At 48.2% G+C, this 72,089-nt stretch overlaps 2 protein-coding genes across 2 annotated transcripts in view; one reads left to right on the forward strand and one right to left on the reverse strand.

Moving 5' to 3' along the window:
- Positions 1-7,715, reverse strand: part of EREG (epiregulin) — a 67,967-nt gene extending 60,252 nt beyond the window's left edge. The window contains exon 1 of the mRNA XM_076052689.1: positions 7,385-7,715. The gene's annotated coding sequence lies outside the window, so the exon portion shown is untranslated. The remainder of the gene's footprint in view (positions 1-7,384) is intronic.
- A 9,143-nt stretch (positions 7,716-16,858) lies between these two features.
- On the forward strand, positions 16,859-27,626 carry LOC142905698 (ribosome biogenesis protein NSA2 homolog). Its single transcript, XM_076052693.1, has 7 exons — positions 16,859-17,052; positions 18,876-19,063; positions 20,147-20,297; positions 21,735-21,914; positions 22,968-23,079; positions 25,070-25,150; positions 26,314-27,626. Exons 1-7 carry the CDS (start codon positions 17,050-17,052, stop codon positions 26,379-26,381), a joined length of 783 nt encoding a protein of 260 aa, XP_075908808.1. The 5' UTR covers positions 16,859-17,049; the 3' UTR covers positions 26,382-27,626.
- The last annotated feature ends 44,463 nt before the right edge of the window (positions 27,627-72,089 follow it).

The following is a 72,089-nucleotide window of genomic DNA, read 5'->3' on the forward strand; positions in this document are numbered from 1 at the left end:
CACACATCATACACTGACTCACTCACACATCATACACTGACTCACTCACACATCATACACTGACTCACTCACACATCATACACTGACTCACTCACACATCATGTACTGACTCACTCACACATCATACACTGACTCACTCACACATCATACACTGATTCACTCACACATCATACCCTGACTCACTCACACATCATACACTGACTCACTCACACATCATACACTGACTCACACATCATACACTGACTCACTCACACATCATACACTGACTCACTCACACATCATACACTGACTCACTCACACATCATGTACTGACTCACTCACACATCATACACTGACTCACTCACACATCATACACTGATTCACTCACACATCATACCCTGACTCACTCACACATCATACACTGACTCACTCACACATCATACACTGACTCACTTACACATCATGCACTGACTCACTCACACCATGCACTGACTCACTCACACATCATACACTGACTCACTCACACATCATACACTGACTCACTCACACATCATACACTGACTCACTTACACATCATACACTGACTCACTCACACATCATACACTGACTCACTCACACATCATGCACTGACTCACTCACACATCATACACTGACTCACTCACACCATGCACTGATTCACTCACACATCATGCACTGACTCACTCACACATCATGTACTGACTCACTCACACCATGCACTGACTCACTCACACCATGCACTGACTCACTCACACATCATACACTGACTCACTCACACATCATACACTGACTCACTCACACATCATACACTGACTCACTCACACATCATACACTGACTCACTCACACATCATGCACTGACTCACTCACACATCATACACTGACTCACTCACACCATGCACTGACTCACTCACACATCATTCACTGACTAACTCACACATCATGCACTGACTCGCTCATCATGCACTGACTCACTCACACATCATGCACTGACTCGCTCATCATGCACTGACTCACTCACACATCATGCACTGACTCGCTCATCATGCGCTTACTCACTCACACATCATGCGCTCGCACAACCACTGACCCATTCACACATAAAACACTGACTCACTCATCGTGTGCTGGCTCACTCGCACATCATACTCTCACTCGCACAACCACTGACCCATTCACTCATCATACACAGGTTCACTCAGCGTGTGCTGGCTCACTCACACATCATACACTGACTCACTCACACATCATACACTGACTCACTCACACATCATACACTGACTCACTCACACATCATACACTGACTCACTCACACCATGCACTGACTCACTCACACATCATACACTGACTCACTTACACATCATGCACTGACTCACTCACACATCATACACTGACTCACTCACACATCATACACTGACTCACTCACACATCATACACTGACTCACTCACACATCATACACTGACTCACTCACACATCATACACTGACTCACTCACACATCATACACTGACTCACTCACACATCATACACTGACTCACTCACACATCATGTACTGACTCACTCACACATCATACACTGACTCACTCACACATCATACACTGATTCACTCACACATCATACCCTGACTCACTCACACATCATACACTGACTCACTCACACATCATACACTGACTCACTCACACATCATACACTGACTCACTCACACATCATACACTGACTCACTCACACATCATACACTGACTCACTCACACATCATGTACTGACTCACTCACACATCATACACTGACTCACTCACACATCATACACTGATTCACTCACACATCATACCCTGACTCACTCACACATCATACACTGACTCACTCACACATCATACACTGACTCACTTACACATCATGCACTGACTCACTCACACCATGCACTGACTCACTCACACATCATACACTGACTCACTCACACATCATACACTGACTCACTCACACATCATACACTGACTCACTTACACATCATACACTGACTCACTCACACATCATACACTGACTCACTCACACATCATGCACTGACTCACTCACACATCATACACTGACTCACTCACACATCATACACTGACTCACTCACACCATGCACTGATTCACTCACACATCATGCACTGACTCACTCACACATCATGTACTGACTCACTCACACCATGCACTGACTCACTCACACCATGCACTGACTCACTCACACATCATACACTGACTCACTCACACATCATACACTGACTCACTCACACATCATACACTGACTCACTCACACATCATACACTGACTCACTCACACATCATGCACTGACTCACTCACACATCATACACTGACTCACTCACACCATGCACTGACTCACTCACACATCATTCACTGACTCACTCACACATCATGCACTGACTCGCTCATCATGCACTGACTCACTCACACATCATGCACTGACTCGCTCATCATGCACTGACTCACTCACACATCATGCACTGACTCGCTCATCATGCGCTTACTCACTCACACATCATGCGCTCGCACAACCACTGACCCATTCACACATCAAACACTGACTCACTCATCGTGTGCTGGCTCACTCGCACATCATACTCTCACTCGCACAACCACTGACCCATTCACTCATCATACACAGGTTCACTCAGCGTGTGCTGGCTCACTCACACATCATACACTGACTCACTCACACATCATACACTGACTCACTTACACATCATACACTGACTCACTCACACATCATACACTGACTCACTCACACATCATGCACTGACTCACTCACACATCATACACTGACTCACTCACACATCATATACTGACTCACTCACACCATGCACTGATTCACTCACACATCATGCACTGACTCACTCACACATCATGTACTGACTCACTCACACCATGCACTGACTCACTCACACCATGCACTGACTCACTCACACATCATACACTGACTCACTCACACATCATACACTGACTCACTCACACATCATACACTGACTCACTCACACATCATACACTGACTCACTCACACATCATGCACTGACTCACTCACACATCATACACTGACTCACTCACACCATGCACTGACTCACTCACACATCATTCACTGACTCACTCACACATCATGCACTGACTCGCTCATCATGCACTGACTCACTCACACATCATGCACTGACTCGCTCATCATGCACTGACTCACTCACACATCATGCACTGACTCGCTCATCATGCGCTTACTCACTCACACATCATGCGCTCGCACAACCACTGACCCATTCACACATCAAACACTGACTCACTCATCGTGTGCTGGCTCACTCGCACATCATACTCGCACAACCACTGACCCATTCACTCATCATACACAGGTTCACTCAGCGTGTGCTGGCTCACTCACACATCATACACTGACTCACTCACACATCATACACTGACTCACTCACACATCATACACTGACTCACACATCATACACTGACTCACTCACACATCATGTACTGACTCACTCACACATCATGCACTGACTCACTCACACATCATGTACTGACTCACTCACACATCATGTACTGACTCACTCACACATCATGTACTGACTCACTCACACATCATACACTGACTCACTCACACATCATGTACTGACTCACTCACACATCATGCACTGACTCACTCACACATCATACACTGACTCACTTACACATCATACACTGACTCACTCACACATCATACACTGACTCACTCACACATCATGCACTGACTCACTCACACATCATACACTGACTCACTCACACATCATGCACTGACTCACTCACACATTATGCACTGACTCACTCACACATCATGTACTGACTCACTCACACATCATACACTGACTCACTTACACATCATGCACTGACTCACTCACACATTATGCACTGACTCACTCACACATCATGTACTGACTCACTCACACATCATACACTGACTCACTTACACATCATGCACTGACTCACTCACACATCATACACTGACTCACTCACACATCATGTACTGACTCACTCACACATCATGTACTGACTCACTCACACATCATGTACTGACTCACTCACACATCATACACTGACTCACTCACACATCATGTACTGACTCACTCACACATCATACACTGACTCACTCACACATCATACACTGACTCACTCACACATCATACACTGACTCACTTACACATCATGCACTGACTCACTCACACCATGCACTGACTCACTCACACATCATACACTGACTCACTCACACATCATACACTGACTCACTCACACATCATACACTGACTCACTTACACATCATACACTGACTCACTCACACATCATACACTGACTCACTCACACATCATGCACTGACTCACTCACACATCATACACTGACTCACTCACACATCATACACTGACTCACTCACACCATGCACTGATTCACTCACACATCATGCACTGACTCACTCACACATCATGTACTGACTCACTCACACCATGCACTGACTCACTCACACCATGCACTGACTCACTCACACATCATACACTGACTCACTCACACATCATACACTGACTCACTCACACATCATACACTGACTCACTCACACATCATACACTGACTCACTCACACATCATGCACTGACTCACTCACACATCATACACTGACTCACTCACACCATGCACTGACTCACTCACACATCATTCACTGACTCACTCACACATCATGCACTGACTCGCTCATCATGCACTGACTCACTCACACATCATGCACTGACTCGCTCATCATGCACTGATTCACTCACACATCATGCACTGACTCGCTCACCTTGCACTGACTCACTCACACATCATGCACTGACTCGCTCATCATGCGCTTACTCACTCACACATCATGCGCTCGCACAACCACTGACCCATTCACACATCAAACACTGACTCACTCATCGTGTGCTGGCTCACTCGCACATCATACTCTCACTCGCACAACCACTGACCCACTCACACATCATGCACTGACTCGCTCATCATGCGCTTACTCACTCACACATCATACACTCGCACAACCACTGACCCATTCACTCATCATACACAGGTTTACTCAGCGTGTGCTGGCTCACTCGCACATCATACACTCACTCACACTGCCGCTGACTCACTCACACATCATACACTGACTCACTCATCATGCACTGACTAACACATCCTACACTCACTCACACTGCCGCTGACTCGCTCACACATACACTGACTCACTCATCATGCGCTGACTCACACATCGTGCGCTGACTAACACATCGTGCGCTGACTCGCACATCATACACTCACTCATGCTGACGCTGACTCACTCACACATCATACGCTGACTCGCACATCATACACTCACTCACGCTGCTGCTGACTCACTCACACATCATACACTGGGAGTGCCGTGCTGCCAGCTATGGCTGCAGGTTTTGTCGTACGTGTTATGTATATCGTTTATTGTTAAATTTAAAATCGCAGTTACTATGATTACTGTTCTTACATTGCTTTTTGTTGCTTTATTTTGGTAATTCGAAAACATGTGGTTAATCTAAATTGTCTTATGGTTGTTGTTGTTGGCTTGCAACACATTGTGATTTTTGCACACAGCGTTTGAATACGTTTTGTGTGTGGAATATTTTGCTGGTTGAATTCCAGGATGTTTCTGTTACGCGTTGTCGCTTTAAGATGTTCTGTGTTCAAATTTTGTTGGTTGCGGTTGCACCCGACTTAAGAGCCGCATGGCTCACAGGGAATAACCTAATAAATGAAACTTGAAACTTGAAACTACTCCCCCTCCTCCCCCTCCTCCCCCTCCTCCCCCTCCTCCCTCTACTCCCCCTCCTCCCCCTCCTCCTCCTCCTCCTCCCCCTCCTCCCCCTCCTCCCCTTCCTCCTTCCCTACTCCCCCTCCAACTCCGCCTACTACTCCCCCTACTCCCCCTCCTACTCCCCCTACTCCCCCTCCTCATCCTCCTACTCCTACTCCCCGTCCTCCTCCCTCTCTCCCCCTCCTCATCCTCCCCCTACTCCCCCTCCTACTCCCCCTCCTCCCCCTCCTACTCCTCCTCCTACTCCTCCTACTCCCCCTACTCCCGCTACTCCTACCCCTACTCCTCCCCCTACTCCCCCTCCTCCTCCTCCCCCTACTCCCCCTACTCCCCCTCTACTCCCCCTCCCCCTACTCCCCCCCTACTCCCCCTACTCCCCCTCTACTCCCCCCCCTACTCCCCCTACTCCCCCTACTCCCCCCCCTACTCCCCCTCCTCCTCGCTCCCTCATTGTTGCCGATGTTCTCCTCTTGTCTGACGGCCGTGTGCCTCTCTTTGATCCGCAGGCATCCCCCCCCCACCTTCCCCCCCACCTCCCCCCCGCCACCTCCCCCCACCTCCCACCTCCCCCCTCCCCTTCACCGACCTCCCCAACTCAAAACCCGCGCCTGTGCCTGGAGCCAATATTTGGCTAAATTCGTGTACACTGTTGGCGTCTGTGCGCGCGTGTTTTATAGTTTAGAAAATTACCCAAGAGATGTTTTACGGATTTTTTTTGTTCTATTCGCAGCCCGCAGGTCCATTTGCCACGTGAACGGCCAGCCAGTGGGCCCAGCGAGCTTTGGGAGACAAAGGCGGCCGGGAGTTGTGTGGAACACACCACCAACTTTAGGCGGACTCGCCTCCCACGTGATGGGGAGGGGGTGAATCTTTGTCCTTTGCTCTTATTCGCACTTGAAATATTCAGGGGGTTGAAACCACTTTGCCTGTGCCGAGGTAAGGGATGCGCACGCTGAAGTGTGTGTGTACGGTGCGAAAGAAGTTCAACACACTGGACTTTACGTCTACACGCACAAGCAAAGATCACGATCCCACCACCCCCGTATTGCCTGAACTAGACTGCTGGGGCAAGTGCTGTTCGCAAGCGCTCAGTAAGACCGGCGCGGCACACGAGTGGATGGGGTGGTCAGCACCACACCCGGCCGCCTTTGTATCCCCAGCGGCGATGTTTTGCACACAGCAACAGGCGCTCATTTGCGGCTGAGTCGACCTAGGCGAGACCCAGTACCGCTTCGGCGGGGAATCGAACTCGGTTCGCCGGGTTCGCAGCACGCTAACCGCTACACTACCGCTCCCCACATACACACAAAGACAAAGCTCCCCCAGATAGCCTGCGCATTCTGTTGGTGCGGGGTGGGGGCAAGTGCTGTAAGCAAGTAGCAGCACCCCTGTGAAGGCCGTCAGTGTGACGAGTGGGATTGGGGGGGGTGTGTGGGGTGTGTGGTGTCTGTGGGGTGTGTGGTGTCTGTGGGGTGTGTGGGGTGTGTGGTGTCTGTGGGGTGGGCATCACAACTCACGCGGGCCGCCTTTGTCTCCCGAGTGGCGGTTGTTTACTTCGCGTGGGACAGGTAACACACGCACGCGCACACATACACACGCACACACACACGCACACACACACGCGCGCACGCACGCACGCACGCGCACGCACGCACGCGCGCACGCACGCGCCCTGTCGCATAGTTGCGACGAAGCGTCTGGGTCAAATATCGCCAATATCCAGGGTTCTGTTCAACGCGTGATTTACTCGTCGGTGCGTTCCGCGAGGTTTGCCGCGGGGATTCTGTGATCTTCAAACCCAGAGCCATCGTCGGGGTGGAGAGAGAGATGGGGGGGTGAGGTGAGGGAGGGTGCTATTAGAAGCCACTGAACCCAAGCCACCCAGCCACACTCTCTCTCTCTCCTGCTGGAACTGGTGGGATTAATACCAATTGCCACCCACCCACCCCTGATCCCCCTTGTTCCAGTCCCGTGACCCTCACTCGCCTGCAACACCTGCGGTTCTGAGACACACACACACACACGTACACACACACACGTACACACACACACACGTACACACACACACGTACACACACACACACGTACACACACACACACGTACACACACACACACGTACACACACACACACGTACACACACACACACGTACACGTACACACACACACGTACACACACACACACGTACACACACACACGTACACACACACACGTACACACACACACGTACACACACACACGTACACACAAAAAGACAAAGACAAAGATCCCCCGTATAGCCTTAACAGACTGTAGGGGCAAGTGCTGTTAGCGAGCACCTATGAAGGCCGGAACGGTACACGAGGGGGTGGGTGGCCAGCACCACGCCCGACCGCCTTTGTCTCCCTAGTGACGATGTTTACACACCGCACCAGGTACTCATTTGAGGCTAAGTCGACCTAGGGGAGGCCCGGGACCGGTTCAGATAATCGTCACTGGTGTTGGCCGTGAGCGGGAATCGAACCCGGGTCGCCAGGTTCATAGCGCAGCGCGCTAACCGCTACACTATCGCTCCCCACACACACATACGTACACACACACACGTACACACACACACGTACACACACACACGTACACACACACACACGTACACACACGTACACACACACACGTACACACACACACGTACACACACACGTACATACACACACACACGTACACACACACATGTACACACACACACGTACATACACACACACACACGTGCACACACATATACACACATACACACAACAACCGCCATTCGCCACTAAGTGGCGGTGACGTCACCACGACGCTTGTGCCAGGCCATGTGCACCTTGAGGCCACGTGAAGTGTCGAACGCCCGCTGACAGGAGGTCACGGGGCAGACCCAGGTGCCACGGGTCGACTGACTGAGATGACTGGCTGATGCACCACCTGTGCCCCCTACTGTGCCAACCTGCTGTGCTTTAGCCACCCGGCGCTCCGCTCGTTGTTGAGCGTCGCTCCTCCGCCCTCCGTTGTTGTTGGAGGGCGACTACCTCCAACTCCCCAGTAGCGTCCTTCACGAGCCTCCTCCAAAGAGGCCGATCGTGACACCGCTGGTACCAGTCATCGGCAAGTCCACTCAGCTCCACGTCCTCCTGTACCACATCACTCCATCTCTTCTCTAGCCAGTGCCGCGCCCGTTTAGCCCCCTCGATCCGGCCAAAGAGAAGCGGCTTGGGCGTGCGGTGGCTGGGCATGCGGGCCACATCTCACTGATGGGGCTCTGTCCAGTTCTTTCAAGGATCTGTGAACTCACTCGCACAATCCAACTTGGTAAAATCCAGGATGGATCGTTTTGGCAGGCCAGCCTGAATGTTTCACACCGGCGCAAATGTTCCTTTAGCATCGGTGAAGGGAGGGCATGACCCGTGGCCGAGCAGACCCGGGAGCTTAGTGTGGAGCGACAGGCCTCGTGTCTTCCACACAGCAGCGTTACGCAGCTGATGCAAAGACGCCACTCGACGTCGGCTGCCAAACCGGCTGTCACACACACCCACACACACACCCACACACTCACACACCCACACACTCACTCACACACCCACACGCTCACACACCCACACGCTCACACACCCACACACACACTCACACACCCACACGCTCACACACTCACACGCCCACACACCCACACGCTCACACCCCCACACGCTCACACATCCACACGCTCACACACCCACACACCCACACGCCCACACACCCACACGCTCACACACCCACACACCCACACACCCACACGCTCACACACCCACACACACACTCACACACCCACACACCCACACGCTCACACACCCACACACCCACACACTCACACACTCACTCACACACCCACACGCTCACACACCCACACACACACTCACACGCCCACACACCCACACGCTCACACACCCACACGCTCACACACACACACACTCACTCGCTCACACACCCACACGCTCACACACCCACACGCTCACACACCCACACGCTCACACACCCACACGCTCACACACCCACTCGCTCACACACCCACTCGCTCACACACCCACACGCCCACACACCCACACGCCCACACACCCACACGCTCACACATCCACACACCCACTCACTCACTCACACACTCACACACCCACACGCTCACACACCCTCACGCTCACATATCCACTCACACACCCACACGCTCACCCACACACTCACACACTCACATATCCACTCACTCACACACCCTCACACACCCATACACTCACTCACACACCCACTCACACACCCACAATCACACTCACACACACACAGTCACTCACACACCCACTCACTCACACACTCACTCACACACACCCACTCACTCACCCACCCACTCACACACACTCACACACACCCACGCTCTGAAACAAACGCATGCGCCGCTCTGTAATTTGACGGCCGCGCTGCTGATGAGACGGCTGCGCTGCTCACGAGCAGGTTCGCGTGAGTTAGGGCCCCGTCCTCCACCACGCCCAGGAATGTCATCCGAGATCACCGCCTTGCACCCTGCTGAGAGTGCAGCAGCATCAGCAGCAGCCGCCGTACACTCGCAGCGGGAATCACCTGGGTTCGACTCCCGACTGGGGGAGCCTTTCTCTGTGGTATTTCTGTGTTCTCTCTCTCCCTCCCTCCCCCCCGCCCCCCTGTTCTGCAGACGACGAGAGCACGTGTGTGTGTGTGTGTGTTGCGAGGGAGCTGTGGTGCAGCGGTTAGCGCACTGCGCTACAGAAATCGATCAGAATATGTATGCATACTGCAGGAATCCGATGAGCGACGAACCCGGCGGCCCATGTTCAATTCCGGCTCACGGCCACCACCATTGGCTATCACCAGTGATAGACAATGTTTTCATGGAGAAATTTGAATCAGACTCCCGTCCAGACATCCACCCTTCGTCCTTCCCTGTGGAAGAGATTTGTGGATGACACTTTCGTCATTTGGCCACATGGCCTCCCGGCTTTGAACCGTTTCCTAGACCACATAAATTCCAGACACCCATCCATCAAATTCGCCATGGAAGTGGAGAAAGACGGCAAGCTGCCATTCTTGGATGTTCTGTTTGAGAGGAGGACGGATGGCTCTTTGGGTCATTCTGTTTACAGAAAGTCTACCCACACGGATTCATACTTGAAGCCTGATTCCCACCACCACCCGGCTCAAAATAATTATCTGATCAAAACATTATACCATAGGGCTCATTGCATTTCTGACCAATACCACCTGACCAGTGAATTCAAACATGTACATCTGGCCCTCAAGAAGAACGGATACTCTGACCGTACCATCCGCCAAGCTGTCTCTCCCTCCATACAGAAACAACCACCTGATACTCCGATCAAAACCATCACACTACCATATATAGCAGGCGTTACTAAAAAGATTTCCAAAATTCTAAACAAACACAAGATCCAGGTCCGGTTCAATACAGTACACAAAATCCGTGATCTGATCCCATCCGTAAAGGATGTCATTCCTGACTTACAGTACCCCGGTGTTTACAAATTGAGTTGTACCTGCGGTGACTGCTATATCGGGGAGACGAAACGACATATTTCTGGCCGAATTCGCGAGCACAAATCAGATTTGAAACACGGCAGAACGAATTCTTCGGCCGTGGCTGATCATTGTTTCAACACAGCAGGTTATCACGACATTATTTTCTCTTTGGTAATAACCTCCCGGTTATAACCTCCCGGTTATTAACCTCCCGGTTATTACCAAAGATTTGTCCATGAAGCCATCCAAATATACAAACATAGACACAACTTCAACCGAGAGGATGGTTTCAAATTTGAGCAACTTTTGTAAAGATGTCATCAACCGAGTCAAACTTTAGCTGGCTGATAATTGTACAGCCGTTTCCGTTTCTACGAGGATGGTGCTCGTTCTCGTGCAGCACGCCATCGCCCTCCTCCCGAACCCCCTGCATCATAACAAAAGGTGGGTTTTACCCGTTATCTTACAGTGCACCACCACTCCCCCCTTAACCCCCTGCATCATAACAAAAGGTGGGTTTTACCCGCTATCTTGCAGTGCACCACCGCTCCACCCCTTAACCCCCTGCATCATAACAAAAGGTGGTTTTACCCGCTATCTTACAGTGCACCACCACTCCCACCTTAACCCCCTGCAGCATAACAAAAGGTGGGTTTTACCCGCTATCTTGCAGTGCACCACCACTCCCCCCTTAACCCCCTGCATCATAACAAAAGGTGGGTTTTACCCGCTATCTTGCAGTGCACCACCGCTCCACCCCTTAACCCCCTGCATCATAACAAAAGGTGGTTTTACCCGCTATCTTACAGTGCACCACCACTCCCACCTTAACCCCCTGCAGCATAACAAAAGGTGGGTTTTACCCGCTATCTTGCAGTGCACCACCACTCATCCCGAACCCCCTGCATCATAACAAAAGGTGGTTTTACCCGCTATCTTACAGTGCACCACCACTCCCACCTTAACCCCCTGCAGCATAACAAAAGGTGGGTTTTACCCGCTTCCTTGCAGTGCACCACCGCTCCTCCCGAACCCCCTGCATCATAACAAAAGGTGGGTTTTACCCGCTATCTTGCAGTGCACCACCACTCCCCCCTTAACCCCCTGCATCATAACAAAAGGTGGGTTTTACCCGCTTCCTTGCAGTGCACCACCGCTCCTCCCGAACCCCCTGCATCATAACAAAAGGTGGGTTTTACCCGCTATCTTGCAGTGCACCACCGCTCCCCCCCTTAACCCCCTGCATCATAACAAAAGGTGGGTTTTACCCGCTATCTTGCAGTGCACCACTGCAGCATAACAAAAGGTGGGTTTTACCCGCTATCTTGCAGTGCACCACCGCTCCTCCCGAACCCCCTGCATCATAACAAAAGGTGGGTTTTACCCGCTATCTTGCAGTGCACCACCACTCCCCCCTTAACCCCCTGCAGCATAACAAAAGGTGGGTTTTACCCGCTATCTTGCAGTGCACCACCACTCCTCCCGAACCCCCTGCATCATAACAAAAGGTGGGTTTTACCCGCTATCTTGCAGTGCACCACCGCTCCTCCCGAACCCCCTGCATCATAACAAAAGGTGGTTTTACCCGCTATCTTGCAGTGCACCACCGATCCTCCCGAACCCCCTGCAGTATAACAAAAGGGGGTTTTACCCGCTATCTTGCAGTGCACCACCACTCCTCCCGAACCCCCTGCATCATAACAAAAGGTGGGTTTTACCCGCTATCTTGCAGTGCACCACCGCTCCTCCCGAACCCCCTGCATCATAACAAAAGGTGGTTTTACCCGCTAACTTGCAGTGCACCACCACTCCCCCCTTAACCCCCTGCAGCATAACAAAAGGTGGGTTTTACCCGCTATCTTGCAGTGCACCACCACTCCTCCCGAACCCCCTGCATCATAACAAAAGGTGGGTTTTACCCGCTATCTTGCAGTGCACCACCGCTCCTCCCGAACCCCCTGCAGTATAACAAAAGGTGGGTTTTACCCGCTATCTTGCAGTGCACCACCGCTCCCCCCTTAACCCCCTGCAGCATAACAAAAGGTGGGTTTTACCCGCAATCTTGCAGTGCACCACCGCTCCTCCCGAACCCCCTGCAGCATAACAAAAGGTGGTTTTACCCGCTATCTTGCAGGGCACCACCGCTCCCCCCTTAACCCCCTGCAGCATAACAAAAGGTGGGTTTTACCCGCTATCTTGCAGTGCACCACCGCTCCTCCCGAACCCCCTGCAGTATAACAAAAGGTGGGTTTTACCCGCTATCTTTTGCAGTGCACCACCGCTCCACCCCTTAACCCCCTGCAGCATAACAAAAAGTGGGTTTTACCCGCTATCTTGCAGTGCACCACCGCTCCCCCCCTTAACCCCCTGCAGCATAACAAAAGGCGTCTTAACTTATCCCTCCCCTCCCACATCCCTTCCTGGCTCCTCCCCCCCCTCCCCCCTAACCTGTATATATAATCTCGGGTGTCTCTGAGCTGTTCATTTGTGGATACAGCGAATTTTGCTGTGACTGTTCCACCTGAAGACGGAAGCTTGTGTTGCCTCCGAAACGTCGTGATTTAATTTAGTTGCTTTATTTTCTTTCATTTTACTTATTTGAAATGTATGACTTTTATTAATTTGAACCTATATTCTTGGTTCTTTCGGTAAAGTCACCACGTAGAAGGGAAACAATAAAATTATAATTTTATTTTCTTTGGTTCTTTCGGTAAAGTCACGTAGAATGAGAATAAAATAATAATAAAATAAAACAATAAAATTCTCACGACGTTTCGGCCACAACACAAATGTAGCTCTGTCGTCCCACCAGGTTTGTTCCTTTCACCTGAAGAAGGCCACTTGTGTTGTGGCCGAAACGTCGTGAGAATTTTATTGTGTTATTTTATTATTTTATTCTCATTCTACGTGGTGACTTTACCGAAAGAACCAAAGAAGACGAATCCTTGCGGTCACAAAAGCTTTAAATCTAGAAATAATTGTATTGTTTTATATTTTTCTTATTTTATTGTTTCCCTTCTACGTGGCGGTGACTTTACCGAAAGACGCAAAGAATATGAATCCCTGCAGTCACGAAAGCTTTAAATCACAATTTAATTTGAACCTATCTACGTGGTGACTTTACCGAAAGAAGCAAACAATATGAATCCCTGCAGTCACGAAAGCTTTAAATCACAATTTAATTTGAACATATCTACGTGGTGACTTTACCGAAAGAAGCAAACAATATGAATCCCTGCAGTCACGAAAGCTTTAAGTCAAGAGATATGAAAAAACAACTCCAATATGTCGAGAGTCGTAGGTACGTAGGTACCTACGTGACTTTACCGAATAGAACCAAAGAGTATGGATCCATGCAGTCACGAAAGCTTCAAATCTAGAATTGAAAATCGTCGTAGTCGTTGGGGGGGGGGGTTGTTTTTAAAAAAAAAATGTTGTAATCAATCTTTTAAGGACGGTACACCCACAACGATTTGTAATGCCGCGTTAAAATTAAAAAAATATATATATATTGTTGAGCCTTTAGACTGTTGTGGGGGGGGGGGGGTGGTGGGAGGAACGTTCTGGAACCGAGCGCCAATTTCACATAGTCCCACTGCTTAGCATCCCCAGTGCTGATGTTAAGGCTAAGCACCGCCAGAGCCTCAACCATGGCTCAGCAGACCCCCGGGGGAGGCCCAGCAGAGCCGCACGTGTACACACAAAAAAGGACAAAGATCCCCCGTATAGCCTTAAGGGGCCGTCCATAAATGACGTCACCAGATTTTGAAAGATTTTTGACCCCCCCCCCTCCTCCACGTCATCACACTGCGTCACAAAAAGTCAGACCCCCCCCCACCCCTCAAATATGACGTCACAATGCTTTGCCCTCCACCCCCCCAAAAATATATATAAAAATAAAACATGCTTCAAATCGCTTTAAACTATTGTCATTGTAGTGCGTATTTAATGTGGCGCTGCACTCTGATGTTGTAGGAGAAAACATTTATATAAAAAAAGTACTTTTAATTAAGTAGATCGTTTTGTCTATATCTTCTTTGGTTCTTTCGGTAAAGCCACCACCGCGTAGAATGAGAATAAAATAATAAATTAATAAAATAACACAATAATATTCTCACGACGTTTCGGACCACAACACAAGCGGCCTTCATCAGGTGAAGGGGACGAGACTGTCTGGAGGACATTCTACGTGGTGACTTTACCGAAAGAACCAAAGAAGATGAATCATTGCAGTCACGAAAGCTTTAAATCGAAGTGTTGTCTATATTTATTTAAAGTTGCGCATTTTTACGTGACGTCACATTTCTCAAACCTCTCCCCCAGTCCATCGTCACACATCGTCACAAATGTCTGACCCCGCCCCCCCCCCTCTCTAGGTGCGTGACGTCATTTATGGACGGCCCCTAACAGACCGCCACTTTTTTTCAAATTTTCTTGCTGTGGTTTTTCACACCTGATGATGATTGCTCGTGTCGCGGTCGAAACGTCGTGAGAATTTTATTGTTTTATATATATTTTTTATTTTGATTTAAAGCTTTCGTGACTGCAGTGATTCATATTCTTAGTTCTTTCGATAAAGTCACGTTGAAGGGAAACAATAAAATAATAAAATATATATAAAACAATAAAAATTCTCACGACGTTTCGACCATAACACAAACGGTTGTCTTGCAAACCGACACACCTGATGACGACTGTTTGTGTTATGGTCGAAACGTCGTGAGAATTTTTATTGTTTTATATATATTTTATTATTTTATTGTTTCCCTTCAACGTGACTTTACCGAAAGAACTAAGATTATATATTTTATTATTTTATTGTTTCCCTTCTACGTGGTGACTTTACCGAAAGAACCAAGAATATGAATCCCTGCAGTCACGAAAGCTTGAAATCAAAACCCTAACAGACTGTTGGGGCAAGTGCTGTTGGCTAGCACCAGGTACTCATTTGAGGCTGAGTCGACCTAGGGGAGGGCCCAGGTCCGGCTTCAGAAATTTTCCGGTCATTTGGTCACGTGCAGGGTTCGTATAGCACGGCGCGCTAACCGCTGCACCACCGCTCCACGCACGTGCACACAAAGGCAAAGGTCCCCCGTAAAGCCTGCGACAGACTTTTGGGGCAAAGTTGCTGTTGGCAAGAAGCGTCGCAGCACACAACGGAATGGATGGTTACCACCACGCCTCCCGGCCGCCTTTGTCTCCCCAGTGGCGATATTTATTTTAGACTGAGGAGGCCCAGGATGGGTCCAAATACTGTGGGCCCTACCCGGTAAAAGAACACAGAGAGAGAGAGACACGCAAACTCCAAATAATAATACAAAAGTTGAATAATAATACAGCGCGGGTCACCGTGAGCGGGAATCGAACTCGCCTCGCCAGCGGTGTTCGTGATCGCCCCGCCCCCTCGTGCGCGCCACGTGACCCCACCCACCCCGCTCCCACCTCCCCCCGGGTCTACCCACAATCCCTCTCTTCAGCCGAGGCCTCACCCACACCACGAGGCCTGCCCCCATGCTCCCCAACATCCCCTCGATTTGACCCCCTCGATTTGACCCCCTCGAGTCCCCCGACCCTAAACAGCCCCCACACCCCCAAGTCCGGACACACCGCCGCGCGAGCGTTCGCGTGGAGGAGCGAAGCCATGGTGAGTGGCGCTGGGAGGGCCCTAGCGTCGTGGGCCTAGCGTGGTGGGCCTAGCGTGGTGGGCCTAGCGCGGGGCCCTAGCGCGGGGCCCTAGCGCCCTAGCGTGGTGGGCCTAGCGCGGGGCCCTAGCGTCCTAGCGCGGGGCCCTAGCGCGGGGCCCTAGCGCCCTAGCGCGGGGCCCTAGCGCCCTAGCGCGGGGTCCTAGCGTGGTGGGCCTAGCGTCCTCGTGCACGCTGGGGCCTCGCGCCCTTTGGCAGTCTCCGCCGCCGCCGCTTCGCGTTTCGTCGGCACGGGGCGAATTGGGCCTCGGCTCCAGTGAATGTTGTTGGGGTTCTCGCCTCTCAAGGGTTAGCGGCGGCCGGGCGGGCGGTCCTCCTCCTCTGTAAGTGGGGACGGAGCGAAGGCGAGCGTCGCCTCGTGGTGCCTGGCGCAGGGGGGAAAGATCAGTGGCTGCTTCAGAATGTCTAAATGCTGAAGGAATCCGATGAGCTATAAAACTCTTCCTCTCTCTCTCTTAACGAGGGTTATTTAGGCCTACTCTTCCACGCTGTATCGGACTGCTCGGGAGAGATTGGGGGGGGTGTTGATGCGACCATGTGGGATGGATTTTAGTGCAGTTGTGGCCATTCAGATGTGGGTGGGGGGGGGAGCTGTCCGTGTCATTTCGTTTCTCTATCCATCGCGTATGGCATAGATAGACGAAGGATCCCTCGTGCGTGTGTGGCAAACGTGTCCCCCAGGAGCCCAGAGTGTTCGTGCCGAGGATTTCCAGGCCACGACGAGAGGTGGCTTCTGGCCAGGAGTATGTTGTTTTGCTCTTTGAAGGAGCGCGCAGACTTACGGTGATTTAAAAACGTGGCCCGTAGTTTGGGTGGCGTGGCCACGGTCGCACCGAGGCCTGCCATTTAATGCATCTCTCTTGATGGTGTGTGCCGAACTTCTTTCGCACCGTACGTAGCCAGCCGTGCTACAGTTCTCGGTCTCTCTCTCGTGTACAGTATAACATGGAGGTTTCCATAATAAGTCTCGGTATCCTTGCATCCTCTGTGGGTTTACCAGGTCTGTGTCGCACAGAAGCACAAACGTCTCTCGCTGTTGTGTGTCAGTGTGTGTGTGCTGTTGTGTGTGTGTGTGCGTGCTGTTGTGTGTGTGCGTGCTGTTGTGTGTCAGTGTGTGTGTGTGCTCTTGTGTGTGTGTGCTGTTGTGTGTGTGCGTGCTGTTGTGTGTGTGCGTGCTGTTGTGTGTGTGCGTGCTGTTGTGTGTGTGTGCGTGCTGTTGTGTGTGCGTGCGTGCTGTTGTGTGTGCGTGCTGTTGTGTGTGCGTGCGTGCTGTTGTGTGTGTGTGCTGTTGTGTGTGTGTGCGTGCTGTTGTGTGTGTGTGCGTGCTGTTGTGTGTGTGCGTGCTGGTGTGTGTGCGTGCTGTTGTGTGTGTGTGCGTGCTGTTGTGTGTGCTGTTGTGTGTGTGCGCGCGCGCGGGGAACGGTAGTGTAGCGGTCAGCGCGCTGCGCTACGAACCTGGTGACCCGAGTTCTATTCCCGCTCACGGACAACATCAGCGACGATTATCTGACCCGTTCCTGGACCTTCCCTAGGTCGACTCGGCCTCAAATGAGTACCTGGTGCGGTGTGTAGTAAACATCACCGCTGGGGAGACAAAGGCGGCCGGGCGTGGCGATGGCCACCCACCGCCTCGTGTGCCGTTCCGGCCTTCGTAGGTGCTCGCTAACGGCACTTGCGCCAACAGTCCGTTACAGGCTACACGGGGGATCTTTGCCTTTGTGTGTGCGTAATGCCCCGGTGTCTTCCTGTCGCGTGCGCTCAACAGCCGCAGAACGACTACATAGACCTCCACCGCAAGCGCTATGGCTACCGGCTGGACTACCACGAGAAGAAGCGCAAGAAGGAGGGGCGTGAGGCGCACGAGCGTGCTCGCAAGGCCAAGAAGCTCATCGGCCTCAAGGCGAAACTCTACAACAAGGAGCGGCACAAGGAGAAGATCCAGATAAAGAAAACGTAATCCCCTCGCGATCCTCTCGCCCTTGCGTGTCCGCTCCATCCCGTTAAGCGTTTGCGTCCAGCAGCCCCCGGGGGCCCATTCGGATGGCAGGTGCCACGCTGAAGGCCACCAGGGGACCGGCCGCCAGTAGCCCACGGTAGGCCTTGGCACGCAAGGCCTGCCGCTTGGAATTGGCCCGCTCGCAAAAAATGCATCTCTCACCGCGATTATTTTAGCCGCACGAATCGGGTACCGTGCACCTACGTACGTACGTATGAACTGCGGGAGAGGGACGGCAAACTAAACGCTCGGCTGGAGGTGGCCAGAATATCTTTTAAGGTCGTGGCAACACTGTGGTCTCGTTTTAACGCGCTTCTTGCAATTGTAGATTTGAAGCTTTCGTGACTGCAAGGATCCATACTCTTTGGTTCTATTCGGTAAAGTCACCACGTAGGTAAAAAAAATAAAATAACAAAAAAATCACGACGTTTTCGGTCACAACACAAGTGGCCTTCATCAGGTGAAGGGACCGGGCTGTCTCGAGGGCAGCGCTGGGGTGAAGACAGCCAAGCCCAGGTCGCGTCCTTTAAGCTGATTGGGCAGTCACTTTCTGTGACTGCGGTGCGCGTGAATGTCTGGGTGCCTGCCCAAAGGCTTGCCACAGTTCGATTTGGCTTTGGGAAGGAGAAGGTTGATCACACGTGTACACGTTATCAAGTGCGTGCAGACTAACCGTTCTCACTGTGGTGGCGAAATGTTAACTGCCTCGCCTGATTTTTCTCGCGGTCCGCCGGGTTTTTCCCCTCCGCGTGTAGAATCGACGTCGCGCGTTCAGAGTGTTGGGCTGCCGTAAATTTCCACACGGCGACGAGCCACTCGGCTGCGCTATCGTTTGTGATAGCCAGGTCGCTTCGGAGGAGAGAGCTGTACGGCTCAGCGGGGGGGGGCCCTTACCTCCCAAAATAAAACGTTGCTTAGTTCATAGTTTTGTAACTGTACGCAAATGAACGCACGCCTCCTCTTGGCCAGTAACAATTTTTAGTTTTAACGAGCGCCGTTTTTTTTTCCCACCCGTTCCCCACGTCGTCGACGCCGGGCAGCATCAAGATGCACGAGCAGAGGATGGCGAAACAGAAGGACGAGGACAAGACGCCCAAGGGCGCGGTGCCCGCCTACCTCCTGGACCGCGAGGGCCAGTCCAGGGCCAAAGTTCTGTCCAACATGATCAAGCAGAAGCGCAAGGAGAAGGCGGTGAGCTACACGGCGCACGCCGCGTCACACCGCGTGACGTCACATCGCGTGACGTCACGCCACATTGCGTGACGTCACATCACATGGCGTGACGTCAAGCCACATGGTGTGACGTCACGCCACATCGCGTGACGCCACGTCACACCGCGTTACGTCACGCCACATTACATCACGTGACGTCATGCCACACCACCTTTTGAACCACGTGACGTCACGCGAGGTGGCATGACGTCACGCCATCTCGTGTGACGTCACAACATGTGACGTCACGCCACCTCGCGTAACGTCACGCGGTTCAAAAGGTGGTGACGCGGCCCGGCTTTGTCGCGGCGTTTTCGCGGTGCTAAACTAAAAACTATTTTATTTCGCCAGGTGTGAGGCCAACTTGGCTGCTATAAATTTCCACGTGGTAATGAGCCACTTGGTTGAGCTATCATTTGTGGTAGCCTGGTCGCTTCTGAAGAAGAGCCACACGGCTCAGTGGGGCCTTACCTGGTGAGATATTAATTGTTAAGTACAAAGTAAAACCTTGGGTTGTGAGTAACTTGCTCTGCGAGTGTCTTGCAAGACGAGCAAATATTTTTTAATAAATAATAATTTGATGAACGGGCGAGGGTCTTGCAATACGAGTAGGACGTATACACTTTGTCTTCCTATGTTGTGCTTTGATGTACGAGTGCCTTGGATTACAAACACGTTTCCGGAACTAATTATGCTCGCAGTCCAAGGTTTTACTTTACGGTTGTGTTTTGCCGTTGCACCGTGTCGCTGATGGTTCCCTGTGCACATTAAAACATTTCTCCTGCACGGTAACCATGACGCAGCCTGTGACCCCTCCTCCCCCTCCGAATGACCTTGGGGGACGTGACCCCAGGGATGAGAACCGCTGCCATGCTGCTGCATCGCACTGCACAAGTGCCACGCAGGGAGGGTTTATCTCCCCAAACTCGTGACGCAAATCAAGTGGATAGATCGTGGCTGATGGCGACGATTTATCGCGCTCTCCTCCCCTCTCATCTCACTCCACTCCCCTCCACTCACTCTCACACCTCTCCCCTCTCATCTCACTCCACTCCCCTCCACTCACTCTCCTGCCTCTCCCCTCTCATCCCGCTCCACTCCCCTCCACTCACTCTCCTACCTCTCCCCTCTCATCTCACTCCACTCCCCTCCTGCCTCTCCCCTCTCATCTCACTCCACTCCCCTCCTACCTCTCCCCTCTCATCTAACTCCCCTCCACTCACTCTCCTCCCTCTCTCATCTCACTCCACTCCCCTCCACTCACTCTCCTGCCCCTCCCCTCCACGCCCTCTCCTGCCCCTCGTTATTTCACGAGCGGCGCTATTGCCACGGCGCGCCCAGCCCGCCCCTCTCTTGCGCTGACGACAACCCCCCCCCCCGAACTGTATTGCTCACCCTCCCCTCCCCTCCCCACAGGGCAAGTGGGACGTGCCGCTGCCCAAGGTGCGTGCCCAGGGGGAGGCGGAGGTGTTCCGCGTGGTCCGGACCGGCAAGACGCGACGGAAGTCGTGGAAGCGTCTCGTGACGAAGGTTTGCTTCGTGGGCGATGGCTTCACTCGCAAGCCGCCCAAGTACGAGCGATTCATCCGCCCCATGGTGAGAGGGACCCCCCCCCCTCCCCCTCCCTCCCTACCCCTGCTTCCCATCCCCCTCCCTCACCTCCCTCCCTCCCTCTCTCTCCCCTCCCTCCCCCTCCGCTACATCCCTCCCCTCCATTCCCAGCTCCATCCACCCTTCCTCCCCCACCCCTCCCCAGCACTCATTGCCACGCCGGCGGTCAACGTTTGCTCTCCCTCCCTCCCTCCCTCCCTCCCTCATGTAGGTCGTTAAAACTTATTTTGCCGCGGTGAAATTTCCGCGAGACGCGATAAGCCACTTTGTTTGTGCCGAGCTGTCCTTCGTGGCCGTGCCGCTTTCCGCGAGCGAAGCGTATTGTTAGCTCAGTGTGGGCCCTTAGCTGCTGAGACGCAAACAGCTGTTGAGTCTAGTATGGTAATAGGTTTTACCCTTTTAACTGGCACAAAAACTGACACCTGTATTCGAGGCATCATGTTTGCAATAACCACAACACAAGCAGTCAAAATGCAAACAAAAGAGACGACTCTGATAATAATATTGGCACTGTCCTTGAATTTGATTGGTCCACACGCCAAAAGGCGTCATCTGGTCCAACACCAGTGGGGACTGGGCTCTAAGAAAAGCCGTCTCGGGTGTGGACCAATCAAATTCAAGGACAGTGCATAATATTATTATCAGAGTTGTCTCTTTTGTTTGCATTTTGACTGCTTGTGTTGTGGTTATTGCAAACATGATGCCTCGAATAAAGGTGTCAGTTTTTGTGCCAGTTAAAAGGGTAAAAACCTATTACTATATCCTGTTACTGGCAAAGGAAGTCTCATAAAGTAAAAGTTGTTGAGTCATTTGTTTACCTCTCGTAGAACTTTGCGCTCCCATTGTGCCGTGTTTTCGTACCGTCTGTTTGTTGTTGTTGGTGTTGTTGTTGTTGTTGTGACGTTCTGACCCCGTTGCCCCGCCCCTGGCTGGACGCCCGCGGGGAAAAATAAAATCTCCGTAGCTCGCCGTGTTCCTCCGCTGGCTGCTGACGACCGTTGCCAACCCCGCACTTCCCTCTCGGTTTCGCCCGCGCAGGGATTGCGCTTCAAGAAGGCCCACGTGACTCACCCCGAGTTGAAGGCCACCTTCTGCCTGCCCATCCTGGGCGTGAAGAAGAACCCGTCCTCACCCATGTACACCTCGCTCGGTACGCCGCGTGATGCGGGCATCGTGGTGGCTGGGGAGATGTTCACGACCTCGCCTGGTGCGCAGGAGGTCGCGTGGAGGTCGATCCCGACCCTCATGATGCCCGCTGCTGCTGTACAGTTTGCAGTCTGCGTGTCTCTCTCCCTCATCATCATCACGGTGGCTAGGGAGATGTTAACTACCTCGCCTGGTACACAGGAGGTCGTGGGTTCGATCCCAACCCTGACGCCTGCTGCTGCTGTAGATTTAGAGTCTGCGTGTCTCTCTCATCATCATCGCGGTGGCTAGGAGATGTTAACTACCTCGCCTGGTACACAGGAGGTCGTGGGTTCGATCCTGACCCTGACGCCTGCTGCTGCTGTAGATTTAGAGTCTGCGTGTCTCTCTCTCTCATCATCATCACGGTGCCTAGGGAGATGTTAACTACCTAGCTAAAGTCAACACAACTGCTTGTTGTGTTAAGTTTTGCCCTTCCCCCAGCACCTCCGATTAGCGCGGGCGGCTACGTACGGTGCGAAAGAAGTTCGACGCACTCGCTGCCGCTGTCGCCACTGTTGTGGAATCTCGGCAGCCGGATCCGAGGGAGCCGCTGCTGCCGATGTACGAACAGAACACCTCGTTCGAGACCCCCCCCCCCAAACGTTCGAGAATAGAACTCGGCGGCACGGATCCGGTTCGGGGGGGGGGGGGGGGGGCGCCCCCCGCGGAGGCCGCTGTGACCCCCTACCCCATCCCGAGCCAGCGACAGCTGATTGGTGTGGACCAATCATCTTCTTTGGTTCTTTCGGTAAAGTCACGTAGAATGAAAATAAAATAATAAATTGATAAAATAAAATAACACAATAATATTCTCACGACGTTTCGGCCACAACACAAGCGGCCTTCATCAGGTGAAGGGACGAGACTGTCTGGTAGGACAGCGCACTCCAGCGCTGTCCTACCAGACAGTGAGGGGAAAAAAGTATTTGACCCCCTGCTGATTGTGTACGCTTACCCACTGACAAGGAAATGATCATTCTATAATTCCAGCGCTGTCCTACCAGACAGTCTCGTCCCTTCACCTGATGAAGGCCGCTTGTGTTGTGGCCGAAACGTCGTGAGAATATTATTGTGTTATTTTATTTTATCAATTTATTATTTTATTCTCATTCTACGTGACTTTACCGAAAGAACCAAAGAAGATGAATCATTGCAGTCACGAAAGCTTTAAATCGAAAGTGGACCAATCAGTTTCAAGGACAATGCGTCATATATTATCATAGTATGTTTTTTTTGTTAGCATTTTGACTGCAGGTATTGCGGTTAATGCAGTAACATAAATCCTTGTTAAAAAGGTTTCAGTTTTGTTGGCAGAAAAAAGGTGAAAAACCCTGTTATTACATTTTGGTACTGGCAAAGGAGGTCTAATGATGTAGATGCTCACCCCGAGCCCTCATTACTTTGATAGCGGCATTGTCTTTGAACTGTGTGACGCCTTTTGGCGTCGTCTGGTCGAGCACCAATTGGGTCGAGGCTCAAAAGAAAGCCGTCCCTTGGCGTGGACCAAATCAGTTTCAAGGACAATGCATATTATTATCAGAGTTGTCTTTTTGTTTGCGTTTTGACTGCTTGTGTTGTGGTTATTGCAGACATGATGCCTTGAATAAAGGTGTCAGTTTTTTGTGCCAGTTAAAAGGGTAAAACCTATTACTGTAGTGTGTTTTATTTGTTTGCATTTTGACTGCGGGTATTGCGGTTAATGCAGTAAACATGAATCCTCGTTAAAAAACAAAAAGGTTTCGGTTTTGTTGCCGTGAAAAAAAAGGGGGGGGGGAAAACACCCCCCCCCCCTCCCCCCCCCCCGTTATTATTACGTCCCACCGGACGTCGTCCGCCGTGGTTCTTCCGGCGTCTTCCCGGCAACGGTTTCGTTCCGCCCCGTGACTTTCCCCCCGGCCTTTCCCTCCCTTCCCCCCCCCGGGGCCCGGCTCTTCCTCTCGCCGTGCGTGCAGGAGTGATCACCAAGGGCACCGTCATGGAGGTGAACGTCAGCGAGCTGGGCCTGGTGACGCAGGGCGGCAAGGTGGTGTGGGGTGAGTGCCGGTGCCACCGGGAACGCTCCTCCACGCGTTGGGTTCGGGGATGTTGACTCCCGTCGCCCGGTACGCGGGAGGTCGTGGGTTGGATCCCAACTGGTGACTGCTGCTGCTGCTGTATATTTGGAGTTTGCGGTGTCTCACCATCATCATCGTCGTCGTCACGGGTGGCTAGGGAGATGTTCACTACCTCACCTGGTACGCGGGAGGTCGTGGGTTAGATCCCGACCCTGACGTCTGCTGCTGCTGCTGTATATTTGGAGTTTGCGGTGTCTCTCTCATCATCATCATCGTCACGGATGGCTAGGGAGATGTTAACTACCTCGCCTGGTACGCAGGAGGTCGTGGGTTCTATCCCTCTCTCATCATCATCACGGATGGCTAGGAGATGTTAACTACCTCGCCTGGTACGCGGGAGGTCGTGGGTTGGATCCCGACTGTGACGTCTACTGCTGCTGCTGTATATTTGGAGTTTGTGTGTCTCTCTCTCTCTCTGTGCCCTTAAGTCGCGTAGATTTTTTCTGCGGCCCTTCCGGGTATTCCCTCCATTTAGAATCAACGTGCACTCAGGGTATTTGGTTGCTGTGAATGTCCACGTGACGACGATGATAATGATGATGAGCCACCTTGTCGAGCGATCGTTTAGTGGTGTCCCCACGTCGCTTCCGGATCAGCCGGGGGGGGGGGTGGGGTGGGCCTTGCGGCGGGTACAATAGAAATAGTTTGATGGTCTCGCTCCCGAGTAGACCCGCTGAGACGCGGGAGAGCGGCACGGTTGGCCCTGTGGCAGGCTCCGCCGTGCGGTCTCCCCACAAGGAGTCGCTCGCTCGGCCGCCACCGCCGGCCGGCCGGCCTCTCACCGCTGCCGCCGCCGCCGCCGCCGGCGGTGAAAAGGCGCCGCGGGCGGAGCGGCCGCGGCGCTCCGCGGCTGAGCACGGCCGCAATGCCTCCGCTGAACGGCGGCGCTTTGCCTCCTCGAAGTAAAACGGTCGCGAGATTCGGCGGTGAACGTGACACGCCGCCCCCCACCCCCCCGCCCCCTCCCTGCTCCCAAGGGGCAATTGGTGAGCTGATTTGAGGCGCGGTGAGAACCGTGGGCAGGCACCGCCTCTCCCCGTGACGCCCGTTCGCGTGGTTTCTCTCTGTTTCTCTCTCTGCAGGGAAGTACGCGCAGGTGACCAACAACCCGGAGAACGACGGCTGCATCAACGCTGTCCTGCTCGTGTGACTCCTCATCCTCCTGCCGCTCCTCACACCACCAGCACCAACACCACCAGCACCAACACCACCAACACCACCAACACCACCAGCACCAACACCAACACCACCAACACCACCACCAACACCACCAACACCACCAACACCACCAGCACCACCAGCAACACCACCACCACCAGCAACACCAACACCAACACCACCAACACCACCACCAACACCACCAACACCACCAGCACCAGCACCAACACCACCACCACCAGTAACACCACCACCAACACCACCACCACCAACACCACCAGCACCACCAACACCACCACCACCACCCCCACCACCACCACCAGCGCCGTCTCTCACTCCTCCCCACGCCGCCTGCCCCCTCGTCGGAGGAAAACCACGAGAGCCGGCAGCAGCAGCACCGGTGGGCAGCGGGTGGACCGTGTCCGTGTGGTGTCCGCGTGTCCGTGTGTCCGTGTGTGTCCGTGTGTGTCCGTGTGTCCGTGTGGTGTCCGTGTGGTGTCCGTGTGTCCGTGTGGTGTCCGTGTGGTGTCCGTGTGGTGTCCGTGTGGTGTCCGTGTGGTGTCCGTGTGGTGTCCGCGTGTCCGTGTGGTGTCCGTGTGTCCGCGTGGTGTCCGTGTGGTGTCCGTGTGGTGTCCGCGTGGTGTCCGCGTGGTGTCCGTGTGGTGTCCGTGTGTCCGTGTGGTGTCCGTGTGGTGTCCGCGTGTCCATGTGTCCGCGTGTCTGTGTGGTGTCCGTGTGGTGTCCGCGTGGTGTCCGTGTGGTGTCCGTGTGTCCGTGTGGTGTCCGTGTGGTGTCCGCGTGTCCGTGTGGTGTCCGTGTGTCCGTGTGGTGTCCGTGGTGTCCGTGTGGTGTCCGCGTGGTGTCCGCGTGGTGTCTGCGGTGTCCGTGTCGAACTTCCGTCGCACCGTACGTCGCCTCCCCGCGCTGCTCGGAGGTGCGGGGGCGGGGGGTGGTGGTGGGAACGACGACGCCGACGACGCCGACAATCCGAACGCGTCAGCACGGGCGAGCAAGGATCGGTGACGAGGGTCCGGGCGTGGCACTGCGCGTGCCGCCGGTACACCGCTCAACGTCTTCCCAATGCCGCCTGCAAGGGAGCGCTCCGATAGGCTTAGCCGGCGGCACGTAGCGTCTGCGCGTGCGTGCGTCTGCGCGTGCGTGCACGCCAAACTGGGCCCCACCCCACCCGCCCCCCAGCACATCTCGCCCAGTGAATAAAGTTTCATCTTTCGCGGTGCTCCTCGGTGTGCGCGTGCCTGTGCGTCTGCGCGCTTTGCCCGTGGCTGTGGAATGATAACGGAGCGCGGAGCGGCAGCCAAGGGGGGGGGGGGGGGGGGAAAAAGGAAAAACGCGGAACGCGTCCGAGGGGAGCCGCCTGCCGTTGCGGACGGAGCGATGGGAACCAGGCCCCTCGGGATCGGGATCGGTTTGCCGCGTGGATCGCAAAGATCGGGGGGGAGGAGGCTTTGATCCGGCGGTGGATTGAGCGTGGCTGTGGCGTTGGGAGTGGTGGTGCAGCGGTTAGCGCACCGCTGCGCGTCTGGTTTGCGAGGGGGCTGTCATGTTTTGTTGTGTGGTACAGTAGCAGCCTTGCGGAGTGCGAGTTGACTTGGCCTGCGAGCGTTTTGCAAGACGAGCAAAAACATTTTAACTGAATATTAACTTGGAAAACGAGCGAGGGTCTTAGCAATTCGAGCAGCAGCACCTAAGTGTACACGCTTTGTACTGGCGAGCGTCACGTGATCACAGCTGGTCACGTGATCGCAGCCGACATAACGTTGTGCTCTGACGTACGAGCGCTTTGGATGACAAGCACGTTTTGCCTAAACGAATTGTGCTCGCGATCCCGAGGCGTTTTACTGTACTTGCATTTTTACGTGACGTCGATGCCAAGAGCGGTGTGGGATTCAGTCTTGCTGAATGAAATCTCCCTGGGTCGAGCGACTCAAGGAGAAATCAGATCGCGACGTTTCCATCGCACCACAAGCGACCGTCTTCAGGCGAGAGATGCGAACGAAAGGAGAGCTCTCTCTCTCTCTCGCCTGAAGACGCTCGCTTGCGTTGCGATCTGTTATTTACGTTACTTGACCCAGAGAGTGTGAATTCCTGCAGCCACGAACGCTTTAAATCAAGATTCAACTTGTCGTACGTTTGCGGCGGGGGAGGCCAGGCTGGCTGGGAATTGGCTCTGCACGACGGACTCCGTCGGCCGCGATCAGTCAGCAGCTGCTGGGTGTGAAGGCCCCGTGCACTGCCGCCGATCAATGGCCGTGTAGACCCCCAAGAAAAGCACCGCGCGCCGTCCGCTTTTCCCCGGAATCCCCGTCGGCCGCCGTTCCCGCGGTCACGGGAAAAATGCGTCCACGGCAGGGACCCTCGGCTCGCGGCGGCGGTGGCCATCGCCCCCACCGACAGCGGCGGCGATGGGGCCCCCCGCTGGACAAAATAAAGAGTCTCGAGATACCTCGGCAGGGGCCGGGGGAGCGGCGGCGGCGGCGACAGGAGCAACGCGCCCGGCGTCCTCCCGGCAGCGGCGGCGGTCGTCGCCACGAAAACGACTTGCGAGGGACTCCCACGGCGGGGACCGTGGGGCCACGAACGCTGCAGAAGAAGTTCGCCGACTACAAACTATAAACTAAACGACTATAAACTATAAACTAAACGACTACAAACTAAACGACTACAAACTATAAACTAAACGACTATAAACTATAAACTAAACGACTATAAACTATAAACTAAACGACTACAAACTATAAACTAAACGACTATAAACTATAAACTAAACGACTATAAACTATAAACTAAACGACTATAAACTATAAACTAAACGACTACAAACTATAAACTAAACGACTAAACTATAAACTAAACGACTATAAACTATAAACTAAACGACTACAAACTATAAACTAAACGACTATAAACTATAAACTAAACGACTACAAACTAAACTAAACGACTACAAACTATAAACTAAACGACTATAAACTATAAACTAAACGACTATAAACTATAAACTAAACGACTACAAACTATAAACTAAACGACTATAAACTATAAACTAAACGACTATAAACTAAACGACTATAAACTATAAACTAAACGACTACAAACTATAAACTAAACGACTATAAACTATAAACTAAACGACTATAAACTATAAACTAAACGACTACAAACTATAAACTAAACGACTATAAACTATAAACTAAACGACTACAAACTAAACTAAACGACTACAAACTATAAACTAAACGACTATAAACTATAAACTAAACGACTATAAACTATAAACTAAACGACTACAAACTATAAACTAAACGACTATAAACTATAAACTAAACGACTATAAACTATAAACTAAACGACTACAAACTATAAACTAAACGACTATAAACTATAAACTAAACGACTACAAACTATAAACTAAACGACTATAAACTATAAACTAAACGACTATAAACTAAACGACTACAAACTATAAACTAAACGACTATAAACTAAACGACTTTCGATTTAAAGCGTTCGTGACTGCAAGGATTCATCTTCTTTGGTTCTTTCGGTAAAGTCACCACCGCGTAGAATGAGAATAAAATAATAAATTGATAAAGTAAAATAACAATATTCTCACGACGTTTCGGCCACAACACAGCCTGATGAAGGCCGCTTGTGCTGTGGCCGAAACGTCGTGAGAATATTATTGTGTTATTTTATCAATTTATTATTGTATTTCGATTTAAAGCTTTCGTGACTGCAATGATTCATCTTCTTTGGTTCTTTCGGTAAAGTCACGTAGAATGAGAATAAAATAATAAATTGATAAAATAAAATAACAATAATATTCTCACGACGTTTCGGCCACAACACAAGCGGCCTTCATCAGGTGAAGGGAGCGAGACTGTCTGGTAGGACAGCGCTGGAGTGGCCGAAACGTCGTGAGAATATTATTGTGTTATTTTATTTTATCAATTTATTATTGTATTCTCATTCTACGTGGTGACTTTACCGACAGAACCAAAGAAGATCAACTAAACGACTATAAACTAAACGATTATCTTCTTATTGGCGTTTCCCAAGTAAGGACCCCCCCCCCCCCACTGAGCCTCGTAGCTTTGTTTTTTAGTTTTTTTTTTGTGGCAGCAGCCAACTAGTCTGAGCGCGTGACGCTGATTCTCAATTTGGGGCAGGGACACGGAGAAAAGTCCTCGCGACCACGGGGAGAGAGACGCAGACTCCAAATATACAACGGGCGTCGGGATGGAACCCACGACCTACTGTATACCAGGCGAGGTAGTTAACATCTCAGCCACCGTGATGATGAGAGAGAGAGACACGCAGACTCCAAATATACAGCAGCAGGCGTCAGGGTCGGGATCGAACCCACGACCTACTGCGTACCAGGCGAGGTAGTTAACATCTCGTAGCCACCGTGATGATGATGACGACAAACACGCAAACTCCAAATCTAGAGCGAGTGTGAGTCGCGCCCGTCCATGCCTCGGAGGTCAGCCCGAGTCACCGCAGGGCAGCTGGGGCCTCGCTTCCATCCTGGACCCCCTCCCACCCCTCGTCATCAAGACGTCTCGCCTCACCTCACTCAGCCTCTCACCTCTCCTCACCTCTCACCTCTCCTCACCTCTCACCTCACCTCACTCAGCCCCCCCCCCTCACCTCTCCTCACCCTCCTCACCTCTCCCCACTCACCCCCTCACCTCTCCCCACTCACCCCCTCACACCACCTCACCCCTCTCACCTCACCTCACTCAGCCCCTCACCTCACCTCTCACCTCACTCAGCCCCCCCCTCACCTCTCCTCACCCCCCTCACCTCTCCCCACTCACCTCCTCACCCCCCGACCTCTCACAGCCCTCACCTCTCGTCACTCCCCCCTCACCCCCCCTCCCTCACCCCCCCCCCCCTCACCCCCCCCCTCCCTCACCCCCCCCCCCATCCTCACCTCTCCTCGATCGGTGCACATCGTGAAGAGAGGGCGACCAGAAAGTATTCTCGCGCTGCTCCACAGATGTCAGACGTTTCGTGTAGTTGGCCACCAGGTTTGCACACATCTCAGGAGGGATTTTGTCCCACTCCTCTTTGCAGATCTTCTCCAAGTCATTAAGGTTTCGAGGCTTACGTTTGGCAACTCGAACCTTCAGCTCCCTCCACAGATTTTCTATTGGATTAAGGTCTGGAGACTGGCTAGGCCACTCTAGGACCTTCATGTGCTTCTTCTTGAGCCACTCCTTTGTTTCCTTGACCGTGTGTTTTGGGTCATTGTCATGCTGGAATACCCATCCACGACCCATTCTCAATGCCCGGGCTGAGGGAAGGAGGTTCTCACCCAAGATTTGACGGTACATGGCCCCGTCCATCGTCCCTTTGATGCGGTGAAGTTGTCCTGTCCCCTTAGCAGAAAAACACCCCCAAAGCATAATGTTTCTACCTCCATGTTTAACGGTGGGGATGGTGTTCTTGGGGTCATAGGCAGCATTCCTCCTCCAAACACGGCGAGTTGAGTTGATGCCAAAGAGCTCCATTTTGGTCTCATCTGACCACAACACTTTCACCCAGTTGTCCTCTGAATCGTTCAGATGTTCATTGGCAAACTTCAGACGGGCATGTTTATGTGCTTTCTTGAGCAGGGGGACCTTGCGGGCGCTGCAGGATTTCAGTCCTTCACGGCGTAGTGTGTTACCAATTGTTTTCTTGGTGACTATGGTCCCAGCTGCCTTGAGATCATTGACAATATCCTCCCGTGTAGTTCTGGGCTGATTCCTCACCGTTCTCATGATCATTGCAACTCCACGAGGTGAGATCTTGCATGGAGCCCCAGGCCGAGGGAGATTGACAGTTCTTTTGTGTTTCTTCCATTTGCGAATAATCGCACCAACTGTTGTCACCTTCTCACCAAGCTGCTTGGCAATGGTCTTGTAGCCCATTCCAGCCTTGTGTAGGTCTACAATCTTGTCCCTGACATCCTTGGAGAGCTCTTTGGTCTTGGCCATGGTGGAGAGTTTGGAATCTGATTGCTTCTGTGGACAGGTGTCTTTTATACAGGTAACAAGCTGAGATTAGGAGCACTCCCTTTAAGAGTGTGCTCTTAATCTCAGCTCGTTCCCTGTATAAAAGACACCTGGGAGCCAGAAATCTTTCTGATTGAGAGGGGGTCAAATACTTATTTTCCTCATTAAAATGCAAATCAATTTATAACATTTTTGACATGCGTTTTTTCTGGATTTTCTTGTTGTTATTCTGCCTCTCACTGTTCAAATAAACCTACGATTAAAATTATCGACTGATCATTTCTTTGTCAGTGGGCAAAGGTACAAAATCAGCAGGGGATCAAATACGTGTTTTCCCTCACTGTACGTGATCGATGTTAGGTTTCTGATGGCTCCATTAACTTAGTTGTCGGAAGGGGAGGGATGGCGATGATGATCAAGTGACAGTATCGTACCCCGTAGTACGTTCACGCTTTTGCCTGCCGCGCGAAATAAAAAAAAAAATATTTTACAATTTTTGTCATATCGCTATCGTAAGATCGAAATATCGTAAGTCGGGCCATCGTAAGTCGGGGACTACCTGTATATGTCAATCATCATCATCAACGTCATCATCAAACGTTGCTGCACTGGGGTCTGTTCTGGATTGAGCCACAGTCTCACCAAATGACCACCTTGGAGACCTGCGGGATTTTTGTCCCAAAGTTAGGTGCCCCCCCCCCCCCCCAAAGATGTTGAGGTCGTCCCTGGCAGGGGCTGAAATTCACCACCACGTGCTGCAGAGAGCGCAATTGCCCCACCCGGACCACAACAACACTTTTATTTTTTTATTTTTGTAACTTCAAACTTTTCGTGACCGCATGAATTGGTATTCTTCGCTTCTTTCGGTGAAGTCACGTAGAGATATATAAAAAAATTGTAATTAAAAATAAAGTGATTAAAAATATCACGACGTTTCGATCGCAACACCAGGAGCGGGCTATTTTTAATCACTTTATTTTTTATTTCGTATTATTTTCTTTTTTAAATCTCCGTGACTTTACAGGAAACCCCCCTCCCCCACAGAGATCTGTTTAACACGTGGGGCTTTGCGGAGGAAGAGCGTGCGGGTGCTGCAGTCACATCTACGCACTCTGAAATAAGCGACGAGACAGGTGGACTTATCCGCAAATCTGGCTGTCGCCTGATGAAGCTGGTTGTAATTACTGGCGAAACGTCGCGGTAGTCAGATTGTAAATGTTGTGGCTTGGCTCTCCAACACACAACCGGTGTGCTGTACTAGTATAGTACACTATACACTACACTACTATACACTACACTACTATACACTACTATACACTACACTATACACTACACTACTATACACTACACTATACACTCCACTATACACTATGTTACACTATACTATACACTACACTATATACACTACACTACTAGACACTCCACTACTATACACTCCACTACTATACACTACACTACTATACACTACACTATACACCACAATACTATACACTACACTATACACTACTATACACTACACTATACACTACTATACACTACTATACACTACACTAGTATACACTCCATTATACACTACACGTTACACTACACTACAAGACACCACTACTATACACTACACTACTATACACTACACTATACACTCCACTACTATACACTACACTACTATACACTACACTACTATACACTACACTATACACTACACTATACACTACACTATACACTACACTACTATACACTACACTACTATACACTCTACACTAGTATATACTACACTATACACTACTATACACTACACTATACACTACTATACACTACACTATACACTACACTACGATACACTAGAATATACACTACACTATCTACTACTATACACTACACTATACACTACACTACTATACACTACACTATACACTACACTATACACTAGTGCTGTACTAGTGACGAATTGGCCACGTTCTGTTGACGTGACAACCCTTACTAGTTGGCAGTGTCGGGTGGTGGCGGGTTTAACGACACATTTTATATTTATGCTTTCTAACACAAAAAACATCTCCAATGTAGCCTCGAGGCAACGCTCGCTGCAGAGCCAGCGGTGGAAATTCCACATTACTATGGCGGCGGTCAATACATACAGCCGTAGGGCCGACAACCAGCGTTGATCCTGCTCCCCTCAAATTGGTAATCGTTGTATCGACCTAAGAAGGGGATGATGGGCTGAATCGATTGTGAATTGCTCGCTCTATTCCTGAGCCACGTCGCCGGATTATAATGTTGTGTACAGTACTCGCAGAGACCCATAGAGTCACATAGACACTCGCATAGAGACCCATATAGTCACATAGAGACTCACATAGAGTCACATAGAGTCACATAGACACTCGCATAGAGACCCATATAGTCACATAGAGACTCACATAGAGACCCATAGTCACATAGAGACCCATAGAGTCACATAGACACTCGCATAGAGACCCATATAGTCACATAGAGACTCACATAGAGACTCACATAGAGACCCATAGTCACATAGAGACCCAAAGAGTCACATAGAGACCCATAGAGTCACATAGAGACTCACATAGAGACCCATAGAGTCACATAGAGACCCATAGAGTCACATAGAGACTCGCATAGAGATCCATAGAGTCACATAGACACTCGCATAGAGACCCATAGAGTCACAGAGACACTCGCATAGAGACCCATAGAGACCCATAGAGTCATATAGACACAGCGAGACCCACAGATTCGCATAGAGACTTGCATAGAGGCCCATAGAGTCACATAGAGACTCACATAGAGACCCATAGAGTCACATAGACACTCGCATAGAGACGCATAGAGTAACATAGACACTCCCATAGAGACCCATATAGTCACATAGAGACTCACATAGAGTCACATAGAGTCACATAGACACTCGCATAGAGACCCATATAGTCACATAGAGACTCACATAGAGACCCATAGTCACATAGAGACCCATAGAGTCACATAGACACTCGCATAGAGACCCATATAGTCACATAGAGACTCACATAGAGACTCACATAGAGACCCATAGTCACATAGAGACCCATAGAGTCACATAGAGACCCATAGAGTCACATAGAGACTCACATAGAGACCCATAGAGTCACATAGAGACCCATAGAGTCACATAGAGACTCGCATAGAGATCCATAGAGTCACATAGACACTCGCATAGAGACCCATAGAGTCACATAGACACTCGTATAGACACCCATACAGATCCATAGAGTCATATAGACACAGCGAGACCCACAGATTCGCATAGAGACTTGCATAGAGGTCCATAGAGTCACATAGAGACTCACATAGAGACCCATAGAGTCACATAGACACTCGCATATAGACGCATAGAGTAACATAGACACTCGCATAGAGACCCATAGAGTCACATAGAGACTCGCATAGAGTCACATAGAGTCACATAGACCCTCGCATAGAGACCCATAGAGTCACATAGAAACTCGCATAGAGACCCATAGAATCACATAGAGACTCGCATAGAGTCACATAGAGTCACATAGAAACTCGCATAGAGACCCATAGAATCACATATAGACTCGCATAGAGACCCATAGAGTCACATAGATACTCGCATAGAGACCCATAGAGTGACATAGAGTCACATAGAATCACATAGACACTCGCATAGAGTCACATAGAATCACATAGAGACCCATAGAGTCACATAGAATCACATAGAGACCCATAGAGTCACACAGTCATATAGACACAGAAAGACCCACAGATTCACATAGAGACTTGCATAGAGACCCATAGAGTCACATAGAGACTCACATAGAGACCCATAGAGTCACATAGACACTCGCATAGAGATGCATAGAGTAACATAGACACTCGCATAGAGACCCATAGAGTCACGTAGACACTCGCATAGAGACCCATATAGTCACATAGAGACTCACATAGAGACCCATAGTCACATAGAGACCCATAGAGTCACATAGAGACCCATAGAGTCACATAGACACTCGCATAGAAACCCAAATAGTCACATAGAGACTCACATAGAGACTCACATAGAGACTCATAGTCACATAGAGACCCATAGAGTCACATAGAGACCCATAGAGTCACATAGAGCCTCACATAGAGACCCATAGAGTCACATAGAGACCCATAGAGTCACATAGAGACTCGCATAGAGACCCATAGAGTCACATAGATACCCATAGAGTAACATTGACACTCGCATAGAGACCCATAGAGTCACATAAACACTCGCATAGAGACCCATAGAGTCACATAGAGACACGCATAGAGACCCATAGAGTCACATCGAGACCCATAGAGTCACATAGACACTCGCATAGAGACCCATAGAGACCCATAGAGTCATATAGACACAGAGAGACCCACAGATTCGCATAGAGACTTGCATAGAGGCCCATAGAGTCACATAGAGACTCACATAGAGACACATAGAGTCACATAGACACTCGCATAGAGACGCATAGAGTAACAGACACTCATAGAGTCAAATAAATCACATAGAGACCCATAGAGTCACACAGTCATATACAACAACAACAACAACCGCCATTCGCCACTAAGTGGCGGTGACGTCACCACGACGCTTGTGCCAGGCTATGTGCACCCTGAGGCCACGTGAAGTGTCGAACGCCCGCTGGCAGGAGGTCACGGGGCAGACCCAGGTGCCACGGGTCGACTGACTGAGATGACTGGCTGATGCACCACCTGTGCCCCCTACTGTGCCAACCTGCTGTGCTTTAGCCACCCGGCGCTCCGCTCGCTGTTGTGAGCGTCGCTCCTCCGCCCTCCGTTGTTGTTGGAGGGCGACTGCCTCCAGGGCGACTGCCTCCAACTGCCCAGTAGCATCCTTCACGAGCCTCCTCCACAGAGGCCGATCTTGACACCGCTGGTACCAGTCATCGGCAAGTCCACTCAGCTCCACGTCCTCCTGTACCACATCACTCCATCTCTTCTCTAGCCCGTGCCGCGCCCGCTTAGCCCCCTCAATCCGGCCAAACAAAAGCTGTTTCGGCATGCGGTGGCTGGGCATGCGGGCTACATGACCCAGCCATCGCAGCCTTGCCTGCCGGAGGAGCTCACCGATGGGACCCTGCCCAGATCTTTCAAGGATTTGTGAGCTCCTCACACAATCCAGTCTGGTTAAACCCAGGATGGATCGTAGGCAGGTCAGCCTAAATGTTTCTAACCGGCGAAGATGTTCCATTAGGGGGGTCCACGTTTCGCAAGCGTAGAGAAGGGAGGGAATGACCGTGGCCGAGAAGACCTGAAGCTTAGTGCGGAGCGACAGACCAGGTAGCTTCCACACAGCGTTACGCAACCGATGAAAAGATATTGCCGCTCGACTGATTCGGAGTGAGACCTCTGCTGTTAAACTGGAGCCAGTCATAAGCACACTGCCCAGGTATGGGAAACTCTCCACTCTCTCCACAACTGCCCCATCACCGATTGGGAGTTGTGGGGGTGGAGTGTCCGATGGTACAAAATACCCAGGCAGGTGCTTAGTTTTGGTGGGGCTGATGGTAAGGCCCCACCTCTTAGTGGCACGCTCCAGTCTCAGCAGCAGCATCTCCAACTCCTCCTCTGACTGAGCAGCTATTACCAAGTCATCAGCATACATAACGTGGTTGAGCAATAGGGAGCCATCCCTTGACCGCACCCGGGCATCGATTAGCCTCCCATTATATCTGTACCATATGGAGATTCCCCCGGTACAGCTATTGAAGGCTTCACGAACTACGTGGTCAAAATAGATGTTAAATAATGTGGGAGCCAGAGGACATCCCTGTCGCACCCCAAGGTGTACAGGGAATGGCTCTGACTCCCGGCCACGTAGTTTTACCCGGGCCCGCTCACCATCATGAAGGTCCTTAATGATCGTGAGCAGAGGGTCAGGTACTCCAAAAGCACGAAGAACGACCCAGAGCCCAGGCCTACTGATGGTATCATAGGCCTTGACCAGGTCAATAAAGCAGAGATGTAGGTCTTGTTGGAATTCCCTACACCTCTGCTGTAGCAGACGGACAGAAAATATGGCATCTGTGCAGGACCGCCCTTTCCTGAAACCGCATTGGGGCTCCGCAAGCCTCTCCTCAGCGTGCCTGGCAAGGCGATGCTGAATAATCCTTGCCAGGACCTTTCCCGGCACACTGAGGAGTGAGATGCCCCTGTAGTTGTTACAGTCTGTGCGGTCCCCCTTCTTAAAAAGGGGGACCACCAGGGCATCCTTCCAATCCTGCGGAACCCGTCCAGTGGTCCAGACACAGTCATATAGACACAGAAAGACCCACAGATTCACATAGAGACTTGCATAGAGACCCATAGAGTCACATAGAGACTCGCATAGAGACCCATAGAGTCACATAGACACTCGCATAGAGACCCATAGAGTCACATAGAAACTCGCATAGAGTCACATAGAGTCACATAGACACTCGCATAGAGACCCATAGAGTCACATAGACACTCGCATAGAGACCCATATAGTTACATAGAGACTCACATAGAGACCCATAGTCACATAGAGACCCATAGAGGCACATTGAGACCCATAGAGTCTCATAGACACTCGCATAGAGACCCATATAGTCACATAGAGACTCACATAGAGACTCACATAGAGACCCTTAGTCACATAGAGACCCATAGAGTCACATAGAGACCCATAGAGTCACATAGAGACTCACATAGAGACCCATAGAGTCACATAGAAACCCATAGAGTCACATAGAGACTCGCATAGAGACCCATAGAGTCACATAGAGACCCATAGAGTCACATAGACACTCGCATAGAGACCCATAGAGTCACATAGACACTCGCATAGAGACCCATAGAGTCACATAGAGACACGCATAGAGACCCATAGAGTCACATAGAGACCCATAGAGTCACATAGACACTCGCATAGAGACGCATAGAGTAACATAGACACTCGCATAGATACCCATAGAGTCACATAGACACTCGCATAGAGACCCATAGAGTCACATAGACACTCGCATGGAGACCCATAGAGTCACATAGAAACTCGCATAGAGACCCATAGAGTCACATAGAAATTCGCATAGAGACCCATACAATCACATAGAGACTCACATAGAGACCCATAGAATCACATATAGACTCGCATAGAGACCCATAGAGTCACATAGAGACTCGCATAGCGACCCATAGAGTCAGATAGATACTCGCATAGAGACCCATAGAGTGACAGAGACTCACATAGAGACCCATAGAGTCACATAGAGTCACATAGAATCACATAGACACTCGCATAGAGTCACAAAGAATCACATAGAGACTCATAGAGTCACATAAATCATATAGAGACCCGTAGAGTCAGACAGTCATATAGACACAGAAAGACCCACAGATTCACATAGAGACTTGCATAGAGACCCATAGAGTCACATAGAGACTCACATAGAGACCAATAGAGTCACATAGACACTCGCATAGAGATGCCTAGAGTAACATAGACACTCGCATAGAGACCTATAGAGTCACATAGAGACACGCATAGAGACCCATAGAGTCACATAGGGACCCATAGAGTCACATAGACACTCGCATAGAGACCCATAGAGTCACATAGAGACACGCATAGAGACCCATAGAGTCACATAGAGAACCATAGAGTCGCATAGAGACTCACATAGAGACCCATAGATTCACATAGAGACTCACATAGAGACCCATAGAGTCACATAGACACTCGCATAGAGACGCATAGAGTAACATAGAGACTCGCATACAGTCACATAGAGTCACATAGACACTCGTATAGAGACCTATAGAGTCACATAGAGACTCGCATACAGTCACATAGAGTCACATAGAGACACGCATAGATACCCATAGAGTCACATAGGGACCCATAGAGTCACATAGACACTCGCATAGAGACCCATAGAGTCACGTAGACACTCGCATAGAGACCCATATAGTCACATAGAGACTCACATAGAGACCCATAGTCACATAGAGACCCATAGAGTCACATAGAGACCCATAGAGTCACATAGACACTCGCATAGAGACCCAAATAGTCACATAGAGACTCACATAGAGACTCACATAGAGACTCATAGTCACATAGAGACCCATAGAGTCATATAGAGACCCATAGAGTCACATAGAGACTCGCATAGAGACCCATAGAGTCGCATAGAGACCCATAGAGTCACATAGACACTCGCATAGAGACCCATAGAGTCACATAGACACTCGCATAGAGACCCATAGAGTCACATAGAGACACGCATAGAGACCCATAGAGTCACATAGAGACTCATAGAGTCACATAGACACTCGCATAGAGACCCATAGAGACCCATAGAGTCATATAGACACAGAGAGACCCACAGATTCGCATAGAGACTTGCATAGAGGCCCATAGAGTCACATAGAGACTCACATAGAGACACATAGAGTCACATAGACACTCGCATAGAGGCGCATAGAGTAACATAGACACTCATAGAGTCACATAAATCACATAGAGACCCATAGAGTCACACAGTCATATGGACACAGAAAGACCCACAGATTCACATAAAGACTTGCATAGAGACCCATAGAGTCACATAGAGACTCGCATAGAGACCCATAGAGTCACATAGACACTCGCATAGAGACCCATAGAGTCACATAGAAACTCGCATAGAGTCACATAGAGTCACATAGATACTCGCATAGAGACCCATAGAGTCACATAGACACTCGCATAGAGACCCATAGAGTCACATAGAGACTCACAAAGAGACCCATAGTCACATAGAGACCCATAGAGTCACATAGAGACCCATAGAGTCACATAGACACTCGCATAGAGACCCATATAGTCACATAGAGACTCACATAGAGACTCACATAGAGACCCATAGTCACATAGAGACCCATAGAGTCACATAGAGACCCATAGAGTCACATAGAGACTCACATAGAGACCCATAGAGTCACATAGAGACCCATAGAGTCACACAGAGACTCGCAAAGAGACCCATAGAGTCACAAAGAGACCCATAGAGTCACATAGACACTCGCATAGAGACCCATAGAGTCACATAGACACTCGCATAGAGACGCATAGAGTCACATAGAGACACGCATAGAGACCCATAGAGTCACATAGAGACCCATAGAGTCACATAGACACTCGCATAGAGACGCATAGAGTAACATAGACACTCGCATAGAGACCCATAGAGTCACATAGAGACTCGCATAGAGACCCATAGAGTCACATAGAGACTCGCATAGAGACCCATAGAGTCACATAGACACTCGCATAGAGTCACATAGAGTCACATAGACCCTCGCATAGAGACCCATAGAGTCACATAGAAACTCGCATAGAGATCCATAGAATCACATAGAGACTCGCATAGAGTCACATAGAGTCACATAGAAACTCGCATAGAGACCCATAGAATCACATATAGACTCGCATAGAGACCCATAGAGTCACATAGATACTCGCATAGAGACCCATAGAGTGACATAGAGTCACATAGAATCACATAGACACTCGCATAGAGTCACATAGAATCACATAGAGACCCATAGAGTCACATAGAATCACATAGAGACCCATAGAGTCACACAGTCATATAGACACAGAAAGACCCACAGATTCACATAGAGACTTGCATAGAGACCCATAGAGTCACATAGAGACTCACATAGAGACCCATAGAGTCACATAGACACTCGCATAGAGATGCATAGAGTAACATAGACACTCGCATAGAGACCCATAGAGTCACGTAGACACTCGCATAGAGACCCATATAGTCACATAGAGACTCACATAGAGACCCATAGTCACATAGAGACCCATAGAGTCACATAGAGACCCATAGAGTCACATAGACACTCGCATAGAAACCCAAATAGTCACATAGAGACTCACATAGAGACTCACATAGAGACTCATAGTCACATAGAGACCCATAGAGTCACATAGAGACCCATAGAGTCACATAGAGACTCACATAGAGACCCATAGAGTCACATAGAGACCCATAGAGTCACATAGAGACTCGCATAGAGACCCATAGAGTCACATAGATACGCATAGAGTCACATTGACACTCGCATAGAGACCCATAGAGTCACATAAACACTCGCATAGAGACCCATAGAGTCACATAGAGACACGCATAGAGACCCATAGAGTCACATCGAGACCCATAGAGTCACATAGACACTCGCATAGAGACCCATAGAGACCCATAGAGTCATATAGACACAGAGAGACCCACAGATTCGCATAGAGACTTGCATAGAGGCCCATAGAGTCACATAGAGACTCACATAGAGACACATAGAGTCACATAGACACTCGCATAGCGACGCATAGAGTAACAGACACTCATAGAGTCAAATAAATCACATAGAGACCCATAGAGTCACACAGTCATATAGACACAGAAAGACCCACAGATTCACATAGAGACTTGCATAGAGACCCATAGAGTCACATAGAGACTCGCATAGAGACCCATAGAGTCACATAGACACTCGCATAGAGACCCATAGAGTCACATAGAAACTCGCATAGAGTCACATAGAGTCACATAGACACTCGCATAGAGACCCATAGAGTCACATAGACACTCGCATAGAGACCCATATAGTTACATAGAGACTCACATAGAGACCCATAGTCACATAGAGACCCATAGAGGCACATTGAGCCCCATAGAGTCTCATAGACACTCGCATAGAGACCCATATAGTCACATAGAGACTCACATAGAGACTCACATAGAGACCCTTAGTCACATAGAGACCGATAGAGTCACATAGAGACCCATAGAGTCACATAGAGACTCACATAGAGACCAATAGAGTCACATAGAAACCCATAGAGTCACATAGAGACTCGCATAGAGACCCATAGAGTCACATAGAGACCCATAGAGTCACATAGACACTCGCATAGAGACCCATAGAGTCACATAGACACTCGCATAGAGACCCATAGAGTCACATAGAGACACGCATAGAGACCCATAGAGTCACATAGAGACCCATAGAGTCACATAGACACTCGCATAGAGACGCATAGAGTAACATAGACACTCGCATAGATACCCATAGAGTCACATAGACACTCGCATAGAGACCCATAGAGTCACATAGACACTCGCATGGAGACCCATAGAGTCACATAGAAATTCGCATAGAGACCCATACAATCACATAGAGACTCACATAGAGACCCATAGAATCACATATAGACTCGCATAGAGACCCATAGAGTCACATAGAGACTCGCATAGCGACCCATAGAGTCAGATAGATACTCGCATAGAGACCCATAGAGTGACAGAGACTCACATAGAGACCCATAGAGTCACATAGAGTCACATAGAATCACATAGACACTCGCATAGAGTCACAAAGAATCACATAGAGACTCATAGAGTCACATAAATCATATAGAGACCCGTAGAGTCACACAGTCATAGAGACACAGAAAGACCCACAGATTCACATAGAGACTTGCATAGAGACCCATAGAGTCACATAGAGACTCACATAGAGACCAATAGAGTCACATAGACACTCGCATAGAGATGCATAGAGTAACATAGACACTCGCATAGAGACCTATAGAGTCACATAGAGACACGCATAGAGACCCATAGAGTCATATAGGGACCCATAGAGTCACATAGACACTCGCATAGAGACCCATAGAGTCACATAGAGACACGCATAGAGACCCATAGAGTCACATAGAGAACCATAGAGTCGCATAGAGACTCACATAGAGACCCATAGAGTCACATAGAGACTCACATAGAGACCCATAGAGTCACATAGACACTCGCATAGAGACGCATAGAGTAACATAGACACTCGCATAGAGACCTATAGAGTCACATAGAGACTCGCATACAGTCACATAGAGTCACATAGACACTCGCATAGAGACCCATAGAGTCACATAGAGACTCACATAGAGACCCATAGAGTCACATAGACACTCGCATAGAGATGCATAGAGTAACATAGACACTCGCATACAGACCCATAGAGTCACATAGAGACACGCATAGATACCCATAGAGTCACATAGGGACACATAGAGTCACATAGACACTCGCATAGAGACCCATAGAGTCACGTAGACACTCGCATAGAGACCCATATAGTCACATAGAGACTCACATAGAGACCCATAGTCACATAGAGACCCATAGAGTCACATAGAGACCCATAGAGTCACATAGACACTCGCATAGAGACCCAAATAGTCACATAGAGACTCACATAGAGACTCACATAGAGACTCATAGTCACATAGAGACCCATAGAGTCATATAGAGACCCATAGATTCACATAGAGACTCGCATAGAGACCCATAGAGTCGCATAGAGACCCATAGAGTCACATAGACACTCGCATAGAGACCCATAGAGTCACATAGACACTCGCATAGAGACCCATAGAGTCACATAGAGACACGCATAGAGACCCATAGAGTCACATAGAGACTCATAGAGTCACATAGACACTCGCATAGAGACCCATAGAGACCCATAGAGTCATATAGACACAGAGAGACCCACAGATTCGCATAGAGACTTGCATAGAGGCCCATAGAGTCACATAGAGACTCACATAGAGACACATAGAGTCACATAGACACTCGCATAGAGGCGCATAGAGTAACATAGACACTCATAGAGTCACATAAATCACATAGAGACCCATAGAGTCACACAGTCATATGGACACAGAAAGACCCACAGATTCACATAAAGACTTGCATAGAGACCCATAGAGTCACATAGAGACTCGCATAGAGACCCATAGAGTCACATAGACACTCGCATAGAGACCCATAGAGTCACATAGAGACCCATAGAGTCACATAGACACTCGCATAGAGACCCATAGAGTCACATAGACACTCGCATAGAGACCCATAGAGTCACATAGAGACACGCATAGAGACCCATAGAGTCACATAGAGACCCATAGAGTCACATAGACACTCGCATAGAGACGCATAGAGTAACATAGACACTCGCATAGATACCCATAGAGTCACATAGACACTCGCATAGAGACCCATAGAGTCACATAGACACTCGCATGGAGACCCATAGAGTCACATAGAAATTCGCATAGAGACCCATACAATCACATAGAGACTCACATAGAGACCCATAGAATCACATATAGACTCGCATAGAGACCCATAGAGTCACATAGAGACTCGCATAGCGACCCATAGAGTCAGATAGATACTCGCATAGAGACCCATAGAGTGACAGAGACTCACATAGAGACCCATAGAGTCACATAGAGTCACATAGAATCACATAGACACTCGCATAGAGTCACAAAGAATCACATAGAGACTCATAGAGTCACATAAATCATATAGAGACCCGTAGAGTCACACAGTCATAGAGACACAGAAAGACCCACAGATTCACATAGAGACTTGCATAGAGACCCATAGAGTCACATAGAGACTCACATAGAGACCAATAGAGTCACATAGACACTCGCATAGAGATGCATAGAGTAACATAGACACTCGCATAGAGACCTATAGAGTCACATAGAGACACGCATAGAGACCCATAGAGTCACATAGGGACCCATAGAGTCACATAGACACTCGCATAGAGACCCATAGAGTCACATAGAGACACGCATAGAGACCCATAGAGTCACATAGAGAACCATAGAGTCGCATAGAGACTCACATAGAGACCCATAGAGTCACATAGAGACTCACATAGAGACCCATAGAGTCACATAGACACTCGCATAGAGACGCATAGAGTAACATAGACACTCGCATAGAGACCTATAGAGTCACATAGAGACTCGCATACAGTCACATAGAGTCACATAGACACTCGCATAGAGACCCATAGAGTCACATAGAGACTCACATAGAGACCCATAGAGTCACATAGACACTCGCATAGAGATGCATAGAGTAACATAGACACTCGCATACAGACCCATAGAGTCACATAGAGACACGCATAGATACCCATAGAGTCACATAGGGACCCATAGAGTCACATAGACACTCGCATAGAGACCCATAGAGTCACGTAGACACTCGCATAGAGACCCATATAGTCACATAGAGACTCACATAGAGACCCATAGTCACATAGAGACCCATAGAGTCACATAGAGACCCATAGAGTCACATAGACACTCGCATAGAGACCCAAATAGTCACATAGAGACTCACATAGAGACTCACATAGAGACTCATAGTCACATAGAGACCCATAGAGTCATATAGAGACCCATAGATTCACATAGAGACTCGCATAGAGACCCATAGAGTCGCATAGAGACCCATAGAGTCACATAGACACTCGCATAGAGACCCATAGAGTCACATAGACACTCGCATAGAGACCCATAGAGTCACATAGAGACACGCATAGAGACCCATAGAGTCACATAGAGACTCATAGAGTCACATAGACACTCGCATAGAGACCCATAGAGACCCATAGAGTCATATAGACACAGAGAGACCCACAGATTCGCATAGAGACTTGCATAGAGGCCCATAGAGTCACATAGAGACTCACATAGAGACACATAGAGTCACATAGACACTCGCATAGAGGCGCATAGAGTAACATAGACACTCATAGAGTCACATAAATCACATAGAGACCCATAGAGTCACACAGTCATATGGACACAGAAAGACCCACAGATTCACATAAAGACTTGCATAGAGACCCATAGAGTCACATAGAGACTCGCATAGAGACCCATAGAGTCACATAGACACTCGCATAGAGACCCATAGAGTCACATAGAAACTCGCATAGAGTCACATAGAGTCACATAGATCCTCGCATAGAGACCCATAGAGTCACATAGACACTCGCATAGAGACCCATAGAGTCACATAGAGACTCACAAAGAGACCCATAGTCACATAGAGACCCATAGAGTCACATAGAGACCCATAGAGTCACATAAACACTCGCATAGAGACCCATATAGTCACATAGAGACTCACATAGAGACTCACATAGAGACCCATAGTCACATAGAGACCCATAGAGTCACATAGAGACCCATAGAGTCACATAGAGACTCACATAGAGACCCATAGAGTCACATAGAGACCCATAGAATCACACAGAGACTCGCAAAGAGACCCATAGAGTCACAAAGAGACCCATAGAGTCACATAGACACTCGCATAGAGACCCATAGAGTCACATAGACACTCGCATAGAGACGCATAGAGTCACATAGAGACACGCATAGAGACCCATAGAGTCACATAGAGACCCATAGAGTCACATAGACACTCGCATAGAGACGCATAGAGTAACATAGACACTCGCATAGAGACCCATAGAGTCACATAGAGACTCGCATAGAGACCCATAGAGTCACATAGAGACTCGCATAGAGACCCATAGAGTCACATAGACACTCGCATAGAGTCACATAGAGTCACATAGACACTCGCATAGAGACCCATAGAATCACATAGAGACTCACATAGAGACCCATAGAATCACATATAGACTCGCATAGCGACCCATAGAGTCAGATAGATACTCGCATAGAGACCCATAGAGTGACACAGAGACTCACATAGAGACCCATAGAGTCACATAGAGTCACATAGAATCACATAGACACTCGCATAGAGTCACAAAGAATCACATAGAGACTCATAGAGTCACATAAATCACATAGAGACCCATAGAGTCACACAGTCATATAGACACAGAAAGACCCACAGATTCACATAGAGACTTGCATAGGGACCCATAGAGTCACATAGAGACTCACATAGAGACCCATAGAGTCACATAGACACTCGCATAGAGATGCATAGAGTAACATAGACACTCGCATAGAGACCTATAGAGTCACATAGAGACACGCATAGAGACCCATAGAGTCACATAGGGACCCATAGAGTCACATAGACACTCGCATAGAGACCCATAGAGTCACATAGAGACACGCATAGAGACCCATAGAGTCACAAAGAGAACCATAGAGTAACATAGAGACTCACATAGGGACCCATAGTCGCATAGAGACCCATAGAGTCACATAGAGACCCATAGAGTCACATAGAGACCCAAAGAGTCACAATGAGACTCACATAAGGGACCCATAGAGTCATATAGAGACCCATAGAGTCACATAGAGAATCGCATAGAGATCCATAGATTCACATAGACACTCGCATAGAGACCCATGGAGTCACATAGACACTCGCATAGAGACCCATAGAGTCACATAGAGACACGCATAGAGACCCATAGAGTCACAAAGAGACCCATAGAATCACATAGACACTCGCATAGAGACCCATGGAGCCACATAAAATCACATAGACACTCGCATAGCGTCACATAGAATCACATAGAGACCCATAGAGTCACATAGAATCACATAGAGACCCATACAGTCACATAGAGACTCGCATAGAGACCCATGGAGTCACATAGACTCTCGCATAGAGACCCATAGAGTCAAATAGACGCAGAGAGACGCACAGATTCACATAGAGACTCGCATAGACACTCACAGAGAGACCCATAGAGTAACATAGACACTCGCATAGAGACCCATAGAATCACATAGAGACTCACATAGAGACCCATAGAATCACATATAGACTCGCATAGCGACCCATAGAGTCAGATAGATACTCGCATAGAGACCCATAGAGTGACACAGAGACTCACATAGAGACCCATAGAGTCACATAGAGTCACATAGAATCACATAGACACTCGCATAGAGTCACAAAGAATCACATAGAGACTCATATAGTCACATAAATCACATAGAGACCCATAGAGTCACACAGTCATATAGACACAGAAAGACCCACAGATTCACATAGAGACTTGCATAGAGACCCATAGAGTCACATAGAATCACATAGAGACCCATACAGTCACATAGAGACTCGCATAGAGACCCATGGAGTCACATAGACTCTCGCATAGAGACCCATAGAGTCAAATAGACGCAGAGAGACGCACAGATTCACATAGAGACTCGCATAGACACTCACAGAGAGACCCATAGAGTAACATAGACACTCGCATAGAGACCCATAGAATCACATAGAGACTCACATAGAGACCCATAGAATCACATATAGACTCGCATAGCGACCCATAGAGTCAGATAGATACTCGCATAGAGACCCATAGAGTGACACAGAGACTCACATAGAGACCCATAGAGTCACATAGAGTCACATAGAATCACATAGACACTCGCATAGAGTCACAAAGAATCACATAGAGACTCATATAGTCACATAAATCACATAGAGACCCATAGAGTCACACAGTCATATAGACACAGAAAGACCCACAGATTCACATAGAGACTTGCATAGAGACCCATAGAGTCACATAGAGACTCACATAGAGACCCATAGAGTCACATAGACACTCGCATAGAGACCTATAGAGTCACATAGAGACACGCATAGAGACCCATAGAGTCACATAGGGACCCATAGAGTCACATAGACACTCGCATAGAGACCCATAGAGTCACATAGAGACACGCATAGAGACCCATAGAGTCACAAAGAGAACCATAGAGTCACATAGAGACTCACATAGGGACCCATAGTCGCATAGAGACCCATAGAGTCACATAGAGACCCATAGAGTCACATAGAGACCCAAAGAGTCACATCGAGACTCACATAAGAGACCCATAGAGTCACATAGAGACCCATAGAGTCACATAGAGAATCGCATAGAGATCCATAGATTCACATAGACACTCGCATAGAGACCCATGGAGTCACATAGACACTCGCATAGAGACCCATAGAGTCACATAGAGACACGCATAGAGACCCATAGAGTCACAAAGAGACCCATAGAATCACATAGACACTCGCATAGAGACCCATGGAGCCACATAAAATGACATAGACACTCGCATAGCGTCACATAGAATCACATAGAGACCCATAGAGTCACATAGAATCACATAGAGACCCATACAGTCACATAGAGACTCGCATAGAGACCCATGGAGTCACATAGACACTCGCATAGAGACCCATAGAGTCAAATAGACGCAGAGAGACGCACAGATTCACATAGAGACTCGCATAGACACTCACAGAGAGACCCATAGAGTAACATAGACACTCGCATAGAGACCCATAGAGTCACATAGAGACCCATAGAGTCACATAGAGACTCACATAGAGACCCATAGTCACATAGAGAACCATAGAGTCACATAGAGAACCATAAAGTCACATAGAGACTCACATAGAGACCCATAGAGTCACATAGAGACTCACATAGAGACCCATAGAGTCACATAGACACTCGCATAGAGACGCATAGAGTAACATAGACACTCGCATAGAGACCAATAGAGTCACATAGAGACTCGCATAGAGTCACATAGAGTCACATAGACACTCGCATAGAGACCCATAGAGTCACATAGAAACTCGCATTGAGACCCATAGAATCACATAGACTCGCATAGAGACCCATAGAGTCACATAGAGACTCGCATAGAGACCCATAGGGTCACATAGACACTCGCATAGAGACCCATAGAGTCACATAGAGACCCATAGAGACCCATAGAGCCACATAGACACTCGCATAGAGATCCATAGAGTCACATAGAGACGCGCATAGAGACCCATAGAGTCACATAGACACTCGTATAGAGTCACATAGAGTCAAATAGACACTCGCATAGAGACCCATAGAGTCACATAGACACTTGCATAGAGACCCATAGAATCACATAGAGACTTGCATAGACACTCGCATAGAGTCGCATAGAGACCCATAGAGTAACATAGACACTCGCATAGAGACGTATAGAGTCACATAGAGACCCATAGAGACCTATAGAGTGACACAGAGACTCACATAGAGACCCATAGAGTCACAAAGACACTTGCATAGAGACGCATAGAGTCACATAGAGACTCGCATAGAGACCCATGGAACCACATAAAATAACATAGACACTCGCATAGCGTCACATAGAATCACATAGAGACCCATAGAGTCACATAGAATCACATAGAGACCCATAGAGTAACATAGAGACTCGCATAGAGACCCATGGAGTCACATAGACACTCGCATAGAGACCCATAGAGTCAAATAGACACAGAGAGATGCACAGATTCACATAGAGACTCGCATAGACACTCACAGAGAGACCCATCGAATCACAAAGTAACTCGCATAGAGACCCATAGAATCACATAGAGACTCGCATAGAGACCCATGGAGTCACATAGAGACCCATAGAGTCACATAGCGACCCATAGAGTCACATAGAGACCCATATAGTCACATAGACACTCGCATAGAGACCCATAGAATCACATAGAGACTCACATAGAGACCCATAGTCACATAGAGACCCATAGAGTCACATAGAGACCCATAGATTCACATAGAGACACATAGAGTCACATAGAGACTCACATAGAGACCCATAGAGTCACATAGAGACCCATAGAGACTCGCATAGAGATCCATAGAGTCACATAGACACTCGCATAGAGACCCATAGAGTCACATAGACACTCGCATAGAGACCCATGGAGTCACATATAGACACGCATAGAGACCCATAGAGTCACATAGAGACCCATTTGAGATACATAGACACTTGCAAAGAGACCCATAGAGACCCATAGAGTCATATAGATACAGAGAGACCCACAGATTCACATAGAGACTTGCATAGAGACCCATAGAGTCACATAGAGACTCACATAGAGACCCATAGAGTCACATAGACACTCGCATAGAGACGCATAGAGTAACATAGACACTCGCATAGAGACCCATAGAGTCACATAGAGACTCGCATAGAGTCACATAGAGTCACATAGACACGCGCATAGAGACCCATAGAGTCACATAGAGACTCGCATAGAGACCCATGGAGTCACATAGACACTCGCATAGAGACCCATAGAGTCAAATAGACACAGAGAGACGCACAGATTCACATAGAGACTCGCATAGACACTCACAGAGAGACCCATAGAATCACATAGTAACTCGCATAGAGACCCATAGAATCACATAGAGACTCGCATAGAGACCCATAGAGTCACATAGAGACCCAATGAGTCACATAGCGACCCATAGAGTCACATAGAGATCCACATAGTCACATAGACACTCGCAAAGAGACCCATAGAATCACATATAGACTCACATAGAGACCCATAGTCACATAGAGACCCATAGAGTCACATAGAGACCCATAGAGTCACATAGAGACCCATAGAGTCACATAGAGACTCACATAGAGACCCATAGAGTCCCATAGAGACCCATAGAAACTCGCATAAAGATCCATAGAGTCACATAGACACTCGCATAGAGACCCATAGAGTCACATAGACACTCGCATAGAGACCCATGGAGTAACATAGAGACACGCATAAAGACCCATAGAGTCACATAGAGACCCATTTGAGTCACATAGACACTCGCAAAGAGACCCATAGAGACCCATAGAGTCATATAGATACAGAGAGACCCACAGATTCACATAGAGACTTGCATAGAGACCCATAGAGTCACATAGAGACTCACATAGAGACCCATAGAGTCACATAGACACTCGCATAGAGACCCATAGAGTCACATAGACACTCGCATAGAGACCCATAGAGTCACATAGACACTCGCATGGAGACCCATAGAGTCACATAGAAACTCGCATAGAGTCACATAGAGTCACATAGACACTCGCATAGAGACCCATAGAGTCACATAGAAATTCGCATAGAGACCCATACAATCACATAGAGACTCACATAGAGACCCATAGAATCACATATAGACTCGCATAGAGACCCATAGAGTCACATAGAGACTCGCATAGCGACCCATAGAGTCAGATAGATACTCGCATAGAGACCCATAGAGTGACAGACTCACATAGAGACCCATAGAGTCACATAGAGTCACATAGAATCACATAGACACTCGCATAGAGTCACAAAGAATCACATAGAGACTCATAGAGTCACATAAATCACATAGAGACCCGTAGAGTCACACAGTCATATAGACACAGAAAGACCCACAGATTCACATAGAGACTTGCATAGAGACCCATAGAGTCACATAGAGACTCACATAGAGACCAATAGAGTCACATAGACACTCGCATAGAGATGCATAGAGTAACATAGACACTCGCATAGAGACCTATAGAGTCACATAGAGACACGCATAGAGACCCATAGAGTCACATAGGGACCCATAGAGTCACATAGACACTCGCATAGAGACCCATAGAGTCACATAGAGACACGCATAGAGACCCATAGAGTCACATAGAGAACCATAGAGTCGCATAGAGACTCACATAGAGACCCATAGAGTCACATAGAGACTCACATAGAGACCCATAGAGTCACATAGACACTCGCATAGAGACGCATAGAGTAACATAGTGTCTATGTGACTCTATGTGACTCTATGCGAGTCTCTATGTGACTCTATGGGTCTCTATGTGAGTGTCTATGTTACTCTATGCGTCTCTTTGCGAGTGTCTATGTGACTCTATGGGTCTCTATGTGAGACTCTATGTGACTCTATGGGTCTCTATGCGAGTGTCAATGCGAGTGTCTATGTGACTCTATGGGTCTCTATGTGATTGTATGTGACTCTATGGGTCTCTGTGCGAGTCTCTATGGGTCTCTATGGGTCTCTTTGCGAGTCTCTATGTGATTCTATGGGTCTCAATGCGAGTCTCTATGTGACTCTATGGGTCTCTATGCGAGTATCTATGTGATTCTATGGGTCTCTATGCTAGTTGCTATGTGATTCTATGGGTCTCTCTGTGAGTGTCTATGCGAGTCTCTATGTGAATCTGTGCGTCTCTCTGTGAGTGTCTATGTGACTCTATGGGTCTCTATGCAAGTCTCTATGTGACTCTATGGGTCTCTATGTGATTCTATGTGACGCTATGCGAGTGTCTATGTGATTTTATATGACTCTATGGGTCTCTATGCGAGTGTCTATGTGACTCTATGGGTTTCTATGTGAGTCTCTATGTGACTCTATGGGTCTCTATGCAAGTCTCTATGTGAATCTGTGGGTCTCTCTATATCTATATGACTCTATGGGTCTCTATGGGTCTCTATGCGAGTGTCTATGTGACTCAAATGCGTCTCTATGTGACTCTATGGGTCTCTATGCGTGTCTCTATGTGACTCTATGGGTCTATATGCGAGTGTCTATGTGACTCTATGGGTCTCTATGCGAGTGTCTATGTGACTCTATGGATCTCTATGCGAGTCTATGTGACTCTATGGGTCTCTATGTGACTCTATTGGTCTCTATGTGAGTCTCTATGTGACTCTTTGGGTCTCTATGTGACTCTATGGTTCTCTATGTGACTCTATGGGTCTCTATGTGACTATGGGTCTCTATGGGTCTCTATGTGACTCTATGGGTCTCTATGCGAGTGTCTATGTGACTCTATGGGTCTCTCTGCGAGTCTCTATGTGACTCTATGGGTCTCTATGCGAGTCTCTATGTGATTCTATGGGTCTCTATGCTAGTTGCTATGTGATTCTATGGGTCTCTCTATGAGTGTCTATGCGAGTCTCTATGTGAATCTGTGCGTCTCTCTGTGAGTGTCTATGTGACTCTATGGGTCTCTACGCGAGTGTCTATGTGACTCTATGGGTCTCTATGCGAGTCTCTATGTGACTCTATGGGTCTCTATGTAATTCTATGTGACTCTATGGGTCTCTATGTGATTCTATGTGACGGTATGCGAGTGTCTATGTGATTTTATGTGACTCTATGTGTCTCTATGCGAGTGTCTATGTGACTCTATGGGTTTCTATTCGAGTCTCTATATGACTCTATGGGTCTCTATGCAAGTCTCTATGTGAATCTGTGGGTCTCTCTGTATCTATATGACTCTATGGGTCTCTATGGGTCTCTATGTGACTCTATGTGACTCTATGGGTCTCTATGTGACTCTATGGATCTCTATGCAAGTGTCTATGTGACTCTATGGGTCTCTATGGGTCTCTTTGCGAGTCTCTATGTGACTATATGTGACTCTATGCGAGTCTCTGTGACTCTATGGGTCTCTATGTAAGTGTCTATGTGACTCTATGGGTCTCTATGGGTCTCTATGTGACTCTATGGGTCTCTATGCGAGTGTCTATGTGAATCTATGGGTCTCTATGCGAGTCTCTATGGGTCTCTATGGGTCTCTTTGCGAGTCTCTATGTGATTCTATGGGTCTCAATGCGAGTTTCTATGTGACTCTATGGGTCTCTATGCGAGTATCTATGTGACTCTATGTGACTCTATGCGAGTCTCTATGTGACTCTATGGGTCTCTATGCGAGTGTCTATGTTACACTATGCGTCTCTTTGCGAGTGTCTATGTGACTCTATGGGTCTCTATGTGAGTCTCTATGTGACTCTATGGGTCTCTATGCGAGTGTCAATGCGAGTGTCTATGTGACTCTATGGGTCTCTATGTGAATGTATGTGACTCTATGGGTCTCTGTGTGATTCTATGTGACTCTATGCGAGTGTCTATGTGATTCTAGGTGACTCTATGTGACTCTATGGGTCTCTATGCGCGTCTCTATGTGACTCTATGGGTCTCTAAGCGAGTGTCGATGTGACTCTATGGGTCTCTATTCGAGTCTCTATGTGACTCTATGGGTCTCTATGTGAGTCTCTGTGTCACTCTATGGGTCTCTATGGGTCTCTGTGTGATTCTATGTGACTCTATGCGAGGGTCTATGTGATTCTAGGTGACTCTATGTGACTCTATGGGTCTCTATGCGCGTCTCTATGTGACTCTATGGGTCTCTAAGCGAGTGTCGATGTGACTCTATGGAACTCTATGCGAGTCTATATGTGACTCTATGGGTCTCTATGTGAGTCTCTGTGTCACTCTATGGGTCTCTATGGGTCTCTATGTGACTCTATGGGTCTCTATGCGAGTGTCTATGTTACTCTATGGGTCTCTCTGCGAGTCTCTATGTGACTCTATGCGTCTCTATGCGAGTATCTATGTGATTCTATGGGTCTCTATGCTAGTTGCTATGTGATTCTATGGGTCTCTCTGTGAGTGTCTATGCGAGTCTCTATGTGAATCTGTGCGTCTCTCTGTGAGTGTCTATGTGACTCTATGGGTCTCTATGCGAGTCTCTATGTGACTCTATGGGTCTCTATGTGATTCTATGTGACGCTATGCGAGTGTCTATGTGATTTATATGACTCTATGGGTCTCTATGCGAGTGTCTATGTGACTCTATGGGTTTCTATGTGAGTCTCTATGTGACTCTATGGGTCTCTATGCAAGTCTCTATGTGAATCTGTGAGTCTCTCTATATCTATATGACTCTATGGGTCTCTATGGGTCTCTATGCGAGTGTCTATGTGACTCAAATGCGTCTCTATGTGACTCTATGGGTCTCTATGCGTGTCTCTATGTGACTCTATGGGTCTATATGCGAGTGTCTATGTGACTCTATGGGTCTCTATGCGAGTGTCTATGTGACTCTATGGATCTCTATGCGAGTCTATGTGACTCTATGGGTCTCTATGTGACTCTATGGGTCTCTATGTGAGTCTCTATGTGACTCTTTGGGTCTCTATGCGAGTCTATGTGACTCTATGGGTCTCTATGTGACTCTATGGTTCTCTATGTGACTCTATGGGTCTCTATGTGACTATGGGTCTCTATGGGTCTCTATGTGACTCTATGGGTCTCTATGCGAGTGTCTATGTGACTCTATGGGCCTCTCTGCGAGTCTCTATGTGACTCTATGGGTCTCTATGCGAGTCTCTATGTGATTCTATGGGTCTCTATGCTAGTTGCTATGTGATTCTATGGGTCTCTCTATGAGTGTCTATGCGAGTCTCTATGTGAATCTGTGCGTCTCTCTGTGAGTGTCTATGTGACTCTATGGGTCTCTACGCGAGTGTCTATGTGACTCTATGGGTCTCTATGCGAGTCTCTATGTGACTCTATGGGTCTCTATCTAATTCTATGTGACTCTATGGGTCTCTATGTGATTCTATGTAACGGTATGCGAGTGTCTATGTGATTTTATGTGACTCTATGGGTCTCTATGCGAGTGTCTATGTGACTCTATGGGTTTCTATTCGAGTCTCTATATGACTCTATGGGTCTCTTTGCAGGTCTCTATGTGAATCTGTGGGTCTCTCTGTATCTATATGACTCTATGGGTCTCTATGGGTCTCTATGCGAGTGTCTATGTGACTCAAATGCGCCTCTATGTGACTCTATGGGTCTCTATGCGTGTCTCTATGTGACTCTATGGGTCTATATGCGAGTGTCTATGTGACTCTATGGGTCTCTATGCGAGTGTCTATGTGACTCTATGGGTTTCTATGCGAGTCTCTATGTGACTCTATGGGTCTCTATGTGACTCTATGGGTCTCTATGTGAGTCTCTATGTGACTCTTTGGGTGTCTTTGTGACTCTATGGTTTTCTATGTGACTCTATGGGTCTCTATGTGACTATGGGTCTCTATGTGAGTCTCTATGTGACTCTATGGGTCTCTACGTGACTCTATCGGTCTATATGCGTGTCTGTATGTGACTCTATGGGTCTCTATGCGAGTGTCTATTTGACTCTATGGGTCTTTATGTGACTCTATGGGTCTCTATGCATGTCTCTATGTGACTCTATGGGTCTCTATGCGAGTGTCTATGTTACTCTATGCGTCTCTATGCGAGTGTCTATGTTACTCTATGGGTCTCTATGCGAGTGTCTATGTGACTCTATGGATCTCTATGCGAGTCTCTATGGGTCTCTATGTGACTCTATGGGTCTCTATGTGAGTCTCTATGTGACTCTATGGGTCTCTATGTGACTCTATGGGTCTCTATGTGACTCTATGGGTCTCTATGTGACTATGGGTCTCTATGTGAGTCTCTATGTGGCTCTATCGGTCTCTATGGGTCTCTATGCGAGTCTCTATGTGATTTTATAGATCTCTATGCGAGTTACTATGTGATTCTATGGGTCTCTCTGTGAGTGTCTATGCGAGTCTCTATGTGAATCTGTGCGTCTCTCTGCGTCTATTTGACTCTATGGGTCTCTATGCGAGTGTCTATGTTACTCTATGCGTCTCTTTGCGAGTGTCTATGTGACTCTATGGGTCTCTATGTGAGTCTCTATGTGACTCTATGGGTCTCTATGCGAGTGTCAATGCGAGTGTCTATGTGACTCTATGGGTCTTTATGTGATTGTATGTGACTCTATGGGTCTCTGTGTGATTCTATGTGACTCTATGCGAGTGTCTATGTGATTCTAGATGACTCTATGTGACTCTATGGGTCTCTATGCGCGTCTCTATGTGACTCTATGGGTCTCTAAGCGAGTGTCGATGTGACTCTATGGGTCTCTATGCGAGTCTCTATGTGACTCTATGGGTCTCTATGTGAGTCTCTGTGTCACTCTATGGGTCTCTATGGGTCTCTATATGACTCTATGGGTCTCTATGCGAGTGTCTATGTGACTCTATGGGTCTCTCTGCGAGTCTCTATGTGACTCTATGGGTCTCTATGCGAGTATCTATGTGATTCTATGGGTCTCTATGCTAGTTGCTATGTGATTCTATGGGTCTCTCTGTGAGTGTCTATGCGAGTCTCTATGTGAATCTGTGCGTCTCTCTGTGAGTGTCTATGTGACTCTATGGGTCTCTATGCGAGTCTCTATGTGACTCTATGGGTCTCTATGTGATTCTATGTGACGCTATGCGAGTGTCTATGTGATTTTATATGACTCTATGGGTCTCTATGCGAGTGTCTATGTGACTCTATGGGTTTCTATGTGAGTCTCTATGTGACTCTATGGGTCTCTATGCAAGTCTCTATGTGAATCTGTGGGTCTCTTTTTATCTATATGACTCTATGGGTCTCTATGGGTCTCTATGTGACTCTATGTGACTCTATGGGTCTCTATGTGACTCTATGGATCTCTATGCAAGTGTCTATGTGACTCTATGGGTCTCTATGGGTCTCTTTGCGAGTCTCTATGTGACTATATGTGACTCTATGCGAGTCTCTGTGACTCTATGGGTCTCTATGTAAGTGTCTATATGACTCTATGGGTCTCTATGGGTCTCTATGTGACTCTATGGGTCTCTATGCGAGTGTCTATGTGACTCTATGGGTCTCTATGCGAGTCTCTATGGGTCTCTATGGGTCTCTTTGCGAGTCTCTATGTGATTTTATGGGTCTCAATGCGAGTTTCTATGTGACTCTATGGGTCTCTATGCGAGTGTCTATGTGACTCTATGTGACTCTATGCGAGTCTCTATGTGACTCTATGGGTCTCTATGCGAGTGTCTATGTTACTCTATGCGTTTCTTTGCGAGTGTCTATGTGACTCTATGGGTCTCTATGTGAGTCTCTATGTGACTCTATGGGTCTCTATGCGAGTGTCAATGCGAGTGTTTATGTGACTCTATGGGTCTCTATGTGATTGTATGTGACTCTATGGGTCTCTGTGTGATTCTATGTGACTCTATGCGAGTGTCTATGTGATTCTAGGTGACTCTATGTGACTCTATGGGTCTCTATGCGCGTCTCTATGTGACTCTATGGGTCTCTAAGCGAGTGTCGATGTGACTCTATGGGTCTCTATGCGAGTCTCTATGTGACTCTATGGGTCTCTATGTGAGTCTCTGTGTCACTCTATGGGTCTCTATGGGTCTCTATGTGACTCTATGGGTCTCTATGCGAGTGTCTATGTGACTCTATGGATCTCTATGCGAGTCTCTATGGGTCTCTATGTGACTCTATGGGTCTCTATGTGAGTCTCTATGTGACTCTATGGGTCTCTATGTGACTCTATGGGTCTCTATGTGACTCTATGGGTCTCTATGTGACTATGGGTCTCTATGTGAGTCTCTATGTGACTCTATCGGTCTCTATGGGTCTCTATGCGAGTCTCTATGTGATTTTATAGGTCTTTATGCGAGTTACTATGTGATTCTATGGGTCTCTCTGTGAGTGTCTATGCGAGTCTCTATGTGAATCTGTGCGTCTCTCCATGTCTATTTGACTCTATGGGTCTCTATGCGAGTGTCTATGTGACTCCATGGGTCTCTATGCGAGTCTCTTTGTGACTCTATGGGTCTCTATGTGATTCTTTGTGACTCTATGGGTCTCTATGTGATTCTATGTGACGCTATGCGAGTGTCTATGTGATTTCATGTGGCTCCATGGGTCTCTATGCGAGTGTCTATGTGACTCTATGGGTCTCTTTGTGACTCTATGGGTCTCTATGCGTGTCTCTATGTGACTCTATGGGTCTTTATGCGAGTGTCTATGTGACTCTATGGGTCTCTATGTGAGTCTCTATGTGACTCTATGGGTCTCTATGCGAGTGTCAATGCGAGTGTTTATATGACTCTATGGGTCTCTATGTGATTGTATGTGACTCTATTGGTCTCTGTGTGATTCTATGTGACTCTATGCGAGTGTCTATGTGATTCTAGGTGACTCTATGTGACTCTATGGGTCTCTATGCGCGTCTCTATGTGACTCTATGGGTCTCTAAGCGAGTGTCGATGTGTCTCTATGGGTCTCTATGCGAGTCTCTATGTGACTCTATGGGTCTCTATGTGAGTCTCTGTGTCACTCTATGGGTCTCTATGGGTCTCTATGTGACTCTATGGGTCTCTATGCGAGTGTCTATGTGACTCTATGGATCTCTATGCGAGTCTCTATGGGTCTCTATGTGACTCTATGGGTCTCTATGTGAGTCTCTATGTGACTCTATGGGTCTCTATGTGACTCTATGGGTCTCTATGTGACTCTATGGGTCTCTATGTGACTATGGGTCTCTATGTGAGTCTCTATGTGACTCTATCGGTCTCTATGGGTCTCTATGCGAGTCTCTATGTGATTTTATAGGTCTTTATGCGAGTTACTATGTGATTCTATGGGTCTCTCTGTGAGTGTCTATGCGAGTCTCTATGTGAATCTGTGCGTCTCTCCATGTCTATTTGACTCTATGGGTCTCTATGCGAGTGTCTATGTTACTCCATGGGTCTCTATGCGAGTCTCTTTGTGACTCTATGGGTCTCTATGTGATTCTTTATGACTCTATGGGTCTCTATGTGATTCTATGTGACGCTATGCGAGTGTCTATGTGATTTTATGTGGCTCCATGGGTCTCTATGCGAGTATCTATGTGACTCTATGGGTCTCTTTGTGACTCTATGGGTCTCTATGCGTGTCTCTATGTGACTCTATGGGTCTTTATGCGAGTGTCTATGTGACTCTATGGGTCTCTATGCGAGTGTCTATGTGAATCTATGGATCTCTATGCGAGTCTCTATGTGACTCTATGGGTCTTTATGTGACTCTATGGGTCTCTTATGTGAGTATCTATGTGACTTTTTGGGTCTCTATGTGACTCTATGGGTCTCTATGTGACTCTATGGTTCTCTATGTGACTCTATGGGTCTCTATGCGTGTCTCTATGTGACTCTATGGGTCTCTATGCGAGTGTCTATGTTACTCTATGGGTCCCTATGTGACTCTATGGGTCTCTATGCGTGTCTCTATGTGACTCTATGGGTCTCTATGCGAGTGTCTATGTTACTCTATGCATCTCTATGCGAGTGTCCATGTGACTCTATGGGTCTCTATGTGACTCTATGGGTCTCTATGCGAGTCTCTATGTGATTCTATGGGTCTCTCTGTGAGTGTCTATGCGAGTCTCTATGTGAATCTGTGCGTCTCTCCATGTCTATTTGACTCTATGGGTCTCTATGCGAGTCTCTATGTGACTCTATGGGTCTCGATGTGATTCTACGTGACTCTATGGGTCTCTATGCGAGTTTCTATGTGACTCTATGGGTCTCTATGCGCGTGTCTATGTGACTCTATGTGACTCTATGCGAGTCTCTATGTGACTCTATGGGTCTCTATGTGAGTCTCTATGTGACTCTATGGGTCTCTATGCAAGTCTCTTTGTGAATCTGTGGGTCTCTCTGTATCTATATGACTCTATGGGTCTCTATGGGTCTCTTTGCGAGTGTCTATGTGACTCAAATGGGTCTCTATGTGACTCTATGGGTCTCTATGCGTGTCTCTATGTTACTCCATGGGTCTCTATGCGAGTGTCTATGTGACTCTATGGGTCTCTATGCGAGTGTCTATGTGACTCTATGGATCTCTATGCGAGTCTCTATGGGTCTCTATGGGACTCTATGGGTCTCTATGTGAGTCTCTATGTGACTCTATGGGTCTCTATGTGACTCTATGGGTCTCTATGTGACTATGGGTCTCTATGTGAGTCTCTATGTGATTCTATGGGTCTCTTTGCGAGTGTCTATGTGAATATATGGATCTCTATGTGACTCTATGGGTCGCTATGTGACTCTATGGGTCTCTATGTGACTCTATGGGTCTCTATGCGAGTCTCTATGTGATTCTATGGGTCTCTATGTGAGTTACTATGTGATTCTATGGGTCTCTCTGTGAATGTCTATGCGAGTCTCTATGTGAATCTGTGCGTCTCTCTGTGTCTATTTGACTCTATGGGTCTCTATGCGAGTGTCTATGTGACTCCATGGGTCTCTATGCGAGTCTCTATGTGACTCTATGGGTCTCTATGCGCGTGTCTATGTGACTCTATGTGACTCTATGCGAGTCTCTATGTGACTCTATGGGTCTCTATGCGAGTGTCTATGTTACTCTATGCGTCTCTATGCGAGTGTCTATGTGACTCTATGGGTCTCTATGTGAGTCTCTATGTGACTCTATGGGTCTCTATGCAAGTCTCTATGTGAATCTGTGGGTCTCTCTGTATCTATATGACTCTATGGGTCTCTATGGGTCTCTTTGCGAGTTTCTATGTGTCTCTAATGGGTCTCTATGTGACTCTATGGGTCTCTATGCGTGTCTCTATGTGACTCCATGGGTCTCTATGCGAGTGTCTATGTGACTCTATGGGTCTCTATGCGAGTGTCTATGTGACTCTATGGATCTCTATGCGAGTCTCTATGGGTCTCTATGTGACTCTATGGGTCTCTATGTGAGTCTCTATGTGACTCTATGGGTCTCTATGTGATTCTATGGGTCTCTATGCGAGTGTCTATGTGGCTATATGGGTCTCTATGTGACTCTATGGGTCGCTATGTGACTCTATGGGTCTCTATGTGACTCTATGGGTCTCTATGCGAGTCTCTATGTGATTCTATGGGTCTCTATGTGAGTTACTATGTGATTCGATGGGTCTCTCTGTGAGTGTCTATGCGAGTCTCTGTGTGAATCTGTGTGTCTCTATTTGTCTATTTGACTCTATGGGTCTCTATGCGAGTGTCTATGTGACTCCATGGGTCTCTATGCGAGTCTCTATGTTACTCTATGGGTCTCTATGTGATTCTATGTGACTCTATGGGTCTCTATGTGAGTCTCTATGTGACTCTATGGGTCTCTATGTGACTCTATGGGTCTCTATGTGACTCTATGGGTCTCTATGTGACTATGGGTCTCTATGTGAGTCTCTATGTGATTCTATGGGTCTCTTTGCGAGTGTCTATGTGAATATATGGATCTCTATGTGACTCTATGGGTCGCTATGTGACTCTATGGGTCTCTATGTGACTCTATGGGTCTCTATGCGAGTCTCTATGTGATTCTATGGGTCTCTATGCGAGTTACTATGTGATTCTATGGGTCTCTCTGTGAGTGTCTATGCGAGTCTCTATGTGAATCTGTGCGTCTCTCTGTGTCTATTTGACTCTATGGGTCTCTATGCGAGTGTCTATGTGACTCCATGGGTCTCTATGCGAGTCTCTATGTGACTCTATGGGTCTCTATGCGCGTGTCTATGTGACTCTATGTGACTCTATGCGAGTCTCTATGTGACTCTATGGGTCTCTATGTGAGTCTCTATGTTACTCTATGCGTCTCTATGCAAGTCTCTATGTGAATCTGTGGGTCTCTCTGTATCTATATGACTCTATGGGTCTCTATGGGTCTCTTTGCGAGTGTCTATGTGTCTCAAATGGGTCTCTATGTGACTCTATGGGTCTCTATGCGTGTCTCTATGTGACTCTATGGGTCTCTATGCGAGTGTCTATGTTACTCTATGGGTCCCTATGTGACTCTATGGGTCTCTATGCGTGTCTCTATGTGACTCTATGGGTCTCTATGCGAGTGTCTATGTTACTCTATGCATCTCTATGCGAGTGTCCATGTGACTCTATGGGTCTCTATGTGACTCTATGGTCTCTATGCGAGTCTCTATGTGATTCTATGGGTCTCTCTGTGAGTGTCTATGCGAGTCTCTATGTGAATCTGTGCGTCTCTCCATGTCTATTTGACTCTATGGGTCTCTATGCGAGTCTCTATGTGACTCTATGGGTCTCGATGTGATTCTACGTGACTCTATGGGTCTCTATGCGAGTTTCTATGTGACTCTATGGGTCTCTATGCGCGTGTCTATGTGACTCTATGTGACTCTATGCGAGTCTCTATGTGACTCTATGGGTCTCTATGTGAGTCTCTATGTGACTCTATGGGTCTCTATGCAAGTCTCTATGTGAATCTGTGGGTCTCTCTGTATCTATATGACTCTATGGGTCTCTATGGGTCTCTTTGCGAGTGTCTATGTGACTCAAATGGGTCTCTATGTGACTCTATGGGTCTCTATGCGTGTCTCTATGTTACTCCATGGGTCTCTATGCGAGTGTCTATGTGACTCTATGGGTCTCTATGCGAGTGTCTATGTGACTCTATGGATCTCTATGCGAGTCTCTATGGGTCTCTATGGGACTCCATGGGTCTCTATGTGAGTCTCTATGTGACTCTATGGGTCTCTATGTGACTCTATGGGTCTCTATGTGACTATGGGTCTCTATGTGAGTCTCTATGTGATTCTATGGGTCTCTTTGCGAGTGTCTATGTGAATATATGGATCTCTATGTGACTCTATGGGTCGCTATGTGACTCTATGGGTCTCTATGTGACTCTATGGGTCTCTATGCGAGTCTCTATGTGATTCTATGGGTCTCTATGTGAGTTACTATGTGATTCTATGGGTCTCTCTGTGAGTGTCTATGCGAGTCTCTATGTGAATCTGTGCGTCTCTCTGTGTCTATTTGACTCTATGGGTCTCTATGCGAGTGTCTATGTGACTCCATGGGTCTCTATGCGAGTCTCTATGTGACTCTATGGGTCTCTATGCGCGTGTCTATGTGACTCTATGTGACTCTATGCGAGTCTCTATGTGACTCTATGGGTCTCTATGCGAGTGTCTATGTTACTCTATGCGTCTCTATGCGAGTGTCTATGTGACTCTATGGGTCTCTATGTGAGTCTCTATGTGACTCTATGGGTCTCTATGCAAGTCTCTATGTGAATCTGTGGGTCTCTCTGTATCTATATGACTCTATGGGTCTCTATGGGTCTCTTTGCGAGTGTCTATGTGTCTCAAATGGGTCTCTATGTGACTCTATGGGTCTCTATGCGTGTCTCTATGTGACTCCATGGGTCTCTATGCGAGTGTCTATGTGACTCTATGGGTCTCTATGCGAGTATCTATGTGACTCTATGGATCTCTATGCGAGTCTCTATGGGTCTCTATGTGACTCTATGGGTCTCTATGTGAGTCTCTATGTGACTCTATGGGTCTCTATGTGATTCTATGGGTCTCTATGCGAGTGTCTATGTGGCTATATGGGTCTCTATGTGACTCTATGGGTCGCTATGTGACTCTATGGGTCTCTATGTGACTCTATGGGTCTCTATGCGAGTCTCTATGTGATTCTATGGGTCTCTATGCGAGTTACTATGTGATTCGATGGGTCTCTCTGTGAGTGTCTATGCGAGTCTCTGTGTGAATCTGTGCATCTCTCTTTGTCTATTTGACTCTATGGGTCTCTATGCGAGTGTCTATGTGACTCCATGGGTCTCTATGCGAGTCTCTATGTTACTCTATGGGTCTCTATGTGATTCTATGTGACTCTATGGGTCTCTATGTGAGTCTCTATGTGACTCTATGGGTCTCTATGTGACTCTATGGGTCTCTATGTGACTCTATGGGTCTCTATGTGACTATGGGTCTCTATGTGAGTCTCTATGTGATTCTATGGGTCTCTTTGCGAGTGTCTATGTGAATATATGGATCTCTATGTGACTCTATGGGTCGCTATGTGACTCTATGGGTCTCTATGTGACTCTATGTGACTCTATGGGTCTCTATGCGCGTGTCTATGTGACTCTATGTGACTCTATGCGAGTCTCTATGTGACTCTATGGGTCTCTATGCGAGTGTCTATGTTACTCTATGCGTCTCTTTGCGAGTGTCTATGTGACTCTATGGGTCTCTATGTGAGTCTCTATGTGACTCTATGGGTCTCTATGCAAGTCTCTATGTGAATCTGTGGGTCTCTCTGTATCTATATGACTCTATGGGTCTCTATGGGTCTCTTTGCGAGTGTCTATGTGTCTCAAATGGGTCTCTATGTGACTCTATGGGTCTCTATGCGTGTCTCTATGTGACTCCATGGGTCTCTATGCGAGTGTCTATGTGACTCTATGGGTCTCTATGCGAGTGTCTATGTGACTCTATGGATCTCTATGCGAGTCTCTATTGGTCTCTATGTGACTCTATGGGTCTCTATGTGAGTCTCTATGTGACTCTATGGGTCTCTATGTGATTCTATGGGTCTCTATGCGAGTGTCTATGTGACTATATGGGTCTCTATGTGAGTCTATGGGTCGCTATGTGACTCTATGGGTCTCTATGTGACTCTATGGGTCTCTATGCGAGTCTCTATGTGATTCTATGGGTCTCTATGCGAGTTACTATGTGATTCGATGGGTCTCTCTGTGAGTGTCTATGCGAGTCTCTGTGTGAATCTGTGCGTCTCTCTTTGTCTATTTGTCTCTATGGGTCTCTATGCGAGTGTCTATGTGACTCCATGGGTCTCTATGCGAGTCTCTATGTTACTCTATGGGTCTCTATGTGATTCTATGTGACTCTATGGGTCTCTATGTGATTCTATGTGACGCTATGCGAGTGTCTATGTTATTTTATGTGGCTCCATGGGTCTCTATGCGAGTGTCTATGTGACTCTATGTGTCTCTATGCGAGTTGCTATGTGATTCTATGGGTCTATCTATGAGTGTCTATGTTACTCTATGCGTCTCTATGCGAGTGTCTATGTGACTCTATGGGTCTCTATGTGAGTCTCTATGTGACTCTATGGGTCTCTATGTGAGTCTCTATGTGACTTTATGGTTCTCTATGTGACTCTATGGTTCTCTATGTGACTATGGGTCTCTATGTGAGTCTCTATGTGACTCTATGGGTCTCTATGTGACTCTATGGGTCTCTATGCGAGTGTCTATGTTACTCTATGGGTCTCTCTGTGAGTGTCTATGCGAGTCTCTATGTGAATCTGTGCGTCTCTCTGCGTCTATTTGACTCTATGGGTCTCTATGCGAGTGTCTATGTGACTCCATGGGTCTCTATGCGAGTCTCTATGTGACTGTATGGGTCTCTATGTGATTCTATGTGACTCTATGGGTCTCTATGTGATTCTATGTGACGCTATGCGAGTGTCTATGTGATTTTATGTGGCTCCATGGGTCTCTATGCGAGTGTCTATGTGATTCTATGGGTCTCTTTGTGACTCTATGGGTCTCTATGCGTGTCTCTATGTGACTCTATGGGTCTCTATGCGAGTGTCTATGTGACTCCATGGGTCTCTATGCGAGTGTCTATGCGAATCTATGGATCTCTATGCGATTCTCTATGTGACTCTATGGGTCTCTATGTGACTCTTTGGGTCTCTTATATGAGTCTCGATGTGACTCTTTGGGTCTCTATGTGACTCTATGGGTCTCTATGTGACTCTATGGGTCTCTATGCGACTATGGGTCCCTATGTGAGTCTCTATGTGACTCTATGGTTCTCTTTGTGACTCTATGGGTCTCTATGCGTGTCTCTATGTGACTTTATGGTTCTCTATGTGACTCTATGGTTCTCTATGTGACTATGGGTCTCTATGTGAGTCTCTATGTGACTCTATGGGTCTCTATGTGACTCTATGGGTCTCTATGCGAGTGTCTATGTTACTCTATGGGTCTCTCTGTGAGTGTCTATGCGAGTCTCTATGTGAATCTGTGCGTCTCTCTGCGTCTATTTGACTCTATGGGTCTCTATGCGAGTGTCTATGTGACTCCATGGGTCTCTATGCGAGTCTCTATGTGACTGTATGGGTCTCTATGTGATTCTATGTGACTCCATGGGTCTCTATGTGATTCTATGTGACGCTATGCGAGTGTCTATGTGATTTTATGTGGCTCCATGGGTCTCTATGCGAGTGTCTATGTGATTCTATGGGTCTCTTTGTGACTCTATGGGTCTCTATGCGTGTCTCTATGTGACTCTATGGGTCTCTATGCGAGTGTCTATGTGACTCCATGGGTCTCTATGCGAGTGTCTATGTGAATCTATGGATCTCTATGCGATTCTCTATGTGACTCTATGGGTCTCTATGTGACTCTATGGGTCTCTTATGTGAGTCTCGATGTGACTCTTTGGGTCTCTATGTGACTCTATGGGTCTCTATGTGACTCTATGGGTCTCTATGCGACTATGGGTCCCTATGTGAGTCTCTATGTGACTCTATGGTTCTCTTTGTGACTCTATGGGTCTCTATGCGTGTCTCTATGTGACTCTATGGGTCTCTATGCGAGTGTCTATGTGACTCTATGGGTCCCTATGTGACTCTATGGGTCTCTATGCGTGTCTCTATGTGACTCTATAGGTCTCTATGCGAGTGTCTATGTTACTCTATGCATCTCTATGCGAGTGTCTATGTGACTCTATGGGTCTCTATGTGAGTCTCTATGTGACTCTATGGGTCTCTATGCAAGTCTCTATGTGAATCTGTGGGTCTTTCTGTGTCTATATGACTGTGTGACTCTATGGGTCTCTATGTGATTTATGTGACTCTATGAGTCTCTATGTGATTCTTTGTGACTCTATGCGAGTGTCTATGTGATTCTATGTGACTCTATGTGACTCTATGGGTCTCTATGTGAGTCTCTGTGTCACTCTATGGGTCTCTATGCGAGTATCTATCTGACTCTATGGGTCGCTATGCGAGTCTATATGTGATTCTATGGGTCTCTATGTGAGTCTTTATGTGATTCTATGGGTCTCTATGCGAGTGTCTATGTGACTCTATGTGACGCTATGCGAGTGTCTATGTGACTCTATGGGTCTCTATGCGAGTCTCTATGTGACTCTATGGGTCTCTATGCGAGTCTCTATGTGACTCTATGGGTCTCTATGCGAGTGTCTATGTTACTCTATGCGTCTCTATGCGCGTGTCTATGTGACTCTATGGGTCTCTATGTGACTCTATGGGTCTCTATGCGTGTCTCTATGTGACTCTATGCGTCTCTATGCGAGTGTCTATGTGACTCTATGGGTCTCTATGTGAGTCTCTATGTGACTCTATGGGTCTCTATGTGAGTCTCTATGTGACTTTATGGTTCTCTATGTGACTCTATGGTTCTCTATGTGACTATGGGTCTCTATGTGAGTCTCTATGTGACTCTATGGGTCTCTATGTGACTCTATGGGTCTCTATGCGAGTGTCTATGTTACTCTATGGGTCTCTCTGTGAGTGTCTATGCGAGTCTCTATGTGAATCTGTGCGTCTCTCTGCGTCTATTTGACTCTATGGGTCTCTATGCGAGTGTCTATGTGACTCCATGGGTCTCTATGCGAGTCTCTATGTGACTGTATGGGTCTCTATGTGATTCTATGTGACTCTATGGGTATCTATGTGATTCTATGTGACGCTATGCGAGTGTCTATGTGATTTTATGTGGCTCCATGGGTCTCTATGCGAGTGTCTATGTGATTCTATGGGTCTCTTTGTGACTCTATGGGTCTCTATGCGTGTCTCTATGTGACTCTATGGGTCTCTATGCGAGTGTCTATGTGACTCCATGGGTCTCTATGCGAGTGTCTATGCGAATCTATGGATCTCTATGCGATTCTCTATGTGACTCTATGGATCTCTATGTGACTCTTTGGGTCTCTTATGTGAGTCTCGATGTGACTCTTTGGGTCTCTATGTGACTCTATGGGTCTCTATGTGACTCTATGGGTCTCTATGCGACTATGGGTCCCTATGTGAGTCTCTATGTGACTCTATGGTTCTCTTTGTGACTCTATGGGTCTCTATGCGTGTCTCTATGTGACTTTATGGTTCTCTATGTGACTCTATGGTTCTCTATGTGACTATGGGTCTCTATGTGAGTCTCTATGTGACTCTATGGGTCTCTATGTGACTCTATGGGTCTCTATGCGAGTGTCTATGTTACTCTATGGGTCTCTCTGTGAGTGTCTATGCGAGTCTCTATGTGAATCTGTGCGTCTCTCTGCGTCTATTTGACTCTAAGGGTCTCTATGCGAGTGTCTATGTGACTCCATGGGTCTCTATGCGAGTCTCTATGTGACTGTATGGGTCTCTATGTGATTCTATGTGACTCTATGGGTCTCTATGTGATTCTATGTGACGCTATGCGAGTGTCTATGTGATTTTATGTGGCTCCATGGGTCTCTATGCGAGTGTCTATGTGATTCTATGGGTCTCTTTGTGACTCTATGGGTCTCTATGCGTGTCTCTATGTGACTCTATGGGTCTCTATGCGAGTGTCTATGTGACTCCATGGGTCTCTATGCGAGTGTCTATGTGAATCTATGGATCTCTATGCGATTCTCTATGTGACTCTATGGGTCTCTATGTGACTCTATGGGTCTCTTATGTGAGTCTCGATGTGACTCTTTGGGTCTCTATGTGACTCTATGGGTCTCTATGTGACTCTATGGGTCTCTATGCGACTATGGGTCCCTATGTGAGTCTCTATGTGACTCTATGGTTCTCTTTGTGACTCTATGGGTCTCTATGCGTGTCTCTATGTGACTCTATGGGTCTCTATGCGAGTGTCTATGTGACTCTATGGGTCCCTATGTGACTCTATGGGTCTCTATGCGTGTCTCTATGTGACTCTATAGGTCTCTATGCGAGTGTCTATGTTACTCTATGCATCTCTATGCGAGTGTCTATGTGACTCTATGGGTCTCTATGTGAGTCTCTATGTGACTCTATGGGTCTCTATGCAAGTCTCTATGTGAATCTGTGGGTCTTTCTGTGTCTATATGACTGTGTGACTCTATGGGTCTCTATGTGATTTATGTGACTCTATGAGTCTCTATGTGATTCTTTGTGACTCTATGCGAGTGTCTATGTGATTCTATGTGACTCTATGTGACTCTATGGGTCTCTATGTGAGTCTCTGTGTCACTCTATGGGTCTCTATGCGAGTATCTATCTGACTCTATGGGTCGCTATGCGAGTCTATATGTGATTCTATGGGTCTCTATGTGAGTCTCTATGTGATTCTATGGGTCTCTATGCGAGTGTCTATGTGACTCTATGTGACTCTATGCGAGTGTCTATGTGACTCTATGGGTCTCTATGCGAGTCTCTATGTGACTCTATGGGTCTCTATGC

Source organism: Petromyzon marinus, chromosome 57, assembly GCF_048934315.1.
Source record: "Petromyzon marinus isolate PM22_M1 ecotype Great Lakes invasive population chromosome 57, UKy_Petmar_22M1.pri1.0, whole genome shotgun sequence".
NCBI lineage: Eukaryota > Metazoa > Chordata > Hyperoartia > Petromyzontiformes > Petromyzontidae > Petromyzon > Petromyzon marinus.

Coding starts and splice junctions, on each gene's coding strand:
- LOC142905698 (XM_076052693.1), top strand. Junction 19,064..20,146: donor AAGATCCAGATAAAGAAAAC/GTAATCCCCTCG, acceptor GACGCCGGGCAG/CATCAAGATGCACGAGCAGA. Junction 23,080..25,069: donor ACCCATGTACACCTCGCTCG/GTACGCCGCGTG, acceptor CCGTGCGTGCAG/GAGTGATCACCAAGGGCACC.